The following is a 72089-nucleotide window of genomic DNA, read 5'->3' as shown; positions in this document are numbered from 1 at the left end:
ATAGATATTAGATAGTTAGTGAGAATAACTGTACACAAATTCCTAACCTAATGGTTTTTTATAGCAAAGTTATTGGATTATGTATGCAGGTGATCTTCTTTACACTACTACATTTATTCTAGTATATATTTATCCATAAATTTTTTATATTCACAATAATCGTATAATATATAAACCAAAAAACAACTATTATATAAATTATTTGTGTAAAATATATACATATTAAAAAGAATTAAATAATATATATTTATATTACATGTATTTTAATATGTGTGTAGCATTTTTGTTTTACTCATCGCAATATATCATGTATAATGAGTTATGAACTTGATATCTTTTGTACATGTATTACTTAAACTCCTTACTACTAGATTATTTATAAAGTTTAGTCTTATTAATTCTATGAGGACTATTATTTATCTTCTCTCATGGTACATCAATAGGGGGTTGCTTTTGAAAATATCCTAAACCAATAGAAATGGTTGACAGAATTTAACATATGGAGAAAACGATGATGATTGGTTAGTTCATTGCATTGTGTTGAGTTTCAGTTCCAGAATTTATACTGAGTTACAATGACTTGCAGAGGAAATAATCAGTGCCATATATATAGTTATATACACAAATTTAAAATTGGTTTAATTTGAATTACCTTCTATGTTGTTTGAGAGTTATATTATCTATAATTTGAATGTTAGAGTATGTATTATATAAGAGTTACAATATATATTATCCAATAGATAGAGTATATATGTGTAATAATCTAAGTGTTAGAAGTTGTGTTATATAAGAGTTATGTATTATCCAAGGAGGCTTAACTACCAATTCGGTATTCAAAAAACTTAGTCGTTAATAAAAAAATTTTTAAAAAATGTTATCGATAAAATAGTCTATAGATAATTTAAAAATATAATAAAAATGACTAATAAATATTATATTTTTTATAAATAATAACAAAAATTTTTGTATTTAACAAACGGCATGTTTATTTTATTTGAATTTTTATGGTAACATTTGAATAAATATTTAAAAGGTGCATAAAAAATTCAGAGTAAAATTTAATCTCTAAATTTTTTTTTTATTTTTTTTATAAAATATAGTCATTTACAATAATTTTTTTTTAAAAAAATTTACTTAACATAAAATTACCAAATTTTAAAAATAAAAAGATCTTATTTTTTAATAATGTTTGTAAAAATTTGTACCAAAATCTGTCTCTAAAATTTTTTTTAAAATATATATAATATCTAGTTTTTATGTCGGATTTTTAAATCTTTTGCAAATTTATTTATCATTAATATTTTTTGGATTTTTTTTAACAATGTGAACTTTTGAGTACGATTCTAGTAGACTCTATCTAATAATTAGAATTTGATTAGCAAGAGGTTATTATAATGTGTGTTATTCAAGAGATATAATATGTACAATTTAAGTGTTAGAGTATGTGTCATTCAAGAGTTAAATAAGTTATTTAAGATATAATAATGTGTTATGCTAGAATTATTTGTGTTATCTACAGTGTGTATAATCTAATGCAAAAAAATGTGTTATATAAGAATCACAGTATATGTTATTCAAGACGTACAATATGTATTATTCAATAGTTAGAATATCTAACTTGAGTAAAGCCATACAAGATGACCAACATAAATAAGGTTTTTAGCCAATATGTAACTAATGCTCTAGAATATGCTCGAGAGAAAAATTTAAAAACTAGCAATTTTAATTTATATTGATCTGTAATTTTGGTTAACAATTTAATATATTTAACTCAATAGCTCAATATTATATTTTTAATTAATATTTTTAAATATTATTATTTTTCTACTAGTTAAAAATAATAAATTGCAGAATCTTAACATTACTAAATCCTCAAACACCACACCAAATAGAGAAACTAATAATAAAAAGAATAAAAAAGACAATGTGGCAACAATAATCTCGAGTAACAATATGTTGTTTATTTTAAAATAAAATTGTAAAGAGGTGTAAAATATAATTATTCACACATCTACATGCTTTTTTATTATTTGTGTGTAGATTATGTGTATTATACGTGCAAATTATTCTGATTTATGTGCATATATATGTGAAAGAACTAACAAAATATAAAAAAATGGGTATATTGGTCAATTGTTAGTCTAAAATTATTGATCTTCTAGAATTTTTGTTATTTTATTTAAGAAAAAAAATGTATTATCCAAAAGATACAATACGTAATCTAGGTATATCTGTTATCTAATATGTTAATCCCTATTATTTATCTATTATTAAGTATATTTTATTTTATTTATTTTATTATATACATTCAACTTTTATATTTATTAAACATTATTTATTGATTTAGATCGTTGTGCTCTATTTTTATTTTAATTAATTAATTAAATTGATATAATTTTTATTTGATATATACAATTATTTTTAGGTTTAATTATTCTGTCAGTCTTATAGTTTCACTGAATTTTTAATTAGGTCCTTATATTTTTTTTTTTTCGATTGAGTTCCTATACCATATCAGATTTTGTAATTAAGTTCCTACCGTAATAAAAACGCTGGAATTAACAGAATATTCCATTAAGCAAAACCAATATACCTAATACTTGACTGAATATTCTATATAGTTTAACAGAATATTCTATTAATTTCAACGTTTTTGTTACAATAGGGACTTAGTTACAAAATCTAATATGATATAGGAACCTAATTGAAAAGAAAAAAAAGTATAGAAACCTAATTAAAAATTCGATAAAACTATAAGAACTCACAGAATAATTAAACCTTATTTTTATTGTATTTTTATACTAATATTAAAATATAAAATATTTCTATATATTAAAAGCTAATACTTTCTACCTTCTTGTGCAGATATAATTAAGTTGAATCTCATTTTGATATATAAAGAGGTCATGATGCATAAATTTATACAATATATTAATTGCATAAAAAAAGAGATACAATGTTAGTTTAAAGACGACACCATTTTGATATTTGAAAATTTTTAATTTTGATAAAATAGATTCTAATAAACTTTTAAATACCAGTTCTATTTGATAAAATAGCATGAACATTCAGGATGATGGACTAATAATTAGTTAATTTTGTTAAATAAAACTAATATTTAGAATTTTAATTTATTAAAATTAAAAATTAAATTTTTTTTGTCAAAATTAAAATATTTTTAGTCATTGAACATAATAAAATAAAAAATTAAAAAATTTTGTTAAAATTGTTTGTTTGAAAATTTCTAAAAGAGCTAATTATAAATTTTTCTCCTCAACGATGAATTGGACCTGAATATGCAGGTCCTTTGGAAATTCTTTAAACTCTAGCAGATAGAATAAAATTATTTTTTAAAAAGAGTCTTATTCTATCTAGAAAAGATACTCGTTTATTTTTATTCTAATTTTTTTTGTCTTCTCTATTTATTCTAATTTAAAATATCATCCATAATACTAGGGTATGCCGACCTCTTTTGGGTATCGAAATGCCAAAAATTTATTTGATTTATTAGTGCGCGTTTTTAATAGAAAGTCATTAGATCTTTTAAATTTTTTTAGTTCAACGGTGAAGATTATCCTAAATGTAGTTTGATGTAATTGGTTATTTAATATTTTTTTGCAGTTTTTGTGTCAGTGGGTTGCTTTAAAAATATTATTTTCATCATGGTTATTGTTGTTATATCAGAAATATATGTGGGTTTATATAAAAAAATTAAGAATATGTAATATTAAATTAATTAGAGTTAAACATTTTCTATTATGTTAAGTGCCACCTTCAACTCCTTCAACCTTTCAGCAGCTAAGCCAAACCGTCCATTCCTCAATGCTTCCCTAACACTCTCCAACATCTCATTCGCCGCAAGAACTATCCTCACAAACTTTACAGCTCCTTCTTCTCCTAATCTCTGCCACAACCTCGCGCACCTCGGCATCAACCATCTTGTCGGAGATGAGCTTGAGGACTCCGGCGTGGTTGTCGGAGAAAAGCTGGGACTGGGAAATGGCGCTATTGGCGAGAGAAAAGAGTGACTCGAAGTTGTCGCAGTGGGAGAAAATGTAGGATTGGACCTTAGATCAGATCTGAAGGGAATGCGATTAGTTGCTGGATGAGGAGGTGGAGATTTAGTGTGGAGAGCGGCATTGTTGGATCGGAGAGGTTGCGCGTTGAGAGGTCTCATGGCAAAGATAAATTCCGTAATCTCCACCATCGAGTATACACGTGCCACTGCAGAGTCACTGCAGTAGGAGTTCTTGCTAGAGCCGGAGCAGGGAGCATGTCGGAGAAGACAATACCGAAGCCGCCATGGGAGGGTTCCAGAGAAGACGGTGTCGAAGCCGCCATGGCCGAGTGAAAAGGAGAAGGAGTTGGTAGCGCGACGAAAGAGTGAGTAGGAGAAGCGGTGGAGAGGTTTGTTGTCGTCGCCGGTGGGGAAGATAATAGAAGAGGTGGTGTGCATACGACGGCGGAGGAAGAGAACGAGGAAGAAGAGAGAGGTGGCGGTGACAGTGATAAGAGGGAGAAGAATACTGTGGTAGTGGTGGTGGTGAGAGAGATTCGGTATTAGTTTTTGAAAGTTCAACATGACAAGTAAGGTGGAAGAAGTCGAAAGACATAGAGACCGACGAGAAGGTTCTGAGTTAATGATGGAATGGACACCGTGATTAAAGTAAATAAAATAAAAAAAAAGATAAAAAAATATGAAAACATTCCTCTCTTAAAAAATTATAACAAAAAGGACTCATTAAAGTAATATATATATATATTTTGGTGATTGAAGGGCCTAAGCCCAAAAAAAAAAGGAAAACAAACGGACAAAATTAAAAGAGGGTGGCAGAGACATTAATAATAGTCAGAGCCTTTTTCTGTACATCATTAAAGTATATCAAAGTGAGTTCTTTAGGTAAAAAGTCTAAGAATCTGAAAGCACATTTCTTTCTTATGGATTCCTTTGCCAACCAATCAGCCAACTGATTAGCTTCTCTATTGATGTGTTTGAAGACTAATTCCCACGGTCTCCTCCTAAAATTAGCAACCTCCATTACCGCCTCATTGTGGTGTTCATCATTGTGGATACAATTGTTGATTATGTCCACAATTTCTATTGAATCAACCTCAACCTCTAGTCTCTTCATTACCAAATCCGTGGCCATGCGTAACCCATGGATTACACTCCAGAGCTCTGCCTCCGCTGGAGAGCAGTCACCTAGACATGCCATGAAGCTTCCAACCCACTCTCCATTGCTGGTCCGCAGTAAGCCTCCACATCCACTTTTTTACTTTGATGGTGAGCGGATCCATCAGTGTTCAACTTAACCCAACCAGATGGAGGTGGCTGCCAAGTTGAAATAGATTTTTTGGGTGCTTTGGACTCTGCGAAGAGGTAAGTCTTCTCAAAGGCCTTGAAACTAGTTGTGCTTTCTGTAATGATCTGAATAGCATTAATTGGTCTGTTATAGCTAGGATTATGCACTTCCATGTTTCTCCACCTTCATAACCACCAGCATCCTACCATAAAAATATCTCTCCATTCAAACTGATTGTTTCTTTCTATTTTTTATGATAGGTTCAGCTCTATCCACTCTTCAAGAGTTGTGGTCAGAAATCTCATAACAGTGCTGGGCTGAATTAACTTACCCCAAACTGTAGTAGCTTGTGGATAATCCCTCAGGGCATGGAGGATGGTTTCTTTCAATTGGGACACTTGTGGTAGAAGGGTGTTGTGCTCATCATTTTGGCCTTCCTCTTTGCAGTTAGAAATCTTCCATGAGCCAATTGCCAGGTAAATGTACGGACTCTTTCTAGTCCTTTCCAATACCATATTAACTGCTAAACTTTGTTTACTTCTGTGTTATACTTGGTTAAAATTTTGTATGCTAATGCTACTGTACAAATTTTATTTGTCGTATGATTCCAACTCATTATGTCCCTTCTACTATGCATCTGGGGTGGGTTTAACAACTTTATTTGTTCTATGGTGCTATTTTCAAGAAACAGCTCCATGATTTCTGTGTTCCACTCTCCTCTCGCATTCACATAATCCTTAACCTTGGCCATTTCTAGCTCCTTCGGAACCTGATTAATAGTTTCATTAATAAAATTTTTTGATTTAGTAATCCAGGAATCCTTCCAGAAGAAAGCCCTCTCCCCATCCCCATTAATCCAACTACAATTGTCTCTCATTAAGGGCTAGATCCTCATCAGGTCTTTCCAGGTTTGAGAGAAATTTTCACTCTTCTTTGTCTCTATTAAGCCGTTTTTGGTGCCTTCATTACTATGTGTAATTACTCTTACCCACAGTGCCTCTGACTCTACCATTAGGTGCCAAAGAACCTTCATCATAAAGGCGATATTCATTTCTTACAGCTTCTTAAATCCAAGCCCACCTTACGCCTTTGGTAGACATAGGGTTTTCCACGCAACATGATGAATGCGCCTTTGCTATTGGCAACTCTCCCAAATAAATCTCCTCTGTGCTTTCTCTTATTCATTATAGATATCCTTAGGTGAAATTGAGTGCTGCATCTCATAATTCGCTAAAGGATTTAGAACCGCTTTGGCAAGTGTTGTTCTCCCAGCTAGGGAGAGATACTGACTTTTCCACCCTTTTAACTTTCCCTAAACCCTTAGCAAAACATGCTTAAATTTCTCTTTTCCTTTGCGATGATTAGAGGTCATTGCACCAAGGTACTTTCCCAAGCATTGGTTTTCTTGAAAATAGTATATTTTTTCATTTCCCTCCTGACCTCATTCCTCACATTGGCTGAGAAGATCATAGCAGTTTTTTCATTACTAACTTTCAGCCCTGACGCGTCACAGAATTTGTTCATGATTTTCAAAACAGTAGCAATCTATTCAGTGTTCGCCTCCGCAAAACAAGGAGGTCATTTGCGAAGAGTAGGTGAGAGATAGCTGGTCCTTTTTTCCCCACTGTTATAGGAATTCACTTTTCTTCAGATACATATTCTTCAATCAACTTTGATAGCTTGTCCATAACAATAACAAACAAATAGGAGGAGATTGGATCTCCCTGTCGGAGACCCCTTGTGGGTACAAATTCTTCAGTTTTTTCCCATTCCAGAGGAGGTTGTAGGATACTGATGTAACACATTCCATCGTAATATCCACCAACTTGTCTGGGAGGTTAAACTCTTGAAGGCATGACTTCAAAAAAGACCAACGAATCCTATCGTAGGCTTTCTCAAAATCAAACTTGATAGCCATGAACCCTTTTTTTCCTTTACACTTTTTCATAATATGGGTTAGCTCTTTTGCAATCAGAATATTGTCCTGTATCTTACTTCCCGGAACAAAACTTGATTGCTGAGGGGCTATTCTATCTATCAGTGCAGGTTTAATCCTTTCCATAATAATCTTAGAGATCCCCTTATAACTTACATTACATAAGAAGATTAGTCAAAACTAGGATATAAATTTAGGGGTTGGGACCTTCGGGACAAGAGTAATTAAGGTGCTATTGAGGTTCTTGATTAACTCAAGTTCTTTCCAACACATCTCCACCTGATTGAACACATTCATTTTGACACAATCCCACCGATCTTTGTAGAAAGCTGTTGGGAATCCGTCTGCTCCCGGTGTTTTCAAAGAACCAATATTGAAGTAGGCTCTTTTGATCTCTTCATGGGTGGACAATGAATCTATGTTTTTCTTTATGTCGTCTTGTAAAGGAGGGTAGGAGTTGTGCATAAGGAGTGGTTGTGCAACAACAACTTTCTCTTTGTACAATCTCTTATAAAACATAACTGCAAAGCTGGCCAAGGTCTCAGTGTCCTCAATCCATTCCCCTTCTCCATTTCTCAACTTCAAACTATGTTCTTTCTTCTCTTTATGATTGTTTTTGTATGATAGTATCTCGTATTGCGGTCACCCTCAACTATCCATTTCTCTCGAGATTTTTGCAACTAGAGGGACTCTTCTCTATCAAGCAGCTCCTCCAGCTCATTATTGAGCTGCTTTTCAAGTTTCTCAAGATATAGATTTTTTTAGTGTTCTTAGGCTCTCTGTATTCCTCCTAGTCTGTTCAGAAGTTTTCTCTTCTACCGTCCCACATGTCCGAAAACATCTTTGTTTCACTGCTTTAGCTAATTCATGAACATTAAAAGGGATTGGTTGAGGCTGGCTCCTTTATCCCATTTCTGTCTTACAAACTCATACTCAGGGTGCAACTTCCACATTACTTCGAACCTGAAAGGTCTATCTCTACCTTTCTGGTTTTGAGGTTCAAGAGTAATAAGAAAGCGGTTGGTGGTCAGAGTTGGTACGTGTTAGCACATCAACTCTAGCCTCACCAAATCTCATTCTCCAATCGACATTAGCTAAGGCTCTATCTAGCCGCTTAAACACCCTTTCTCTTCCATCCCACAATGGCCTCCTCCAAGTAAATTGGTTCCTACATACCCTAGATCAATTAACGAGCAAGCATTTATCCATTCCTTAAACCTCTGACAAGCTCTGACATCTATTCTACCACCTTTTTTTTTCTCCGTTGGACAAGCAATTTCATTGAAGTCCCCCACCATCATCCACTCCTTGTTCTCCCCATTAGATAGTCTTTTTCAGTTCTGACCATAAAGTTCTTCTATTTGTCTCTTGAGAGCTCGCATAGATAGCGGTGAGGATCCAACTCCTCTTATTGGGGAAGGTCACCTCCATATGAATAAATTGAATATGAGATTTTAAAACTGTGATGAGAATATTTGGATCTTTCTATAGCACCCAAATTCCTCCACTAAACCCATTAGCCTCTTCTATAACACTATAGTCAAAACCAAATCTATTAATAGCCCTTCTTGCTTGTTCACCACGGCATCTAGTCTCATATAAGATGACTATATCAGGTTTGTAAATACGTATAAATTCATTGAGAGAGCGAGAAAATGCCTGACTCGCAGCACCTCTACAGTTCCATGAAAACACAATTATAATTAACAGTTATAAGGAAGACACCAAAAACTTACTGCTCCAGTAGCATCTCATCCCCTTCAAGGGATATCTCCTTCTCCTTCTCAATGCCATTAAGTTCTCTGTTATGATTGGCTTCATTCATTATCTCTTCATCTTCCTTCATTTGCTTATCCGCCCTTTCCATTATCTCTGCCTCAAATTGGAGAGCTGCTTCCACCATAATTTCTGAATTAATAGAGTATAGATCAGGTGGGTCTGGCTCTTTTGGTTCCCCCATATCCTCATCCATCACTACTATTTTAGAGACAAAAGTTTCTGTAACAGGGGATTCTTGAAACTCCATGTTAGTAGTAACACATTGAATGTGGGTTATTTGGTTATTTTCTAGAAGGGGTCCATGATCAGAACTATGGGTTACATTTTGAGTGGTCTGGGTGGGGTTATCACTAGATTGGGTACTGATTTATTGTTTGTTATGGGCATTTGGACTGGCTTGGAAGGAAGCTGGGTTGTGTGGGCCTTGTATGGTTTCATTATTCTTTACATGATTTGAGGGGCTTGCTGTTTTTTTGTTTTTTAGCCTGTTTTTTGGGCTTGTTGGACTTCTGCACATTTGGTTTCTAGGACTTGTCTTATTATTGGAGCCATGGGTTGTAGGCTGGGTAGCAATGCTGGGTGGTTGGGACATTGTTGTAGGCCTTGGGTTATCATGCTTAGTAATTGTTGGGAGAACATTTTTTTATTGTAGATGATTGACTTCAAAATCTTGGGGATTCTCCTCATTCAAAATTGCAAACCTAGTACCTGTTATCTTTTGCACCTCTATTTTGTCTCTACCTCCACTACTCTCTCCATTCGACCCACTACTCTTGCCAATATCTCCTTTTTTGTTATTTCTGCCACGTGTAGTACGTTGTACTACCATCCAAGGACCAAAAGGATCTTTAGAGCTGTCATTTCTTTTTCTACCCTTCTCAGATTCAGAAATTTCATGAATGTCCTTTTTCTCCTTTGTTGCCCCTGTACCATCCATCACCTCTTTTTCTTCCCTTCTGGTTACCCCCTCATCTACTGGAGATTTTGTTGGTGTTTCTTTTTATTTATTGGGACAGTTTGCCTTCTCATGACCAATTATTCCACACGAGAAGAATATATCATAGATTCTCTCGTACTCCACAAGGTATTTCACTCCATTAATAGAGTATTGTGATATTAGTGGTGCAGTCAGATCTAGCTCAACACATAATCTGACGAATTTTCCAGGACACTTGTCTGCAGTGTTGGAATCCACCTTCAGGGTTCTTCCCACTACATTCCTTATTTTCTCTAGAATACTCTTCTCGTAGTACTCTATGGATAATCTTGGCAAGCGTATCCATGCAGCAACTGTATCAATAGTGGTCTCTATTGGGTTGAAATTTGGCTTCCAGAACTTAATGGAGAGGTAGTGATAAAAAATCCTCAAAGGGCCTTCGATAAGAGCGTAGTCTAGATCCTCTTGGGAGTAAAATTTTACAAGAAAAAAATTATTTCTTAAGTCAATAACTTCGATGCTGTCTTGTTTTTCCCACATGGATTCAAGCCTTCTTGTAAGAACTTGCAATGAAATTCTTCTGCCTATTAACTTTACAATCAAAGTATCCCATCAGGGGTGTCTCAAGTTCTTCAACGCTACCTCATTTATGACAAAGTTAAAAATTCCATTAAATTTTTCCACTCTGATCTCTGGTTTCATGTTCTTCTTATTTTGCTTTTTGACTTCTCTTTCCCCTTCTACACCTTCCATTTCCTCCTCCGAGCTCTCAAATTCTGAAAAGCTTTCATCTTCCTCTATCAAGACTAGTGTGCGACCCCCTTTCACCATATCACAGAAAGAGCGCCTTTGCATGTTATCTTGCTCCCCTGCACTGTCAACATTCATCCATTATTTTACTCTTAGGGCGAGGGATGTATCTCCAGTGTAATCCTGTCCAGCTCCTTCCTTCCTTACTTTCTTGGCAGTCCTTCCTACCTTCTCCTCCATAGTCTGTCTGGGTGGATTGTGGCTCTACGAGTGTCCTCCTCGGACAAAGTCGCCTCTCATCGATGGCTTAGGTGTTAGTTAAGGTAGAGGAAATAGGAGACGTACGGAGAGAAAAAACTTAAAATCACCTCTTCTTAATCCTACAAATTAATTAAGAAAATGATAACCAAAAGTAAAATATTTTATTTTGACCAATTTAGCTTATCAGTCCGTAAAATAAATTTTTAGTGTTTCGATGCCCAAAAGAAGCCGTACCGAATCCGTGCCCATAATACTAAGACGTACCCAACGGATTTTTAAGATATTTATGAAGAATGACATATTGGGCCACCTTGCAAATGTGGAAGGTGGAAATTGGAATCACATTTGGGCTTTGACAGTTAGCCCAATTTGCACCAAGAAGTTTGACTTTTGCCCATGACCTAAACAACAAAAATCACTTTCAAGTTTCATTCAATGTGCCTGACAAAATAAAAGGTTCATTCGATGTGGCATAGTGAGCTCAGCACAAATGACATTATACTATTGCTAAATAAAAACAGAAGATAATATAGAAATAATGTTGGTTGTACCATAATAATATCTATTGGAAATAAATGCATTTTATTTTCTCCTTTTCAATTTTGAAGACCAGTTTGATTTGAAGTGGTGGTTGACTGGTGGGTAATGATACATCCCTAAACTCATAAAGCCATTGAAATAAGATAGCGGTTGGTATTATAAACCTGTGCGTATATATTAATTTATTAACTAATGATAAATTCTTAAATAAAATTTAAATATATAATTATTTATTTATTGGGTTGGGAAATATTATGAAAAATAAAAAAATTATGTACAAGTTGAATAATGGGTTCAATAAATTTAGTTTTGAAAATGGACATTTATATGCTAAAGCCAGCAACCATGAAAATGTTCAATAAATTATGTTTCTGTTACCCATCTTCCCCACCCACCTCTCCCTCAAAGAAGAAGGTAAAAAAATGTAGAAAAGTCGTTTTTGGGTATCCCATTGAATGATAGGTGAAATAATTTATCTAATTTTTGAGAAATTAAAAGGAAATAATTTACCTCATTTAGAGGCTTTAAGTTAAACAGAGTAGCTTAGACAGTAAGAAAAAGCCAACATGATAAAAAAAAAGAAGAATCATCATCAACCATTTACTATTTTTTTTTTAAAGTAATTATGGCAAATGTTCTATACTTATTGTCCTTTAACTTCAATTTTATTTTTTTATGCTTTAGATGTTACAAACAAATTTTAAACTGAAATTGTAATTTATTTTTGTAAGTTAATTATTGAAATTAAAATTTGTCTAATATAAATAAATTCTTCTAGAAAGCTAGGGTTTATTATAAATAACTTTAAATATTAATACAAATAACTAACTACAAATATAAGTAATATCCCAAATTGCTTCTAACAATTTTATTTTGAACAAAGTAGTTTCTAAAAAAAATTATCAAATTAATTTCCAAGTATTTTAAAATATTAAAAAAACTTTCAGTAAAATAAATGGCTATAAGTTGTACTAAAGCCTATTTCATACTCAGCCAACAAAAGAAGTTTATTGGTTTTTTTTTTGTCTGAAAAAATCAATTCTTTTTAATTAACAATCCAACAACAAAAATTTTAAATATAATTGTTTTAGTTAGATATTTTAAGAAAAAGAGAGAAAAAAAAGAAAAAAGAGAAAAGAGTATTAGATATATATATATATATACAAAAATACAGGAATACATCAATCTAACTAACTAATATCTCTAATTTAAATAAATCACATTAGATGTAATAAAGAGAAGAGAAAGAACCCATGATTTCATCTAACATGAAAATTTGATTGGCTTTTATCCTAAAAATTTATTGGGTATAGCTTGTAATTGCATGCCGTCAACAAATTCTATTCATTAAGTTCCATCCTTCACCGTAAATCTAAAACATTAATGCTAAATGTTCAGCGCTAATAAGAACCTCAACTATATAAGTTTATGTATGGACCTAGTTTTCGTGAAATATTGCAAGCAAATTATACACAAATGTTTGCCATTGAACTATATATCAAATAGAAATAATAAATAAACAAATAAAATATATAGAACAATTTACATACCCGGAAACAATGCAAGACCTTGGTTTCAATCACAAATAAGATGAGAGAATGTAGTAGCTCTATAGAGAGAATTGAATTGTATGTAATGTAATGTATATGATGAATCTTTTTTTTTGGATTTGATAGTAATGCAAGGAATGAATGAAATTCATGAAGACCAAGAAAGTTAGATAAGGGAAACTCCGTTTTCAACTGCATAAACTCGAAAATGAAGAGGGTCAGAGAAATGCACGTGATTTTTCATTCCATAAAAAAAAGTTATCAATACCAAACATTCCATGATTACCATCAAAGCCTTTGCTTCTCTCCATCTTGGTGCATCTACCTTTCATTTTTCTACGATTTTAAGGTATGCTTAGACCTACGGTTTAGTAATATATATTCTCTTAATTGTGTTTAATACCTTAAAACATATTAAGAAAAATACTAGAATCACATAATAATAAAAAAATGTTATTGATACACTAAAATAAGTTATTATATATTTATGTATAAATACATTATATAATTAATTATTTTTAATATATATTTTATTCTGGTAATTAATTTTAGTGCGTGACTGATTTTAATGTACATCTAGTATGATTGAATTATAAAAATTGTACTGTTTTAATAAAAAAAAGTGTTTTTCCTTGCAAATTGTTACAATTAAGTTGCAAGATCATTAAAATATGGGTAAATTTAAAATAATTAATTAACAATATTTTAAAACTCTAAGATGATAGATATTATTGAATAAAAATGCTAACTTTAAAATTCAGGCATTTATTAATAAAAGTAGTATGTAACAAGAGAATATGTAAGAAATTAGGTGCGACCCTAAATTACTAACATGGCTGCTCTTCAGAGGCGTACTTAAAATAGATTGCAAGTATTTAAAATTTGAGTTAATTTCTAGAGATACTAACCGGGTTGTCGACTGCCAAAAAGGGTGCGCATGGTCAGTTGAGGCTGAGGTGTAGGATATTAGTCATATTACTCGAGTTTCAATTTAGCATTTGTTACACTTTGGTAAATTTTTATTTTTTAAAAATAATTTATAAAAGTTAATTTTAAAGGTGTTTGCTATGGTACGATGATAAATTCATACGTACCGATACGTTAAAAATATGGACAAATAGTAACAAGTTACTTGGAATTTATTTTTGTTAGGAATAAGTAGTATGACCACAATCCAATCAATCACGTGTTAAATAATTTGTTATTGTTATTATATTAAAATGTTAATTTAATAACGTCCTTGATTAAATTTAGAGATTTATCATTGTGACAGGGATAACAATATTGAGAGATGAATCTTTTATAATTTAATCTAAATTGTTCTTGGTCATAGGATTATTAAAAAGGACATTAATAATCCGGAAAGATCAATATATATATATATATATATATATATATATATATAAAATAGTCTTTATTGGATGAAGATTAATAGATCTCATTTATTAAATTATATATATAGATAGTGCATATAGAGATATGACCATTAAACTAACTCACTTTGGTAGCGTTTGGTGTAGAGACAGAGACGAAAAGATTGAGACTGAGAGACGGAGACTAAGAGACAGAGATTGAAATAAATTTCAGTATTCTGTTTGGTGCAAAATGAGAGACAGAAATTGAAACAAGAATGAAACTCTAATTTAATTTGCACAAAGGGTAAAATTGGAATTAATTAATTGAAATGAAAGTATTTTAGGTATAAAATGTTATTAAAGTTTCAGTCTCCATCTCTAAAAATTTCAATCCCCTGTGTCCCTACTTTTTAGAGGTACTGAAATACTGAAATTTTAGAGACAGAGACAGAAATTTTAGTACTAGTCTCTGAACTAACAAACACGATACTGAGTCTCAGTCTCTCAGTCTCTGTCTCAGTACCTCAAAACAAACGCTACCTTTGGGAATTCCTAATGGTTATAATTATCGTATATTTGTCAATAGGATATTCTCAAGATGGACATAGTAATAGAGTTTCCTTTGACCTGCGACTATCATAGTAATTAACAATGTACTTATTATACTTTGATTCCGGACACCTAATACCCTAGGGTGCTAGTTGAAAGGATATTGGGTATGATTTAAATACTTGTAGAATTAATGATTAGTCAATAAGGAATCCGACAACTCTCGGTAAAGAGTTTGAGCTCTGATTATAATGACTGAGATGAATAAAACCTTGGCCAAGGGGATTGAATGAATGAAGAAATGAGTTTCTTAGGTCATTCACAGTTCATTATAATAATGGTAACAAATTAGAGTTTGACAATTAAACCATACTCTAAAGGTTAACCAAGAGCTGAAAAGATGGAAGGAATTATACTTTGTTCTTCTAAGGTTCTTAGTAAAAATATATTACTTTATACTATCGGGTCGTTGAGGAGTGTTGCTAGACGCCAACCTTGATTAGTAAATTTAGTATGACTAATTTACTACCCGCTTAGTATTGAACCTATGGGGTCACACACTAACGAGTGTTCTAATCTTTGCTGTAGAATTATTTAATTATTAATTTGATTTGATTAAATAAATAATTATATTAATTCAAATGGAATATTATTATATTTTTTGCTAACACCAAAAATATAATAATAGTATGATAATTGAGAATATTAAATGAGATTTGAGAATAATTAGTTATTCTATTTCTAAATTTGAATTATAAATTTGGATGAAGATCCTAATTGATTCTATTTTAAATTGTTATGATATGATTAATAAAATTTGAAGGAGTCAGATTTGGAATTTTAAGATATGATTTAAATTTGAATTGAGATTCAAATTTAAAATCAATAACAAATCTCATACTATATATATGTATGCCAAGAGTAGAGGAAAGTGATGAGATGAGAATAAAACACAAGAGTTTTATTCCTTTACCTCTACGCACATAAATGTATGTGAGCCTAATTCTTGGAGAAGAATTTTATGGTGTGCAAAGAGTTGCAAGAGGTTCTTCAATTTAGATCAGATGTCCATTCGTCAAAGAGTTGACAGCAAATGTTGGTCTCGGTGGGGATACGCATAGAGTTTTCGTACAATCGAAGAATAAAGTTTTTACTAAAGTGTCTAAAGGTATTTAGATCTGATCTATATATTATTATTGGAATAAAGTTTAAGCACAAAATAGATCTTTAAGGATTACTTTCTTTTCTTCCGCTGCGTATTATGAACACATGGTAATCCTTCAGTGGTATCAGAGCTTTGGATTTTTGTGTTTAAATTTTATTCCTATTTTTTTGAATTAATAGGATTAATTCAAAAAAATTTTTAAACATGCGATGTAGTTATTTCTATTGAGATGGTTTTCTAATAAATTAATAGTTAATTTATTTCAATGTTAATTATTTAATTGTGATTAAATTATCATTTTTTTTAATATAAAAGTTATATTTATAATAAAATATTTTGTTTGATTTTTTTATTTATTAAATTTTATTGTGATTTTGATCATAATAAAAGGAATAAGATGCAAAATATCTTTTGTTTGTTTTTTATATATATAAGTGTATATATAAAGGTCAAATTTGATTTGATAATTTTTTAAGGCTAAACGTCAGTACATGAAAAATTAAATTTTGATTTGATTGATGTGTTTTGAACACTATAATTTTAGAAATTAGTTTTTCTAATGTTCTTGATTATAAAGAACGGCTTGACAACAAGGAGTTTTATTTTCAAGATAATAATCAGTATATACATTTGATGTATTAGGAATTTAATTTTATATTTTTACCTAGACAACATGGGAGTATAAAATTTAATCTATGAGTACTGATAAAAAAAAAATCTCTAACAATAGAGATAAATTCCAAAAGTTAGGAGATTGTCAAAAAAAATAATTTATCTCTTGTTTACAAGGAGCAACTGTAAACCCCGGTTAAATCAGTAGATAATTAGTCAATAAATTAATTTTTAATAAGAAAGATTAGAAATGTAAATATTATATTAAATTAGAATAGAGCTCATCGAAACGAGAATTTTGGCACTAATTTCGAAAAAAACGGTCCAAGATTGGACCGAACGGGCTGAACCGGTTGAACCGGGCCCAAATCGGGCCGTAGGCCCAACCGGACCAGTTTATTAAAAGGACCCACGTCCTCCTCTTCCCCATTTCAGCAATGTTCAAGTTGCAGGGGAAAGGAGAGAAAGGAATCCCGTAACCCTACGGTGAAATTCCAACTAACGTAACTCCTCCGTCCGAGCTCCGATCGTCGCACCGTTTGTGGCCATGCGTTCACTGCGTTGAGCTCTATATTTTTACTAGAACAATTTCATAGGTAACTTGTTATTTCACACTCAGCCTTCTTTTCCCCCAATTTTCGATTTTTGAGTGAGAATGTTGAATTTCTTTGATTTCTGATGTTTTAGGATCCAATTAGCTTGAGAAAAATGTTCACTCTTGCTTATGTGAAGCTTGAGTAAGGTGAGGATACGATAATTCTATTTTATTTTTATTGAATTTGAGCTTTGACTATTAAATTGGATATATATGTGTTATGAATGTGTATTATGTTATGAATAAATAATTGGAGCTTGAAATTGTGAATACTGAAACTTGGAGGAAGCGGATTAGTTGAGTTTTGAGGGGCTGCCTTGGTTTTGAATAAATAGCTTTGGTCGTTACGTGAAAATCGGCCAAGGTATGGTTTAGGTTTCTTGCATTTAATATATAATGTTCTGTGAAAACTTAGGCTAGACGACCATAGGATAAGTTGGAATGCAGGTGTATGTTTAATGTTTAGTAATTTGTCGATGAATATATTTGGTTAAAATTTATTGGATAATTAGTTATTAATTTTGGATGGTGAATGTTGTTATGTTAATTTGGAGAGAATTATGGTTGAATGTTATTGTTGATGAACATGGTTGGTTTGGTGCTTGTTGATTAACTAATGATTTGGTGAATTATTGATTTGAGGTATTTTGTGTTAGAAACCTAGGATTAGTGAACTATGATCCTTAGTTGAATTTTGGTTGTTGGATTTGAATATTGTATGAGTATAATTATTGATTTGAGGTAGATTTATTGTGGTGACTGTTATGATGATGAGGAAGGGTATGTTGAATTGAAAAGAAAGCAGGTTTGGACTCGAAAATGGTGGCAAAGTCCGAGTTTTAGAGAAGATGCTGCCGAAATTTTATAAAAATTAGAGATTTTATTTATATGATTATTTAAAAAGATTTAGATTCAAAGGTTATATGGTTTGATTTAGAGTTGTTAAGAAAATGAGCATGTTTTAAGTTTGATTCATTTAGAAAAGAATGAATTATGTTTTGAATTGGAACTATTGATGGACGGAATAGGAGGTGTGGTAATGAAGGATAAGGATTGAATATGATTGACGTATAATGATGAATGAGATGTGATTGAGAATTATGTGGATGTTGATGAATTATAATTGAATTATTTATATGGCTTATGAATTTGAATAATCTGAGATACGAGATTCCCTGGATCAAGTGCCGTGGCTTGCCACCACGTGTACCAGGTTGAAAACTCGATATTCTGTTGATCCTACGACGTAAGTGTGACTGGGCACTATATAAATTCCTGAAAATGTTACCCCCATTGAGCAATATTGATATTATTTGAGAAAAAGCTATGCATAGACTCTTGGGGATGCACGTCGGGGGACAGTCTAAGGACAATTCAGACTTGTCGGGTTGGCTGGATAACAGATAGATGAGCCTCATCAGCCATAGGACAGGCATGCATCATATGCATAATACTTGAATTACTTGCTTGTGCTTTAATTGGGTGTGCCTATGTGTACTTGCCATGTTAAATGTGTATTTGTTACCTGCAGTAACTGTAACCTTCTTGTGCTTGCCTTTATCTGTTTAATTGTCTGTGAAAATGCATGATGGAGTTAGAGGTATGGAGGAATGGCAGTATGGGACTTAGATTTTAAGGTTAAGTTAAGTTAGGATTAAATATTCTTAGAAAACCACCTTTTATGGCTCCTGTTTAATACTTTAAGCTCTATAATCTGAGTGTCGATGTTCTAGGATTGCCTCTGGCATTCCCAGGACCTTATATATTATGTGTGTGGCACCTTTACCATACTGAGAACCTCCGGTTCTCATTCCATACTATGTTGTTGTTTTTCAGATGCAGGTCGAGAGGCATCTCGTTAGGCGTCTGGACTCTTGAAGCGGAGTGGTTATTGGGTAGTTTTGTTGTACAGTGATGTATAAATATGTACTTAGCTTTCTCTCTGCATAACTTGTTCTTTTTAATCCTCTTAGATGTTTATGGAGAGGCAGGATTGTGTATATGTACTTTTGGGTTTTGGATATGTATGTATATATGTGTAAATATTCTCCGACCAGTCTTGACTTCGCAGGCTGAGTTAGGAGCTTGCTATTTTGTATCTTTGGCACTCTATTCCTACTTTTGTTATCATATGTTTAATAGTTATGGTTTTCTTAGCACTCAAGTTAACTCGTTCCTTGAGCGTTGCACTTTTATTTCGCAACTTTTATTTCCCCTATTCTTCAAGGCTCATAGCATGTTATAATTCTTCTGCTATTATGTGTACTCATTTTATTTTAGAGGTTGTAATACCACACCACCTTTGTTTTACGACTTAAGCGTAAAGCTTAGTGTGGTAGGGTGTTACATTATGGTATCTGAGCAGTTCGTTCCTATAGAGCCTGAAAGACGGACTGATTGTACTTCTGTGCATTCTCTGTATATGTGTGTATGTGCTATTAGGATATCTGATTGATATATATGGCATAAACGTTTGTGAGCATGCATTTGGAACTTAAAGCATTAGACTTGTGATATTGAGACTGATCAACTTAATATCACTTGTTTGGTGTGTATAAGGACCAGATGTCGACTCGCGGACGCGGTCGCGGGTGAGGTAAAAGTAGGATAGGCACCGTTACTCCTAACCCGGTTGGGAATGATCCAGTAGACTTTATGGCTGCCCTGGAAAATATGGCTGCAGCTATGCAGGCAACAGCTGAGGTGCTGGGTAACCAGATAAATCAGGGTAATCACAGGAATAATAATGATGAGAACGGTCCTATGACACTTACTACGTTTTTGAAAGTTCGCCCTCCAACTTTTAGGGGAACCTCAAATCTCACTAATGCAGATAATTGGATCCAGGCTATGGAAAGGGCGTTGCAGGTTCCTGAGGAGCAATGGGTTGTGTTTGGAACTTATCAGCTGCAAAGCGAGGCTCAGCATTGGTGGTAGGGAATACGACGTATCCTGCAGGTAGATGATGCTGGAATAACCGGGAGGTTGGTTATCTAAGAATCATGTTTTGCTTGATTGTTCTGAGAAGTCAGTACAGTTTATGCTGGAAGGGTCAGAAGCACCGGTTGTGGTGAATGGTTACTATTTGAATTCTATGATAGTAAACTGTTCTGGAACTGAATGTCAGGGTATTATGTTATTAACTGCGGGAGTATCAGGTGATGATTAGAGTATAGAGCAGATTTTCGTTGTATGTGAATTTCCAAATGTGTTTCCAGATGATATTAATGAATTTCCACCTAATCGGGAGGTTGAGTTTGCAATTGAGTTGGTGGATGGAGCTGGTTCGATTTCAATTACTCCTTATAGGATGTCACCTTTAGAAATGGCTGAACTGAAAGCTCAGCTGGAAGATCTGTTGGGTAAGCATTTTATCCGACCAAGTGTTTCTCCGTGGGGAGCGCCGGTGTTACTGGTAAAGAAGAAGGATGGGAGTATGCGGTTGTGTGTCGATTATCGGCAATTGAATAAGATCACTGTGAAGAATAAATATCTGTTGCCTAGAATCGATGATCCAATGGATCAGTTACAGGGTGCCGGTGTGTTTTCTAAGATTGACCTGCGATTCGGGTATCATCAGATAAGGGTTAGAGACGAGGATATACCAAAAACTGCTTTCAGGACGCGTTATGGTCATTATGAGTATACAGTGATGTCCTTTGGGTTAACTAATGCCCCGAAAGTATTTATGGATTATATGAACAGGATTTTTCGACCGTATCTGGACAAGTTTGTTATTGTCTTCATTGATGATATTCTTGTTTATTCTAAGTCTGAAGAGGAACATGCTGAACACTTCCGAACTGTACTGCAAATTCTGAGAGACAGGAAGTTATATGCTAAGTTATCTAAATGTGAGTTCTGGAAGAGTGAAGTGAAGTTTCTCGGCCACGTGGTGAGTAAGCAGGGGATAGCTGTGGATTCTACTAAGGTGGAAGCAGTGATGAATTGGGAGCGACCAACTTTAGTGACAAAGATCAGGAGTTTCCTAGGTTTGCCGGGGTATTATCGCAGATTCATTAAAGGATTTTCACAGCTCGCCTTACCTTTAACTAAGTTGACTAGGAAGGATACGCTTTTTGTCTGGACTCCGGAGTGTAAGGAAAGTTTTCAAACGTTGAAGCACAAATTGACTATTGCACCCGTGTTGGTATTGCCTGAACTAAGTAAACCGTTTGAAGTGTACTGTGATGCATCACTGAAGGGTTTAGGGTGCGTTCTGATGCAGCACTAGAATGTTGTAGCATATGCCTTACGGCAGTTAAGGCCGCATGAGATGAACTACCCGACACATGATTTAGAACTTGCTGCTGTTGTGTTTGCTTTAAAGATTTGGAGGCACTACCTCTATGGTGTTAAGTTTCATGTTTTCTCAGACCATAAGAGTTTGAAATATCTTTTTGAGCAGAAAGAGTTGAATATGCGTCAGAGAAGGTGGATTGAGCTTTTGAAAGATTATGATTTTGAATTAAATTATCATCCAGGAAAAGCGAACGTTGTGGCGGATGCCTTGAGTCAGAAATCTTTATATGCAGCTTGGATGATGCTACGGGAAGAAGAATTACTAAGGGCATTTCAAGGCTTGAATTTGAGAATTAGAGAAAAATCTGGAATTTTGTGTTTAAGTCAGTTACAGATTTCAAGTGAATTTAAATCAGAACTTCTGAAAGCTCATCAAGACAGCGAAGTGTTACGTAAGATATTACCAGCAGTTGAACATGAAAAACAGTAGAGAGTGTCAGAAGGACAGGATGGTTTGTGGAGGTTCAAGAACCAGATTATTGTGCCAAATATTGGAGACCTGCGACCGAGTACCTTGAAGGAAGCTCATAAGCGGGTTTTTAATTCATCCAGGGAGCACCAAAATATATCAGGATCTGAAAGTGACGTTCTGGTGGCCAGGTATAAAGAATAATGTGGCATTGCATGTATCTATATGTTTAACGTGTCAGAAGGTTAAGATTGAGCATCAAAGACCATCAGGGACCCTTCAACCTTTGGAGATTCCACAATGAAAATGGGAGAGTATCGCAATGGATTTTGTGATAGGGTTGCCTAGAACCCGATTAGGTTGTGACGCTATTTGGGTGGTTGTGGATCGACTGACAAAATCAGCTCACTTTTTTCCTATCCGAATAAGTTGTACAATGGAAGAATTAGCTCGAATGTATATTAAAGAGATTGTCAGGTTGCATGGCGTGCCTTCTACCATTATATCTGACAGGGATCCTCGCTTTACATCAAGATTCTTGGGAGCTTTTCAGCGTGCATTTGGGACTCAGTTAAGCTTGAGTACTACGTATCACCCTTAGACAGATGGTCAGTCAGAAAGAACTATTCAGACCTTGGAGGATATGCTAAGAGCTTGTGTTTTGGACCAGCCGGCGAGCTGGGATCGGTATATGCCATTAATAGAATTTGTTTATAATAATAGCTATCATGCGAGCATTGGAATGGCTCCATATGAGGCTCTGTATGGCATAAAATGTCAATCTCCATTGTGTTGGTATGAAACTGGAGAAAGAAGTTTGTTAGGGCCTGAGATGATAGCTGAAACTACTGAACAGGTAAAGAAGATTCGTAACCGAATGCTTATAGCCCAAAGCCGCCAAAAGAGCTATGCTGATCAGAGGCGAAAGCCTTTGGAGTTCGAAGAAGGAGAACATGTCTTTCTGAAAGTTACACCAACCACTAGAGTGGGAAGAGCTATTAAGACTAAGAAAATGAATCCCCGTTATGTTGGACCGTTTGAGATCCTGAAAAGAATTAAGCCGATAGCTTATAGAATTGCCTTACCGCCATATCTTTCGAATCTGCATGATGTGTTTCATGTATCACAGCTTCGGAAGTATACTCCTGACGCAAGTCATGTTCTAGAACCAGAACCAATCCAAGTGAGAGAAGATCTAACACTCACAGTAATTCCAGTGAGAATTGATGACATCAGTATTAAACGATTACGCGGGAAGGAAGTATCATTGGTAAAAGTAGCTTGGAGTCGAGCTGGTATCGAAGAACATACCTGGGAGCTCGAATCAGATATGCGAAAGGACTATCCACATCTCTTTTCAGGTAACTGAATTTGAATTTTGAGGATAAAATTCTTTATTAGGTGGGTAGGATGTAAACCCCAGTTAAATCAGTAGATAATTAGTCAATAAATTAATTTTTAATAAGAAAGATTAGAAATGTGAATATTATATTAAATTAGGATAAAGCTCATCAAAACGAGAATTTTGACACTAATTTCGAAGAAAACGGTCCAAGATTGGACCGAACGGGCTGAACCGGGCCCAAATCAGGCCATGGGCCCAACCGGACCAGTTTATTAAAAGGACCCACGTCCTCCTCTTCCTCATTTCAGCAACGTTGAAGTTGCAGGGGAAAGGAGAGAAAGGAATCCCGTAACCCTACGGTGAAATTCCAACTGACGTAACTCCTCCGTCCGAGCTCCGATCGCCGCACCGTTTGCGGCCATGTGTTCACTGTGTTGAGCTCTACGTTTCTACCGGAACAATTTCATAGGTAACTCGTTATTTCACACTCAGTCTTCTTTTCCCCCAATTTTTGAATTTTGAGTGGGAATGTTGAATTTCTTTGATTTCTGATGTTTTAAGATCCAATTAGCTTGAGAAAAACGTTCACTCTTGCTTATGTGAAGCTTGAGTAAGGTGAGGATACGATAATTCTATTTTATTTTCATTGAATTTGAGCTTTGAGTATTAAATTGGATATATATGTGTTATGAATGTGTATTGGGTTGTGAATAAATAATTGGAGCTTGAAATTGTGAATACTAGAACTTGGAGGAAGCGAATTAGTTGAGTTTTGAGGGGCTGCCTTGGTTTTGAATAAATAGCTTTGGTCGTTACGTGGAAATCGGCCAAGGTATGGTTTAGGTTTCTTGCATTTAATATATAATATTCTGTGAAAACTTAGGCTAGACGACCATAGGATAAGTTGGAATGCAGGTGTATGTTTAATGTTTAGTAATTTGTCGATGAATATATTTGGTTGAACTTTATTGGATAATTAGTTATTAATTTTGGATGGTGAATGTTGTTATGTTAATTTGGAGAGAATTATGGTTGAATGTTATTGTTGATGAACATGGTTGGTTTGGTGCTTGTTGATTAACTAATGATTTGGTGAATTATTGATTTGAGGTATTTTGTGTTAGAAACCTAGGATTAGTGAACTATGATCCTTAGTTGAATTTTGGTTGTTGGATTTGAATATTGTATGAGTATAATTATTGATTTGAGGTAGATTTATTGTGGTGACTGTTATGATGATGAGGAAGGGTATGTTGAATTGAAAAGAAAGCAGGTTTGGACCCGAAAAGGGTGGCAAAGTCTGAGTTTTAGAGAAGATGCTGCCGAAATTTTATAAAAATTAGAGATTTTGTTTATATGATTATTTAAAAAGATTTAGATTCAAAGGTTATATGGTTTGATTTAGAGTTGTTAAGAAAATGAGCATGTTTTAAATTTGATTCATTTAGAAAAGAATGAATTATGTTTTGAATTGGAACTATTGATGGACGGAATGGGAGGTGTGGTAATGAAGGATAAGGATTGAATATGATTGACGTATAATGATGAATGAGATGCGATTGAGAATGATGTGGATGTTAATGAATTATAATTGAATTATTTATATGGCTTATGAATTTGAATAATCTGAGATACGAGATTCCCTGGATCAAGTGCTGTGGCTTGCCACCACGTGTACCAGGTTGAAAACTCGATACTCTGTTGACCCTACGATGTAAGTGTGACCGGGCACTATATAAATTCCTGGGAATGTTACTCCTATTGAGCAATATTGATTATTTGAGAAAAAGCTATGCATAGACTCTTGGGAATGCACGTCGGGGGACAGTCTAAGAACAATTCAGACTTGTCTGGTTGGCTGGATAACAGACAGATGAGCCTCATCAGCCATAGGACAGGCATGCATCATATGCATAATACTTGAATTACTTGCTTGTGCTTTAATTGGGTGTGCCTATGTGTACTTGCCATGTTAAATGTGTATTTATTACCTGCAGTAACTGTAACCTTCTTGTGCTTGCCTTTATCTGTTTAATTGTCTGTAAAAATGCATGATGGAGTTGGAGGTATGGAGGAATGGCAGTATGAGACTTAGATTTTAAGGTTAAGTTAAGTTAGGATTAAATAATCTTAGAAAACCACCTTTTATGGCTCCTGTTTAATACTTTAAGCTCTATAATCTGAGTCTCGATGTTCTAAGATTGCCTCTGGCATTCCCAGGACCTTATATATTATGTGTGTGGCACCTTTACCATACTGAGAACCTCCGGTTCTCATTCCATACTATGTTGTTGTTTTTCAGATGCAGGTCGAGAGGCATCTCGTTAGGCGTCTGGACTCTTGAAGCGGAGTGGTTACTGGGTAGTTTTGTTGTACAGTGATGTATAAATATGTACTTAGCTTTCTCTCTGCATAACTTGTTCTTTTTAATCCTCTTAGATGTTTATGGAGAGGCAGGATTGTGTATATGTACTTTTGGGTTTTGGATATGTATGTATATATGTGTAAATATTCTCCGACCAGTATTGACTTCGCAGGCTGAGTTAGGAGCTTGTTATTTTGTATCTTTGGCACTCTATTCCTACTTTTGTTATCTTATGTTTAATAGTTATGGTTTTCTTAGCACGCAAGTAACTCGTTCCTTGAGCGTTGCACTTTTATTTCGCAACTTTTATTTTCCCTATTCTTCAAGACTCCTAGCATATTATAATTCTTCTGCTATTATGTGTACTCATTTTATTTTAGAGGTCGTAATACCACACCACCTTTGTTTTACGACTTAAGCGTAAAGCTTAGTGTGGTAGGGTGTTACAGCAACCTGACAATCAGGAGACTTGTACTCAAAGATAGAATTTATTTATGCATATGATGATGTATAAGGAGAATTAATTTTATACTTGAAACTAGACAACCTAGGGGTATAAAATAGAATTCAGTTAAATAATTGTCTGACAACCAGATAATTATTTGGGATTATAATTATATGGGATATAATTTAATCATGTTTATTTAGAATAGGTATGAGTAACAACTTGACAACCAAGTTACTCATTCACGATTCTAAATAATTTTGCCAGAAATATAGATTTCTTGTTTACTTTCATATTTTAGATTTTTAAATATATCCATCTTTCGTATGGCATACTTGAAAGTAACAAATTGGCTACAAATTGAGAATTGTTCTTATTTATGAAAGGATTACATGATAATCCTACTGAAATAATATATTCCAATAAAATTGGTTTTGGAATGGTCAAAACTTGTGAAATATTTGTAATATTATTTTACATAGGTTGTTTTAACAACCATGAGTTCTAATTTCAAAAGCATATACCCACTATTTATTACTGAACATCTTGAGAAGATGTATGGTGCCCAAAGTAAGATAATATGACTATCAAAGATTTTATTTAAATTAGTGGGAGTATTGGGCAATATATTTTGAATTAAACAATTTTAGAAGTTGGAATGCCATTCGGCAAATGGCTTTAGCGAGAATTGTTCTTGCAAGCATTTTTGGAGTTTTATTTTGTTGTAAACAATTTATAATTGGCTTTAATATGATTAAGGTTTGTGGCCTTTTTGGAAAAACTCAATATGAGTATTGAGGATGCGAATCAAAATTGCTCTTAAGGGTTGGTTTGACCAATAATAAAAATATTAAGTATTTTTATTATAAGAGTTTAAAGTAAAATCTCTAATATCCAATTGATATTCTATTAAATAGAAAATGAGATTCTCTCCGTGCATAAATACTAGTACTCTATGTACTCCATTATGTTTAAGAAACATGAAATTTGATTTCGTTGAATATCACTGTTTGTTAAATATTTGGACTACATTTTAGAAATATTGCTAAATTAACAAATTCCTCACTAAATCAATTTTTTACCCATATGAGATATGAAAAAGGCATAAGCTGAAACTCAAGAACATTAGAGTTTGAAGATGTCTTATGTGTGTTAAGAGATTGCACAACAATAGAATTGATATTAGGTCCGATAAATGAGATTTATTGGTTACTCTAAAGAAATAATGAGATTATTTTTATCAGAAATAAAGTGTCTGTGATAAGAGGTTAAACTCTTTTTTAGAAAAGGGATTCCATCTTAAAGAAGAGTGGGAGTGCAATTACTTTTATTAGAATTGTATACCACTCAACAGAGGATATACTTTCTCTTGAAAGTATAAAAGGTTTGATCGTCAAACGAACTTTTTGAACAAGTAACCTATTTGTATAATGATACAATTCTATAAAGATAGATCTAATGGTTACTTAGATTTTTTTATAATCATGTTCAATAAGGATTGTCCTTAAAATAAAATTACGCACTATTGTAGTGGGAGATTTCATGTTTTGAGAAAATGTGATATTTATTATACATTAGGCATATTTTACAAAAAAGTCAAGCACATATGCTCAAGAGCTAAGGTGTTTAAGGTCAAAAGAGTTTTGATAAACACAAATGTGCATTGAAAAATTATACACATGATTGATTGGCTCTAGTGCAAGTGGGAGATTATTGTGATAATAGTATGCCCAAGATCCAATCTATCATGATTGGCTCTCGTACAAGTGGGAGATTGTTGGGAATAAATAGTATGACCACAATCCAATCAATCACGTGTTAAATAATTTGTTATTGTTATTATATTAAAATATTAATTTAATAACGTCCTTGATTAAATTTAGAGATTTATCATTGTGATAGTGATGACAATATTGAGAGATGAATCTTTTATAATTTAATCTAAATTGTTCTTGGTCATTGGATTATTAAAAAGGAGATTAATAATTCGGAACGATCAATATATATATATATATATATATATATATATATATATATATATATATATATATATAATGGTCTTCATTGGATGAAGATTAATAGATCTCATTTATTAAATTAAATATATAGATGGTGCATATAGAGATATGACCATTGAACGGACTCACTTTGGGAATTCCTAATGGTTATAATTACTGTATATTTGTCAATAGGATATTCTCAAGATGAACATAGTAATATAGTTTCCTTTGACCTGCGACTATCATAGTAATTAACAATGTATTTATTATACTTTGATTCCGGACACTTAATACCCTAGGGTGCTAGTTGAATAGATATTGGGTATGATTTAAATACTTGTAGAATTAATGATTAGTCAATAAGGAATCCGTCAACTCTCGGTAAAGAGTTTGAGCTCTGATTATAATGACTGAGATGAATAAAACATTGGCCAAGGGGATTGAATGAATGAAGAAATGAGTTTCTTAGGTCATTCACAGTTCATTATAATAATGGTAACAAATTAGAATTTGACAATTAAATCATACTCTAAAGGTTAACCAAGAGCTGGAAAGATGGAAGGAATTATACTTTGTTCTTCTAAGGTTCTTAGTAAAAATATATTACTTCATACTATCGGGTTGTTGAGGAGTGTTGCTAGACGCCAACCTTGATTAGTAAATTTAGTATGACTAATTTACTACCCGCTTAGTATTGAACCTATGGGGTCACACACTAACAAGTGTTCTAATCTTCGCTGTAGAATTATTTAATTATTAATTTGATTTGATCAAATAAATAATTATATTAATTCAAATAGAATATTATTATATTTTTTGTTAGCACCAAGAATATAATAATAGTATGATAATTGAGAATATTAAATGAGATTTGAGAATAATTAGTTATTTTATTTCTAAATTTGAATTATAAATTTGGATGAAGATCCTAATTGATTCTATTTTAAATTGTTATGATATGATTCATAAAATTTGAAGGAGTCAGATTTGGAATTTCAAGATATGATTTAAATTTGAATTGAGATTCAAATTTAAAATCAGTAACAAATCTCATACTATATATATGTATGCCAAGAGTAGAGGAAAGTGATGAGATGAGAATAAAACACAAGAGTTTTATTCCCTTACCTCTACGCACATAAATGTATGTGAGCCTAATTCTTGGAGAAGAATTTTATGGTGTGTAAAGAGTTGCAATAGGTTCCTCAATTTAGATCAGATGTCCATTGGTCAAAGAGTTGACAGCAAAGGTTGGTCTCGGTGTGGATACGCATAGAGGCTTCGTACAATCGAAGAATAAAGTTTTTACTAAAGTGTCTAAAGGTATTTAGATCTGATATATATATTATTATTGGAATAAAGTTTAAGCACAAAATATATCTTTAAGGATTACTTTCTTTTCTTCCGCTGCGTATTATGAACACATGGTAATCCTTCAATTTTCCATATCAGTATTTAATTTTTTCTTTTTTAAATATATATTATATCACTACTTTTACTAATACACCCATTTCATTAAATAAAAATAAAAATATATTTTTTATTTAATTTTATAAAAAGTCTTAAACATCCTTACTTTATTTGATTAGACAAAAATATCCTTTTAAATTAATCAAATTTTAAAATTCAATTAATCCTAATTTTATAGTTTCAATTAATTTAAACAACAAAACAAAAGCATATAAAAAAAACAAAAATCAATCGTTCTTCGTCTTCTCCAATTCCCCTAATCATTCGTCCCCCTGAAGCAAAGCAAAACATATCAAAAAAATAAAAAATCAATCTGTTCCTCATCTTCTCCAATTTCCCTAATATCATTCGTGCCCCCTCCCCTCTCCTCTAAAGCACACCAAAACGGCAAAACCCTAGCCCTAGGTTCTTTGCCGCCGGCGTCCCCAGGCTCAGCGCTTTCGTTTCTTCCTCTTCCCTCTGTCCGGAACCCAGGTAGCTCGGCACGTCGTCCCCATCCTCGCTGGCTTCTCTATCTGTGGCTTGGAGCAGCTCGTCATCGGATCACCGCTTGCCGCCGTCTTTGCTCTCGCCGTCGTGTCGCCGGTTGCCGCCGTGTCTCCGTCGAAGGTTAGTGGCCCTACTTTTAATTTTGCTCTGGTTGCTGAATGCTCGGTTTTTTCTTCTTCCTTTTAATTTTTAAAATTTTTCTTTTTTTCTTTTTTTCAGCAAAAAAAAATTGATAAAAAAAATTTAATTTTTTGGTCTCGAAGATCTCCATAGTGAAGCTAGTGGATCCTGAAGTGAAGGAACGCAACGATGAGGAAGAAGGAGGTGAAGAGTTGTCTGATATATACCACTCACCACGGGTTTTCAAGCTGAACTACGCGGAGATGATGAAGTTCAAGGTTTGTATATATTCTGATGGAGATCCCAAGACATTTTATCAAACACCTAGGAAGCTCACTGGGAAATACGCCAGTGAGGGATATTTCTTCCAGAACATTCGGGAGAGTAGGTTCCAAACCCTCGATCCGGATCAGGCACACCTCTTCTTCATACCAATCTCCTGTCATAAGATGCGTGACAAGGTAAACATTTTCAGTGTTTTTTGGTTTTTGCAATGTCTTTGGATTATTTTAACTAACTGTATTTACAAGAATGTGTAGCACTTTGTTGGATAGGTGAGCATTGTCATTTTTTTAAGTGGTGGTTAATATTGAGATCTGAGAAGGTTGTGGTATTTGGTTGATGTCTTAGTGTCAATAGCTGTCTTGTTATGGTAATATGTTAATAATGGTAATGAATGATTTTTTAAGGACTAATTTGTGAATAAGGAATGAGGATACGACAAAGTGTTTGAACTTTGTTTCGGATATGCGGTATTAGCACCTAGTACTGATATTACATAAGATGCTAGGGTAATATGTGTTGGAAATATTATTAATTGTTGGAGGTTGTGATTTTTATGAATGTCTTGATGATCACCTATTCACCTTCGGTGAAGAATTAGGGACTGAAATTTCATGCGGTAAACATGTACATTTTATATAGCTTCATAAACTATTATGGCTTTTATCGGCATCAAGTGAATTGGCTAAATCATTGCCCAATTTTATTGCCAGGTAATGTCCGAACTTGAAAGTCCAATCCATGTACAATTTGGTAAAATCTTATATGGAAAGACAGGAATAATTTGTGAGAGTGTTAATACGGAATTTAAGGAGTTGGTATTGATGTGTGGAGGACCCAATGAGAAACTCAGCTGAGAAGCTAACAAATTGCCTCAGGTTAGTTTAATGAGCTATAGTATCTTCATCTCACCCAGTTTAATATTTGGAAAAGAAAAAAAAATTGCAATGGAAAATTATTGTTTTTAGTATGTATTAGTTTTCTAATCATGGATACATCATCTATTTTACGAAATTATTAGGCGTGTTTGAACATACTTATGCAGTTACACTTTTAAGGGACTTTTTTCCTAACCTTTTATTTGTTGCGAAGTTCACCCTTAAAAGTTTCTTTATTGATTATCTTTTTTTTATTTTTTAAATTGATAATCCTTAGCATAATATTTGCAATAACAAACTGAAGGATCACCACAGAATTATTCCTGATACACCTTCAGAACGCATGATGAGCCTCCCAACCACAAGGAAGCTGGCATTGAAAAATAAAATTGTCTTTGGCACTGGTGATCATTGGCATGCTCCCACTTTAACTGCAAATATGGCATTTGTCAGAGCAGTTTCACGAACAGGGATGTCACTTTATACTATTGAGCATAGACCAAGGGCCTTAACTGGTGACTAGTTTCATGAATTTTTGACAAGTTTTGAGGCATTCATTCTCACATAGAAAATCAGGTAACAGTGTTATCTTGTCAATGACACATAAAATGGGCAAGAGGAAAGAAACTTACGAAATTATCCTTTTTCTAAATTTATTCCATTCCATTATCAAATTGTTCTTTTGAAACCAATTTCTAGTGAAGGGTACTTTTCAATTTCAATTGGTTCAATGTAGAATGATGAGACTTCGGTAATTGGCATCTGCTTGCAAGATGTTTATAACAAATACATAAGCATTGAGATAATAAAAACTTAGGCTTAGCTGAAGTGTCGCATAGAGATACTTGAGCTCAAGTAACTATAACTACACTTTAATTTGTAAACTAAATTTTTAGCTTACCGATATCTATACATAGTTTTACACTTTTCTTAAATGAGTATTACACAGAAAGAATAGTTTATCTGTAAATGTAAAAATAAATAATAATTAAAAACACAACCAATTTTTTAAAGAACTGTTAATATAGCTATTTATTTTTATCATTATTAGTTTGGTAATAATAAAGCTATTTATTGTTCAGAGAAGTCTAAATCTTGGAAACAACATAAAATTTTGCAACTATAGGATAATATTCAGAGCATAATGCCAACTGAAAAGGAATTTTTCATTACCACTGATAAAAATTCAACCAATGCTTTCTTTCCTCAGTTCCAACCTCTCAAGTTTGATGTCTATTGGGGGGACTTAAATGGAATGTCTCCTGTCTGCTGATGTAACCAGCAGTGGGATCTTCAAGGTGCTTGCAGACTGTACTTGTCATGTGAAGGGCACATTAACCACTGTATTGCTCTGATGATCTTGGAAAAACTGTGGCATAGACCTTTCACATAGTCCAGTGTTTTTGTATCATTCTTGGTCCTTTCTCACTGTAAATATTTGTATCTGAGTTGTATGCTTTGGACTTCACAATAAACTCTGCATTGTCATGTGAAAAGTTAGTCTAAGATTACTTATCCTGTGCTGTCAGTTCAGAAGTTGGGAAGATTTGACTGAAGATTAGGTAATGGATTCAACAAGGAGAAAGTGCACTTGCAAAAGCAACCTCTTTAAGTGTATTGGCATAGATTTTTAGTAATGGAGGATGATATGAACTCATACCGTGCTCCTTGGGAACTACCAAGGGAGCTGTTGGTGGTCATGGAATCAAGGTGCTTCCACCTCTACACTGGGGATCCTATCTTTGATTATCTATCATAAATATCAAAAAGGGTGTTTTTATAGTTTCATCTTTTTGTGATTACAACCTTTAGCTCAGTTCATTTGAATAATGGATGAAAATAATGTAATGTTGCTGCTCTGTGTTGAGCTTCCTTATCTGACTCTAACTTATGAAAATACTGTTAGTGTTCTTTTTAAAGGAGACAACCTATATACTTTTTGGTTGAAATACATATAGTTATAGTTCAGTCTCCTTAATTTTTATTGTGCAATGAGTTGCTGCCATTTTACATCCTTTTGGTGCTAATGCTAAATACCAAGTTATGCCATGCTAAAAGATTGATGTGTAACTTTTTATAACCGCTAGATAAAGTTTCTATATTCCTTGGAGGAAAGATAAAATATTTCATATTTCAAAAAGGGTATTCTAGAAATTATCTTTTTAAAGAATTGCAATTCAATTTTTTAAAAAAAATTAAGGAGAATAACTCTTATAATAGTAGAATAGCTCTTATATTAGTTCCTTCTACAATGATTGGATTTTGGACCATTTTCCTTGAAAGAAAATTCTAATATAAATCCACAGGAATTATCTTGGCATGTGAATAACACAACGCAGACACTTTCCTTCCTTCCTGAGATCAAAAGCATTGTTAATGTCATCAAATGGCAAATTATGTGTTATGTAGTCATCAATTTGAATTTCCTGCATATTAAACATCATATTAGTACATATTTCTTGCTGAAATATCAAATTAAAAGTAGGTTGGAGTTTGGAACTTAAAAGTTATGAGAGAGTGAGGCCTTGAAGTGAAGACTTGCATGTTCCACATGAAAATAAATATAGACAAAGCAATGATCAAACAAAATTATCACGGTACTCTTGCTATTACCTTGTTCACATACTTCTCTACTAATAAAGGAAGATCAGATTTAGGTTTTCATCCTCCAAATAGAGATCCCTTGAGTTTTCTTCCCATTAAGAATAGTCCATAGTGAGCTGACATCTCAGGCTTCACCTTTGGCACACCAAGTGTTACTGTCAAACCCCATCCCTAGGAGAAAAAAGGGGAAAAAATGTAGAATAAAATTCAAGTCTATTAAATAAAAGCCTTTAAATTTCACAAGGAGAGTTTTGGCTATAATGAGTATTACATCACAACAGGACTGCAATGCAGTGGTTATCATGTCAGTGTCGCCTACACATTCAAAAGAAAAATCTGTTCCGCCATCAGTAATGCGCTTAATAACCTGAAAATTTTTAACATATAAACGATTGTTACAAATAAACTTGTTTCACAGACATGTAAGTCTTAACCTAGCAGCAGCTATTTGATATGATATATGACCATATATATATTATCTGAAAGGTTAAATTGGATATTTTCTGATGAGATAAACAACAACCTGAGCAATAGGTTCTTGGTAGGAACTCGGGTCAACAACTTCTGTAAATCTAAAAGCTTTTGCTGCGACAATAACAAACACAATAACAAATAATGAACCAAGGATTGTGCTAGGTGAAAAAACAATATTCAGATCGATTTCAGGACTGATTTTGGCACCTTTTTCACACTTCTGTGGATTCTTATCCATGCCAATTATTCGAGATGCTCCCCTTAGTTTTGCACCTTGTGCAACCTAATTAAAGGAGAATTCATAAATTATCTTGTAGTTTGAAAATGATAATTTGTAATTAATTGAGAACTGAAAAGTTAAGACAGACAGAGTTGTTCCCTGTACTTACAGAAAGGCCAACAGTTCCGAGACCAAATATCACCACAGATGATCCTTTTGTCACATTAGCAACATTTCATGCTGCGCCTAGACCTTCCATGAGTGACATAATCAATCAGAAACCAAGAATTTATCAATGGAATTAAGAGTTATGAATTTATGATACTCTACTATGAGAGATTGCATTATTGGGACTCTTTCCTTGGCCATAACTGAACTCATTCGCCAAATCATCAACATCATCCACATCTTCATCTCCATCCACTCGAGGACTCCCTAAAATCCAAAGATGATTCTTTCAGTTCAATTCAAAGTTAAGACAAAGGATCATCAGAGTCCAAAACAGAAAAAAAGAAAACACATATGCACAAAGTAAACTTACCTTTGTGCCTTTTGTATTTAGTCTTGCACTGGAGGCAACACTGGTATATCCTTTCGCTCGTATTCATAACAAGGACGACAAACTGGAAATGCACACTCATTGCAAGCAACAAAGACATCGCCGCTGTCTGTTAATCCAACAGTTTCACCACAAATTTGACAGATTGATACATTCAAATTCTTCAGGGGTTTAGGCTACAGAATAAAAGGCATTTCACAAGTTGAATTACATCAGTAGAATTTAAACCAGATTAGATTCATTAAACTCTTATAAATTGATAAACAAAACTAGTCATTTACCATCCAAAGGAAATGCTCAAGCAGGGCTAGTTCGAATCTTAGAATGGAAATTAATTTGACTTCATTACAATCTTTGTGATGTATAATAACAAAAAAAGTTTAGTTCAATTCATTAACAATTAGCAATAATATCACTATATAAGTACATAGATCTATAAGAAAAATATCTAATCTCATTCACATTCACATCAATCGCAAAACTCCATGAAAAGAAATATATCAATAGCATCACATTCACATCCAATCGCATTATGTGACTTTTCTAAAGTCAAAACCAATCAAAAACTCCTGATTCCCGAAATTCTTTGGGACAAAGTGAAGCTGGAGGTACCAATGAAGCAAATGAAGACTCTCATCATAAGGACCACATACTTAGAGCTCAAAAGAAAAGGAATAAGAGAAAGAAGAAAGCTTCAGGGTACAACAAGGCAATTGATATAAATAGGTTTATCATTTTCTCCAATGTAAAATTTAATATTATCTTCATGAACTCATTTTAACTTTATGACCCAGTAGAATTCGGATTGTTTAATGATGTATTTAAGGCTTTTGAATTCATTTCTTCATTTTCATTTAGTTATAGAATGAAGCATTGGTCACTGCTCCATTTTAATCCCAACCTCAATACAGTCCCTGAAACTTAATCAAATTAATGTGTAGATAAGCTTGATTTGTTTGTATCTCTATTAACAAGTTTTGGCTGCCATCTTGTCCACATGATTGAAAGCTTTATGCATTTCATGTCGATTTAGAAAGCAAGTTTCATTTGTTCATTTTTTTTACCATAAGAGTGCACCATGTGACTTGGTAGTATTCAACAGAAGTTTAGAAGATATATCTAATCAGAGGATCTACCAATCCAATTGTTTTTCTGTCATCAAAAGCTAATCAAGGATTTGTTTCTAATGAAATTAGATGTGCATTAAGACACTATGTAGCATCTGAAAAATGAAACTATTGTGATCTAAATTAAGTTTTCTATTAAAAAAATTACATTCACAGTTTTAGAAACATATGCAGATAAAATAAGAATTCAACAATTTGTCAAAATTAACAACTAATATCAAATCACATAAATCAAACCAAATTACCCTAATTACAAAAATCACACCAATGCTATAATAATTCAAATCAAAGAAATCATAAGGAGGAAATTATCGGAAGGGAGAGGCTGACAACAGTGATGAAGAATGAGGAAGACGGCAAAGAAGACAGTGACGAAGACGGAACCAAGAGGAAGGTAACGCTCTTTAGAACCAGGAGGAAGGCGACGCTCTCTGGAACGCGCAAGATGGCGATGCTCTATGACTCGACGATGACCTCGATTGCAAGACAAGAGAGGAGAGAGGGAAAGATCTTGCGTGCGACGCACAGTGAGACAGATGAGAGAGATCGAGCAGAGAAAGACAGAGAGAGAGGATAGGAAGAGGAGAGAAGAAGATGAAGAATACTGAAACCTTCAGAGGCGTGAAGTGGAGGGTTTCTAAACCCAGATGAAGAACAATTTTGGTTTTTTGTTTCTTTAATATGTTTAACCCAGATGAAGAACAATTTTGATTTTTTGTTTTTTTAATATGTTTAACCCAGATGAAGAACAATTTTGATTTTTTATTTTTTTAATATATTTTTATTTTCTTGTTTCAATTATTTGAAATTATAAAATTAGGATTAATTGAATTTTTAAATTTGATTAATTTAAAAGGGTATTTTTGTCTAATCAAATAAATGAAGGATGTTTAAGATTTTTTATAAAATTAAATAAAAAATATATTTTTATTTTAATTTAATTAAATGGGTGTATTAGTAAAAGTGGTGATATAATATATATTTAAAAAAAAATTAAATGCTGATGTGGAAAATAAATTCCACGTGGCTTGTTATTACTTGTCCGTATTTTAAATATATCGGTACGTATGAATTTATCATCGTACCGTAGCAAACACCATTTTTAAAAGATGGTTTTTTAAGAGTTGTAGTATTTATGTTTGGTAAACTAATCAAATCAAAAATAGCTTTTAATAAACACAAACAACATCAATTGCGTTTGGTAAAATAGCTTTAAAAATTTAAAAATACTATAATAGACATAAATGTAAGTATTAAATTTGAAATTAGTTAACATATGAGATTATATTAGACTTTTAAATTTTGAAAAGTACAAGCCAATTTTAAAAAGTACAAGCCAATTTTAAAAAGCTTTATTTTAGGTGCTTTCAAAAATACCTCGATCTTTTAAAAGCTGCAAGTACAAGCACATAGTCTTTTTGATTTACCAAACACAAAATAAGGAGATTGAGCTTTTAAAAAGCACAAACACCTCTTCAAAAAGCTTTACCAAACCAAACCTTAGATATGAGCTAGTTGATAAATCACTATTTTATGGTATATTTTGGATTGAATTGAGTGAATTTTGTCATTTATTCTCACTCTTATTCATGTAAATTGTATGTTTTTAAATTTTCTTCCTGATTGTGTGCTATGATTGAAAACACGCTTCTTAGGCCTTAAAATCGCTAATTTTTAATCCTATCTTATTATCATTCGATATCGTGATATGTTTGTTAAGTGTTTTCAGGGTTTATAGGGCAGAAATGACTTAGAGGATGGAAAGGAAGCATGCAAAAGTGGAAGGAACACAAGAAATTGAAGTTTTGGAAAGTTGGCCTTGACGCACATGTATGGACGACGCGTATACGTGACCGATGCAGCAGGCAAGCGATGCGTACGCGTGACACGCATCACGTGCCTCAGTAAAGCGAATTCGCTGGGGGTAATTTCTGGACTGCTTTGGGCCCAATTTCAAGCCCGAAAATGAAGATTAGAGGTTGCAGAGTGAGACGAATGAGGGGAATCAATCATACAATTTTCATTCATTCACAATTTTTAGGTTTAGATGTAGGTTTCTAGGGAGAGAGGCTCTCTCCTCTCTCTAGGTTTTAGGGTTTTTAGTATTATTTCTTCTCCAATTCGGATTTCCATCTTGCTTTAATTTAGTTTCTCTTCTACATTCTATTATTCTAGCATCTTAGTTTATCTTCTCTTGTTGATTTATTCATTTTTCCAATTTAGTTTATGAACTCTTCATGTTAGATTCAATTTCTTTTTAATGCAATTTGAGATATTTCATGTTTACTGCTTCTTTCTTCATTTGTTGTTATTGATTCCTTGCAATTGTTGGTCTTAGATTTTACATTCTCTTATTACTTTTTTATACTTTTATTTTGTGCCTTCCAAGTGTTTGATAAAATGTTTGGGTCGATTTTAATTTAGATTTTTATGTTCTTGACTCAGATTGATTATTTAGAGACTCTTGAGTTATCAAAAGTCTTTTGTTGATTGGTGATTGAAGATTGCCGGTTAACTTGAACTTCACTAAAGCTAGTCTCTCACTATGAGGTGACTAGGGCTTGTGAACTCAAGTTTATTGTATGTACTTAACCTTCCTCCATTGGTTAGAGGTTAATTAAGTGAAGGCAATTCATATTTACCATCACAATTGACGATGATAACTAAGAGCTTTCTTAGTTATTAGTTTATTTTCTTGCCAATTTACTTTCTTGTTTCTTATTACAAAACCCAAAAATATACTTTTCCATAGCCAATAATAAACATAGTTCCCTGCAATTCCTTGAGAAACGACCCGAAGTTTGAATATTTCGATTAATTTTATTGGGTTTGTATTTGTGACAAACAATCTAAACGTTGATTGAGGTTTAATTATCGATTTAGAACTATACTTGTAACGCGATTTTTTTGTAAATATCTTTACCGACATTTTTCCTCCGTCACTAGTCTTTTTCTTTCTTTCTTTGTTTTCTGTTTTTTTCCTCTCTTATGTTCACAAAAATAACTATATGCTCAGTTTTTCTTTTTAATTTTAAAAATTTTGTCATATCCACGATAGAATATAATTTTAACACACTATTAATGTAAAGTAGTTTTAATTTGTATCTAATCACCTAATACCACATCAGCAAAAATAATTACTTTGTATATTATCTATGTGAATGTTCAACTAAAATAATATATGTGATTGTACAACTGTAAAAAATATTTTACACTACATCAAAAATTCAAAATTAATCTCTTTGGTATATAATTTAGTTTTAATACATTATCATTGTAAAACAATTTTAAACATGCATTCAATCATATAATACCATGTCAACAAACAAAAATAACTATTTTTATATTGATTATATAAATGTTTATTAAAAAAATAGATATAATTATATATCTGTATAAAATATTTATCCCCGCATATCCAATCTGATTTGAAAATGGTCGAATAGAATTTATGTTTTGGGCAAAAATTAATGACTGAAAAGTTGGGCACGCTCTCTTTGACACTGCAAATATTTTATTGATTAATGAATCAGCCCCTTTTTTGTTTTTTTAGTGAATCAGCCTTTCATTTTGGTCAAGCGTGAATCAGCCTTGAGAATTGGTATTTGGGACCTTAGAATGGGCTCTTTGTTTTGCTTTCGTAGTCTTCTAGAATTTGGGCTTAGACCCATACCGAGAGTGAGAGGCCATTCTGATAGATTCCTGTACTTTTAATACAAAAAAAAAAAAAAATTCTGTACTTTTCTTTTGTTTCGTTACTTTGGCCATTCTTTTCTTTCTCATTCTGGTCTTGTTTAGATGCCCATTTTAGAAAAGACTTTTTTAAATAATTTTTTTTAAAATTTTATAAAAATAAAAATAATTTTATATTTAAATATTTTGTATAAATTTTGTTATTTATTAATTATATTTAGATAAAATAAAATAAAAATATTTTTTGTTTATTTATTATATAAAAAATAATTTAAAAAATATATTTCTTTAAAAAAAATATTTTTTTAAAATTTTTATTTTTATTATTAAAAATTTATTAAATATACTAAAAAAAAAAAAAAAAAAATTAGTCCTTCTTTCTTCTTCTTCTTTTCTCAATTCCCTTCTGCGGCAAGCAGGTAATACATTTTTTTCCTACTTTGTTTCTCCCTTTTCTTGGTTCTTTCTCATGCTGTTCTATGTTTCCCTAGGTTTATTCGATTCTTGTTGTTTTTTAATTATTTATTGGACGTATGATGATGGTGGTTGATTAATGATCGGGAATTCGGGATACTGCTCTAGGGCTTTCAGTATTAGTGTATTACACGAGTCATTGCTTTGTCTCCAAGGCTTTAGAAGCAACTAATTTTTAAAGAGGGTTTCAACTTGCTTAGCTTCTGCAATTCCATGGCTGCCTCCTCTAAAATCCCATTTATTTGCTACCTCCTCTCTGATGTTAAGTTGTTTGGTAAACAAATGTTATATTGATATGATGTCTGAGAGCAGGGAAGTTAATGAACAAGAACTCCAAAGATCAAAGCCAATTCTTACATTATATAAAAGAATTTCCCTTTTGAGAATGAATCATACAACAATTCTAATAAACCTTGTTAATATGAACTCGTTAAACCATCCTTTAAAGAAGAAGAGAAGGGGTTCTTCTTGTTCCTTCTCTTCTGCTATGATAGTAACTAACCTCATTGGCCAACGATTTAGAGCCTAAATACAGTGGTTGTTACGAACTTGCCTTCTTAATAAATTGCTAAGACCGACTGTACGAATACTCTATTGAGGTTAGCCATAGTCTAATCGTCTTAGTTGACTCACTTTGACATGAACATGTTAGAGGCAGCATTGCATGGTAAAGCTATTATATGGATTACAAATTGGGAGGTTGGTTGAGTCAACAAAGATTTTCTACTTTGTATGCATGCAAACATGACAGAAATTTATGACATGCATATCAGAAATTCTTTTTGCTGTTGGGCAATTGTAAATGAGCATAACATGCACTCCTCCTGTCTAATTTTGTCTTGTAGGTGCGCTTTGAAGCTGCCTTGTACTTTCTTTTCATTTTTTCAAAATTATTCTTTTGGTGTTTGTATGTTGTCTCTGATTCCTCATCTCTTATTGTATACAAATCAGTAAGCCCTTTTTTCCCCTCCTCCTTTTTGTGTGTGTTTTTATTGAAATCCAGAGACACACCATGGAACCATTGCGAGTGCCGTACAATCTTAGATCTCGTGATCGTGTAGCTAACTACAGTGATTCGACACCTCGCAGGTCAGGGTTGTTACTATTTATGAGCTTCGTGCTTTCTCTTTTTGTTGTCTATATATCTGGAAACTTTTTAATTTATTCTGAGATCTCATACAATTTGTATATGAAAATGCAGATCAAAGCGTGGTAAGGTCTCCACTGGAAGCATTGTACCGGAAGATCCTCATGGTAAAGAGGAAAGAATGTGAGTACAAACAAGCTTTGTTATTGTTTACTTAATAATCATTTATAGAAATATATTAGTTTTGTAAGTTTCTTTATCTCATAAATTTTGTTTGTAATCAAAGACCAAACTCTGAGCGCTCCACCAGAAGGAATGCGCCTGAACATCCTCGTAGTAAAGGGAAAAAAGTGTGAGTACACGATTATGTTTCTTTTTTCTTAATTATGATTGATAGTAACATAGATCATTATATCAGTTTGTTATCAGTGCCTCAAATACCGTGATTTGTCTCCACTGCTACAGATTTAAGTGTTCACACCAAAGCAAGAAGCTCGAGGATGTGTTTCCTTATCCATTAGTGGCAATGCAACATTACAACAAAAATCGAAAGGAGGTTATTTTTTTTTCCAATCTTAATCTGTTGATTTCGTTTTGCTTTATTGCTTTCATGTAGAAAAAATAATTATTTGTTAATTGTTTTCCAGAAAGAACAATACAAGGTTTCTCAACGCTGTGAGGACATGCGTTTTTATGTAAGGAAGATTGGTTTTATTCGATTATTGCACTTTAAGGCTCAGCCAATACTTGGAAATTCTCCTACTAGGCATTTTTATGCCCTAGTTCATCAAAAGCCTAATCGGGATACTCACGTGTCTTACTGTGAACCTCATCCGGATCCTCCAAAATCTGGTATCTTTACTAATTTTTTTCTTTGTTTACTTCTTTTTACTATCAGATACTGTTAGAGACAGTGACATTTTTCATTTTTGTGTCATAGGTGGTCCTTCGGTTGCCAAAATCGTTCCTTTGTGCTGCAATATTTGTAGTCTTGGCAGTGCTGAAGAAATAAAGGCAAAATCAAGGGAATTGAGGTTTCATTCAACTACCTTCCTCAATATATCCATGTATAGTTGAATTTATTGCTACTTAAAATGACTTTCTTGTTTGTAGGAAAAAATCAGAAGCTCGAAAACTTGCAGGTGGAGAAGACTCAGATTCAGACTACTACGAGTGAGAATTACTTCAAATGCAGTTTCTGTTCCATTATCTCTTACATGTTATACATGATGGTGTTTAATTAAACTATTATTTTGTTGCTTCTTTTTGTTTTGATGTTTTCTGCAGTGGTTACTCAGACCCAAATTCTGGTTCTAAAAATGCTTTCTGCAGTGGTTACTCAAACAGAAATTCTACTTCTGAACCCTCTCTACTCTATGCCCCAGGGCGTACCTTTGGTGGAAAATGGTTTAAGGACTAGCACCTTTTTGGCATCAGTTGGTCATAAGGAACTAAAGTGGTGTTACTTGGACAATACTTGATGTGTTTCTCTTTTAGGGATTAGAGTTCGGATATACTTCCTACAAACAATGTTTTTTGTGTTTTATCTATCTATCTATCTATCTATTAATTAATTAATATATAATATTATTAATATATAATAGGAGAGCATAATAGGTTCAAAGCTCGACAAATGTATAGGCTAATTGATCAACAAAGTGTTCAGTTCAAATGTATGACAGGGGTCCAGTTTTGATATTAAAGTGCTCAAATAACATTTATTGAGCGGGGAAGTTTCAACCAAAAAATTTTTGAAATTCAAATCTAAGGTTTTTTTTTGGTAGAGTCAAATCTATGGTTTAAATCTTTCTTTTGCCCATATTTTGTTTCTTGGTTCAATTCTTAGCTCACATGTCACATAGATTCGCTCAATTTTGACTCAGTAGTTGACTCGGTCCTTCTTACCCTCACTCGTTCGCGATGTCTTTGAACTCCAATTTTGTGCATACAATCGAGTCAGTGCTGGGTGTGTCGCTTGGATTCCGTCTTAGGTTTGGTGGTCCTGATTGCGACGACCTTGGCAGCACTGATATTTGGGATGCTAATCTTCGGAAGAAATTGTCGAACCGAAGAAGGGAGATGAGACTGGTCATAGTGCCGAAGCCGTTGGCAAATTGAAGACTCTGCATGCCGCCAAGGGAATGCTAAGTGAGATTCGACAAGATTTAGTGGATCTTCATAACTAGCTGCAACAACAACAAAAAGAATCTTCTTCTTCTTCGCCGCTGATTTGTTAGACAAAAATGCTATGACCATTAACCAAGCGGCATTCACTTTCATCTTCGTTGAATAGTAAGTCAGGTTCATTTTCCACCAGAGCAGAAAGATTGGTAGCCTTGAGCGGCAAAGGAGCAATAACGACGGATAGATCTCTAACATCTTCAAGGGATGTCACAGGTAAGCACATCGGAATTTGCTCATTTTTCATTTTACTCTTAACTGATGTGCTACAATCTGGTCTGAGGATTTTCCTTCCAAACAACACTTTGATCTGTTTGTAGATGCTTTCAGATACAGTACATTGACACAACCTATTACAACAAAGTTTAAAGATTGTGGTGGTTTTGCCTTTTTAGTGAGTAGTGCAATGTATTGAAATACATTGCTTATTGAGTTGGCCATTTATTTTTCTAACTGGTATTTTGCTTCAGGAGTTCATTACGTTATTTGAATAAATTTAATTTTTTTTATCTCTTTAAACTAAATTAATAATTCTATTTGATATTTTTACACTAAAATACACTATGTGTAGGCTACTAAAACTCTTAAGAATTTGACAAGTGTAGAATCTGGTTATGCTTGAATTTCATTACTTATGTTTGCTGTTACTGTTCTATTACGAGACCTTGTATAAATGGAGGCTTAGATGAATGGGAAGGACTTGAGACTGAATGAAACATGATAAGTGAAATGTAAGAGAACTGATAGGAGAAAGGTTGAGAAGGACTTGAGGTTTATTGGAGAGAGAAAGGTTGAGTGAAAACCGAAGGTGCATGAGTTCAGTTAGTTGATCTAGCATACCTTACTATTCTTCTGGTTTAATATACTTCTAGACTTGGATTTCTGTTTGTTTAAGTATTAGAATTGCCTAGAGGATTCGTGTAGTCTTTACATCATCTCTGCTTTGGAACTATTACCCCTGTTGAGAACGTGGAAAGGGATGATATTCTGACTCGTTTTGGAAATTTCCATATTTACAGGTACTGGACGTGATGCACTCGTTGAGTGTGCCGGTTTCTCTCCGCAAAGTGAATATTGTCTTTTGGGGAATTTTACTTTTGCTTATATATATTTTATAACTTGTATATCCCTTTTAGAGGTTAATTCTGGAGAAACAGGATTTATGTTGATATTTATACTCTTGGGTTATATTATATTAACTAGTCGGCCTTATTTTCGCAGGTTAAGACTAGTGTTGTTATGTATAAATTTTCAATCATATATATATATATATATATTTTCTTCTGTCATTCTGCTTACTTATATTGCCAGTTTCTGAATGTGATGCGATTTTGCTTATGTCTTTTCATCACGGGCTCCTAGTATATCATATTCTTTCCATTATATATGTATGTATTTTGTTTGTAGAAGTCGTGATACCTCACCACCGTTGATTTACAACCTAGGCGTAAAGTTCTGTATGGTAAGGTGTTACAACATGTGCTTGTACAAAATTGTTAGGTCTCTTATACTTGTCTAACAACTCTTCGTGCGCCATTAACAAAGTTTCTAACTCTCTGATAAATCCACATTTCATGGTATTTATTTGCTCTAATTGAGTGGATTTTATCAATTTTTTCTATATTTATTCAATGAAATAGCATGGTTTTGTAAATTCTTCCTAAATTGTGCTTAAAAGTAAAAACATGCTTTTTAGGCTCTTATTTGCTAAATTTTATTCACTTTAATTCCATTTGATGCCTTGATGTATTTATTGAGTGATTTCAGGCTTATAAGGCTAATATGGATTGAAAAAGTGAGGAAAAAGCATGCAAAAGTAGAGAAATCATGAAGAAATGGAGTTTGGAGCTTTTCAGCAAGTGTGCGTACGCACAATGATGCGTGCGTACGCACAGGTGGAAGCGTGCAGTCATGCATACGCACAAGTAATGCGTACGTACGCACAAGTGAGAATCAGCAAGTGTGTGTACGCACACATCTGTGTGTATGCACAAGTCCCAGCACGTGACCTCATTAAATACAAAACGCTGGCAGCGAATTTTGGACCTCTAGAACCCAACCCAACTCATTTCTGAAACTATTTCAACCCTAATTCAAGAGGAAACAAGGGATGAGCAATTAGGTTTAGGTTTTAACATGTTGTAGGCTAGTTTTCCTAGAGAGAGAAGCTCCCCTTTCTCTCTAAAAATTAGGGTTATTAGTTTAATTTCTCTTTTTAATTCTTGTCTTCATCTAGTTTCTTTTACCTTTCTTTATTCTATTGCCTTAATTTTCTTAGTTTATCTTGTTAATTTCTCATTTTGGTTACTTTTTTATGTTGATGAACTCTTGTTAATTTTCATTATATTTAATGCAATTTTATATTTTTATGTTTATTGATGTTTAATTGAGTTGTTATTATTATTTTCTTTCATTTGGTAGTTTTAGGTTTTATTTTCATTGCAATTTAATATGCTTTTATTTTCATGCACACCAAGTGTTTGATAAAATGTTTGGCTTAGTTTTAGTGTAGTTTTTCACACTCTTAGCTTAGAATTGAGGACTTTAGTAATCTTGAGTCATTGATGTCAATTCTTGATTGATATATTAGGATAGTTAGTTGGTTTGGTTTCCACTAACGCTAGTCTTTCACTAAGCTAATTAGTGAGTTGGTTAGGACTTATGGATTGAGATCAATTATGCTTATTTGACTTATCCTTGATGTTAGGGTTGACTAAGTAGGATTAACTCTTCATAATCATCATATGTTTGTGGTCAATGGCTAGAATAGGTAACCTTAACTCTCAACTTTTGCCAAGAATTCCCCTTTGCCATTTAATTTCCATTTTCATTGCTTTAATTGCTTTCCATTTAATTATTTGCATGCTTGTTTGATTTCTTGCATTTTAAATTCTTGCTAATTGCCATACAAACCCCTCTTCCTCATAGCCAATAATTGAGCACTTTATTGCAATTCTTAGGGAGAACGACCCGGGATTTAAAACTCCCGGTTATTTGATTTGAATTGTGACAAATTCTATATTTAAACTTTGATGTTGGGGTTTAATTGCCGGTTTGGAATATGCTATCAACGAAGAAGTTCACTTTTCTTATTTTGAGAAATTCTAAACCGGCACAAATTCTTTTCATAAGGTTTTTGGTGCCGTTGCTGGGGAGTTGCAATGGTGTTACATTATTGACTATTGTAATTATGTTAATATGTGAATAACTTGCTTTTTGGTTATTTTTTGTTTTTGTTAATGGTTAGGATTGGGATCCCGAAGGACATTTGAAATTTAAGCATTGGTGGAAAAGTCAAGCACAAGCCACCATAGCAAGGGCTCTCCTAATTGTCTAACTTAAAGACAATAAATAAAAGTGCTAAGTGGGAGACACCCCACCATGGTAACATCCTTCTAACTCTTCTCTTCTTTTAGCTTTTGTTTTCTTAGTTAGCTTAGTTTAATTAATTCTAGGCTTAGTTTAGTTACATCTTAGTTTTGATCAAGGTTGTGAGAACTGGACCGGTCATTGAACCGGCCAGGTGACAGGTTCAATGGACCAACCGATGTCCAATCGGGGTTGAACCGGTTTCATTAAATATATAATAAAATTATTAAAAAAAACTCCAACTCTCCCGTATGTGAATTTTTGCAAGTCAATCAAGTCACTCTGCAAAACATCCAAAACATGTATCCAATCTAACAATCATAAACATAATTCAACCAAATCATATAAAGCCATATAGCAAATTCAATGCAGAATTGGATTTAAAAATCAATCTCAGTCGAATTAATAAATTAAACAATTGAATTTGTGACTCAATCTCAGTAGAATTAATTCAATATGAACAGACTGAATTCAAATAAAAATTTAAAACATTAATATCTCAAAATTTAGCAGAATCATCAATAATACATCATATGCATGTTCAAAATAAATTTCAAATTTCAGAGGGATAGAGTCAGGGAAATAGAATCAGGGAGTGTTAGAGACTGAGACTTGAGACCTGAGAGGGTTGAAGGCTTGAATCAGAGAAGAAGAGACTTGCGACCTGAGATTTGAGACTTGAGAGGGTTGAAGCAGAGACTAGAGACATGAGACACGACGAAAGGTAGTCGCTTCGACTTCGAGACTCCACGTGAAGAAGAGAAGCAACGACGGTGAGACACAGTGCGGAGAATAGAAGCAGAAACAACGCTAGTGAGGAGGGGAGAAGGAGGAACGACGAGGAGGAGAGAAGCGGCGACGACCCACGGCGAGGAGCAGCGAAGCGGCACGACCCACGATGACAAAGCAAGCTCGGACAGAGAAGGTGACAGGTAGAGAAGGGTTCGGCGATGAGTTTGAGCTCTGAAATGAGATGGTGGGTGGTGGCTGTTCTTGGACTTCGAAGAGAGGAGAGGATTATGGGTGGACTAGAGTTTTCTGCTAGGTATGAGTGAGAGAGAGAGAGAGAGAAAGGGGTGGGGTGGGATGTTATCAGCTTCAGCTTTGCTTTTTTTTCCCTCAGCATCAAAATGACACCATTTGTTAGATTTTGGAAAACCGGTCCTTGTAAAAACCCGACCGGTTCAGCCGATTCGATCAGTTTTTGCCGGTTTTTTGCAGGGCAATTTTGGATATAGACCGGACCGGCTAGATGACGGGTTCCCGGTTAACTCGGTTGAACCGGACGGTCCAGTCCAGTTTTCAGAACATTGGTTTTGATAATGTATTTTTGAGGAATAATATGTTTTGGGGTTGAAAAGCTACTTTGGATGTCATGTTTGATGCCTTAGAGGCACTAAAATTTTTGGTAAAACAGAGCATGTGCGTGCGCACACACCTGTGTGTACGCACAACCCCCTTCTGCACCTTATGCGTACACACCCGTTTGCACCCCTTCTGTTCGGAGCGCTCGCACACCATTGTGCGTTCGCGTCTCCTTTGTTTTCGCCTTTTGTGCGTACACACGGACCTGTGTGCGTACGCACAAATGTCGAATTGGGCGTTAAATTTTGACGTTTCATATTCTAAAAAAAAAAATCTCAGTGTGCGTACGTACAACTCAATTTTCACCCTCTGACCGAAGCGCTCGCACATGCTTATGCTCGCGCACAACCCCCATTTTACATGCTTTGTGCGTACGCACGGCCAAGTGTGCGTACGCACAACTCTGTTCTCACACCACCCTACTTCTTTTCTTCTCTTATCTCTATTTCTTTTCTTCTTTTCTCTTTCTCTCTCTTCTTCCTCTTCTCCAACCACCATCCACCACTATCATTCCTCACCCACCATGCTCTTTTTTAGTTAGTTAGTTAGTTAATTAGTTAGTTATTTAGTTGGTTAGTAGTTTAATTTTTCTGTTTAATTTTTTGTTTTAGGTGATAAGTGTTGGATTAATGATTTGATATGCTATTTCTTAATGCTGAAATTATTCATTGTTGGATATATTTATTGAAGTTATATTTTGTTGCTTGGTATTGAGTTCTTCATGTTTAATTTTGTGCATACTAAGTACTCATGACATTGCCTTCATGAATCTTGTTGAAATTCTAAATTGCATGTTGTAGCTAGCCACCATGTAATTTGAATTCATTATCTAGTATTAGGCAATTGTATGTAGTTGATGCATTTTTTGTTAGGTGATGCTTGTTATGATTGATTTTTATTTAAGTCACCTAGTTGATGCATTGAAATTATGGAATTGTGAAATTGGATTATAAGCCCACCTAGTGACATTTTTTGAGCTCTTTAAGCTTTATGGACAATGCTTGCTATGTGATTAACATCATCTTATATCTCTCATTTTCTAAATTGCATTGCAACCATGTTTTTCACTTCATGTCAATTATGTGTTGCAAATAAACTTTCCTCTATTATCTATTTCACAATTGCTTGATTATTGCTTGATTGCTTTTATGCTCCTTCATTACTTGTTTGTTTATCTTAACTTACAAGTCTCTTTTAAAGTATCTCAAGCACACTAGAATGAGTGAAGTGCATGCCTTTTTTGCGTAAGTGTGACATAGCTTTCTATGCTAGTGTGTGTTATAAACCGCGCAACTTAGAATACACAACTTGTTTCTTTCATGTCATAAACTAATTCACTCACTCATTTTAGTGAATATCACCTCGTTCCAACAATTTATGCTTCCTTATTTTTGCATTTATTCATCTTACGGTGTTATTTTCTATTTTTCATGGATGATTCACCATAAGCAACAAGGGAAGTAGAAGAAAGAACACGCAGCAGCTGATTGATCCACCAGCTGAGGGTGGCAATTCGGGAAGTTGCCATACCCTACTTGCTCATCTCTGATTGCATTTCTTTTCATATATACACATATAATAAGCTTAGTTGAAATAATAAAATTTTTCAAGAAAAATATTCTTAATAGATATCCTAATTGATTTGAGTGGATATTTGCTTCATTGAACCTTACTTGAAATATATTGTCGAACATGTTTTTGAGCTGAGAATACATAAGCATGTGAGTTTTGAGTCTAATTGTGTGGTTACATCATATAACCACTATTTTCATTCTTGTGTGTTATTATCTTTTTATGATTGCAATCTTTGATTTATTTGATTCTTTATGTCCATTGTTTGATGTATATATTCATTTATATGATTGAGACCATCATTTTATTTAGCTCACTTACCCAAATAGCCTACCTTTTTATCTTTCTTTGTTAACCAACTTTGAGCCTATTTTAATCCCCTTTTGTTCTTAATTTTAATATATCACTACCCCTAAGTGAAAAACAATAAATGTCCCTTATTTGGATCTTTGATTAGTTTAGGCTAGTGAGAGTGTGTATCATTTAAGTGTGGGGAAGCTTAGGAACATTGGTTGATATAAAGGTGTATTTTTGTATTTTTTTGTTAAAGACCTTGGGAATTGGGTACATACTCATGTATTAAATATTTAAACCATATGCATTGATGCTCTTGTACATATTTTAGTGGAAAAAAAAGAGAAAAAGTAAGCAAAAAAATGGGACAAATGTTAGCCCCAAAGAAAAGTAATAACAATGCATAAGGAATGTGATTAAAAAGAGAATGTATGAGTATGTAAAAAAGTGAATAATGGGTAGTTAGGTTTGAATTGTATAGGTTGTTATGTAGGTTAGGTGAGAGCTTAAGTCAGTCAAAGATTCAACTTTCAAACTTACTTGACCCTAGTCTCGTTACAATAATGGAAAGTTCTCATGATATTTGTATGCATGCATTGAATAATTGTTGATTGTTAGATGAAAAACAAATCTTAGAAAGCTTGATTAGAGGAGAATTGAGTGAATAGAGTGTATACACATCTAGTGAGGGGTTCAATTGCTCAATTACATATTTTCTCCTTTGATTATCTCCTTTCTTGCAAGTTGTTCAACTCTTTTTAATAACTCAATTCAATTGTGGATTCGATCTGATTGAAATTGCTTTAACCCTTATGTTTATATATGTATTCTTGGAGATTGATTTATTTTGACTAAGTAGTTGCATTCATGTAGATAGATTGCATATAGGTAGTTTGCTTTGAATAAATGTAATACCCCTTTCTTGTTTCTTTCTTGAGTTTAGCATGAGGACATGCTGTTGTTTAAGTGTGGGGATGTGATAAATCTACATTTCATGGTATTTATTTGCTCTAATTAGGTGGATTTTATGAACTTTTCCTACATTTATTCAATGAAATAGCATGATTTTGTAAATTCTCGCTAAATTGTGCTTAAAAGTGAAAACATGCTTTTTAGGCCCTTATTTGCTAAATTTTATTCACTTTAATTCCATTTGATTCCTTGATGTATTTATTGAGTGATTTCAGGCTTACAAGGCTAATATGGATTGAAAAAGTGAGGAAAAAGCATGCAAAAGTGGAGAAATCAATAAGAAATGGAGTTTAAAGCTTTTCAGCAAGTGTGCATACGCACAATGATGCGTGTGTACACACAGTTGGAAGCGTGCAGTCATACACACGAGTCTCAACACGTGACCTCATTAAATGCAAAACACTGGCAGTGAATTTTGGGCCTCCAGAATCCAATCAAACTCATTTCTAAAGCTATTTCAACCCTAATTTAAGAGAAAACAAGGGGTGAGCAATTAGGTTTAGGTTTTAACATGTTGTAGGCTAGTTTTTCTAGAGAGAGAAGCTCACCTTTCTCTCTAGAAATTAGGGTTATTAGTTTAATTTCTCTTTTTAATTCTTGTCTTCATCTAGTTTCTTTTACCTTTCTTTGTTCTATTATCTTAATTTTCTTAGTTTATCTTGTTAATTTCTCATTTTGGTTGCTTTTTTATGTTGATGAACTCTTGTTAATTTCTATTATATTTAATGCAATTTTATATTTTTATGTTTATTGATGTTTAATTGAGTTGTTATTATTATTTTCTTACATTTGGTAGTTTTAGATTTTATTTTCATTGCAATTTAATATGCTTTTATTTTCATGCACACCAAGTGTTTGATAAAATGCTTGACTTAGTTTTAGTGTAATTTTTCACACTCTCTGCTTGGAATTGAGGACTTTGGTAACCTTGAGTCATTGATGTCCATTCTTGATTGATATATTAGGGAAGTTAGTTGGTTTGGTTTCCACTAACGCTAGTCTTTCACTAAGCTAATTGGTGAGTTGGCTATGACTTGTGAATTGGGATCAATTATGCCTATTTGACTTATCCTCGATGTTAGAGTTGACTAAGTAGGATTAACTCTTCATAATTATCATATGTTTGTAGTTAACGGCTAGGATAGGTAACCTTAACTCTCAACCCTTGTCAAGAGTTCCCCTTTGCCATTTAATTTCCATTTTCATTGCCTTAATTGCTTTTCATTTAATTCTTTGCATGCTTATTTGATTTCTTGCATTTTAAATTCTTGCTAATTTCAATACAAACCCCTCTTCCTCATAGCCAATAATTGAGCACTTCATTGCAATTCCTAGGGAGAACGACCTGTGATTTAAAACTCCCGGTTATTTAATTTGAATTGTGACAAATTCTATATTTAAACTTTGATGTTGGGGTTTAGTTGCCGATTTGGACTATGCTATCAACGAAGAAGTTTTCTTTTCTTATTTTTAGAAATTCTAAACTGGCACAAATTCTTTTCATCACTCTCCAATTGACACTGGAGGAGACCTAGCAGTTATGGTGGTGATGAATGAGGTATAATCCTCTGACAGTCCATTTAAAATAGTCTCTACATGATCAGAGTCATTTATCGTTGCTCCAACACAAATTAAAAAATCTACTACCTTCTTTATCTCTAGCAAATAATTACAAGTTGAACCTTCTTTCTTTGTGTTTACTAGTTTGTCATTGAGTTGTCTAATTTTTGCCGTGATCTGTGATGCAAAGAAAGTCTCCAATCTTTTCCAGATCTAGTGAGAAAACATACATCCAACCATGTGTCTATTGAATCTCTTGCTTGTTGATGCAAGAAGCCAAGTCTTGAGTAGTGCATCTTGTTTCTTCCACATTGTGTATTCTGGATTCACCATGCCTGAAGCTCCATCTTCAATTGAAAGATGCTTCTTTGGCATTGACTCACTTGTGATGTGATTCAACATTTCGTAACCTTCTATCATAGATTCTACTTGATCTTTGCAAGGCAGAAAGTTTTCTTCATCCAGCTTCATTGCAATCAGACTTGAGAAAGCTTGAGCAATTTGTGCAGTAGTGAGTGATGTAGAAGTCATGGTCAAAATGATCTGGAGCTCTGATATCATAACGATATCAGGACAGAACTCAATAGAGAGAGAGAGAGAGAGAGAGAGAGAGAGAGAGAGAGAGAGAGAGAGAGAGAGAGAGAGAGAGAGAGAGAATGATCTATATTAGAAATGTATAGTTAATTTCCAATGATGTGTGTGTGCTAATTTATATACCAACTAGTATGACTATCTCTTCTAACAAACTTTGCCTAGCACATACGCTCACGTGCCTAACAAATAGCTAATCACATTACAAAGAGGTCTAACTAACTATTACTATACACACTACTCACTAACCTCCTTCAATTTTCAAGCATTAATAATTTAGTATATTTAAGGAGTACACAAATTTTATTGGCCTAGCAGATTAAATTTTCATAGTGGTCCCCAAATTCGGCTCGTGGACCAATTTAGACCCTGAGATTCCAATTGCACTATTCTTGTCCTCAAGATTGCACTCCAGGCTACATATTGGCCTTTCACTCGAATTCCGGCATGAGTCAACTTGATGATGTGGCACAATCACTGCCACCTAGGATCTCATTGTGGATAGATGACGTTGATAGTGTTTTGTAATTCTCCAATTTAGTCCCTGTCCCCTTGATAAACCCTAAAGCTTCATTTGCTTCCTCTCATTCTAGTTCTCTCCATCGACATCTCATTCTTCATCTCTTGTGTACATCAATAGTCATCCTCCATGAGAGAAACTAAGAGCCACATTGCAAGAAGCTCGAACCAGTCATTATCGACGGAGAATTGGACAAGAAGCACAATGCGAAGCAAGCATGGGCGGGTTCCAGAGAGGTGCGGCTGTGGTTGTCGTCCTGTGTTTTAGTGGTCAGCGACGGAGACACATCCTAACAAGCCATTCTTTGGTTGTCCCAATTATAATGTGAGTGAAGGTAACTTCTTTGTAATTTAATTTTTTTGTGGTTGTCACATTAACTTGTAAAGGGTTGTTTGTAGACAAGTAGAAAAAAATGGTGTGGCTTATTCGTTTGGGCAGATTGTGTGCAAGAAGAGTTGACTGAAAAAGTTATTCCAGGATATGATGATGGTGAAATGAAAATGAACTTTGCATGGCAGCTGGACAAAATTGAAGCAAACTTTAGAAATCTCAAATTCATGATTCAAGTTCTTGGTTTTGGGTTGTTGGTAGTTGTTGTTTTTGTAGGAATGATGCTGTTAAAGAGTTGAAAACATGGCAATGTAACATTATGTAATATAATGAATGAAAGTTTCTTGGGGTAACATTACAATGGTTTTATTATTGACGTTATTTTTCTAGAATGTAATATCATGTAAAATGAACAGACAATTCAAGTTAATAATTAATAGTAAGGTTGATTCAAACCATCCATAGTATTACTTAATCTAGATCAAAATACCACAGAGCATTTATAGTTTTTACACAATGCAGTCATAAGTATTTGACAAAAGCAAGTAATATGACACACTTAACAAAATGAATAAAGTATCTTATAGTGAGCATAGTCACAGTTTTTTAAACTAAAGAGGAACAGTTTGCAAAACTAATATCCTAGTCTTTAGTTTCACTTCTTTCGTGGGTGCTTGAATCCAGGAGTGGGTACAAATTTCATAAAATTTGTGAAGCATGAGGCAGTGGCTGAACTTGCTCCCTTCATTGGATCCACTACTATAGAGGGTGTTGGAGGTGGTGATCTTCTTCTAGGGGGTTAATTTTTCAGGTCTTGCAACTGGTTTAGCAGTTGCTTCAGTTAACTACACAAAAGATACACAAGAAAGGAAAACCCAAACTCATCAGCCACTACCAAAGACCCTAAACCTTTTTCAGAGTTATTAGTGAAGACTTAATAAAAAATTTTAGTGAAAAATTATTATTAAACCTTTTAAGAGTCTTCTGGTTCAGAACAACTTGGCTGTGACAGATCAATCTCTGAAGCGTGACCAGTTGAAACAGTAGTACTTGTTGCAGGGATATTATTTGTAGTAGTAGCAGTAGCAGTATCAATAGTAGTAGCTGTGGATGTAGTAGCAGTAGCAGTGCCATCTAAGGTTGCAATAGTAGTAGCGATTGCAGTGGCCTGAGCAGTGGCATTCTTAGGATCTTTAGTAGCTTCGGTAGCCTTTGCAGCTGTAGCAGCATCAAAAGCCCTCTTCTTTTCACACCCTCTCTTGGTATGACCCTTTTGTAGGCAGTACTTGTAGGTGAATTGTCTTAGCTGTCTTTTCATGGTTGAACTTGGCTTAGAATTCTTGCTAGAACTGGTGCCTTCATCGGCATCCTTCCTCCTCTTTGTTTGAAGGTACCTTGGCTTTCTCTTGATTGGTGGTGCCTGACGATCGAGATTTTTGCCAGTAAAGAATGTCATAAAAACAGTCGCGTTGTAGATATAGTCTCTAAACCGACAGAAATCCCTTTCATGCAAACGTTTTGGTTGTCACAAGTAACAAACCCCTTAAAATTGATAACCGAGTATTTAACCTCGGGTCGTCTTCTCAAGGAACTGCAAGGAAGTATGTTCTTATTATTGGCTATGGAGATTACAAATTGGGGTTTCAAGAATGAGGAACAAGTAATTTAATGGTGAGTAAATTAAATGGCAATTAAAATGAATAAATAACTGTAAAGCAAACTTTTGGCAAGGTATGAGAAATTGGAAGTCCAAATTAGTTATCCTTATCAATAGTAATGAAAGCTGAATCTTAATTCCTCTTAGTTAACCTTTGCTAAAGCAAGGGAAGGTCAAGGGACAAATTGGTTTGATCTTCGAATCCTATTTATTTCCTAAGAAAAGATTGGGATTATTGAAGTTTAATTCAATTGGCAAGATAACAATTATCAATTATGCGGTTGAATTGGATAACTCCTGAGTTACTGATTTCTTAACCAAAACCAAAAGGGGAAAAGTAAATCTACTGGAATAAAGATATCTTCAGAGTAAAAGCAATAATAGCATAAATGAGAGAAAGCAATATTAAACTGGAATACCTCAAATAACATTAATTCAAATAATCTGGAACATAGAAGAATTTATAAATCAAAGTGCAAAAGTAAATAATCAACTAAAGTAAAGGAACATTAAACCTGGATCGAGAGTTACTCCTAAAACTAAGAGAAGTCCTAAATCCTAATCCTAAGAGAGAGAGGAGAGAACCTCTCTCCAAGCTAATCTAAATCATGGAAAGTAACTAAATTGGCGAACTCTTCTTGAATGGATGCATTCATTCACTTTATAACCTCTGGTCTATGCCTTCTGGACTTGGATTTGGGCCAAAAAGGGCTTCAGAATTCGTTATGAGCGTTTTCTGCAATTTATGGTGCGTAGCCTCTGTCACGCGTCCGCGTGGGTCACGCAGTCGCGTCGTTCGGAGCTTTTCCTTGCCACGCGGTCGCGTCAGTCATGCGGCCACGTCGCTACTGATTCGCGCTTGGCACGCGATTGCGTCGTCCATGCGATCGCGTGGATATCAGTTTCTTCAAGGACTCCATTTTGCGCTTTCCTTCCATTTTTGTATGTTTCCTTTCCATCCTTTGAGTCATTCCTGCCTTAGAAGATCTGAAACTACTCAACACACTAATCACGGCATCGAATGGAAATAAAGCTAATTGAAATAATTAATTTTAAAGTATAGGAAACATGTTTTTCACATACATCACATAATAAGGAAGGAAAAGTAAAACCATGCAATTAACATGAATAAGTGGGTGAAGGATTGAATAAATCACTCAAACTAAGCACAAAATACATCATAAAATATGGGTTTATCAACCTCCCTACACTTAAACATTAGCATGTCCTCATGCTAAGCTTAAGAGAGGCTATAAAGAAATGAAGAGGAATGGTAGAATGCATGAAATGCAACCTATGAATGCAGCTAAATGCAGAATGATTCTACTTACCTGGTTAAGAGTAAATAAGTTCTTCAAGACAAAAGTAATTAAAATTCCACTAATTCAAATCATACAATAAAAAGCAAGTAAACTTGTAAGAAGATAGCTCATGAAAGCAGGGAACATAGAATTAAGTACTGAACCCTCACTGGTAGTGTATATCACTCTAGTCTCTCAAGTGTATAGGGTAATTCACTCTACTCTTCTCTAATCATGCTTTCTAAACTTTGTTCTTCATCTAACCAATCAACAAATATTTAGTATACCAATGCAAACATCATGAGGTCTTTTCAAGGTTGTAATGGGGCTAAGGTAAGGGTGAGGATATATGTATGGCCAAGTGAGCTATAATATGAATCTTTAATTAACCTAAGCTCTCACCTAATATACATATACTCTATATACTTTTAAATTCATGCCTAGCTACCCATAATTCCCACTTTTGTATGATTCCCATACTCATGTACCAAATTTTTGATATTTCTTTACTTTTATCACATGTGCATTGATCTTCTTATTAACTTAGCATTGGGGTAATTTTGTCCCCTTATTTATTTATTGAATTATATTTTTATTATTATTATTATTTTTTTTTCATAAAAGCAAACATAACTTATCAATGCACATGAATTTTCCATTATTTTTCTATTTTGGTTTTTCATGAGTAGGTTCCCAAATTCCCAATATTCAAATAAATTAGAAACATGATACATTCCCTTATTAACCCATGTTCCCACAGTTTTCTCACACTTAGTTGATACACAATCTCTATCTTAAGGTAACCAAAGATTCAATTGGGATAATTAATTTGTTTTCCGCTTAAGGCTAGTGATGTGGTAAAATATAGAACAAATGGGGATTAAAAGGCTCAAAGTGACTGACAAGGGTGATTTAAAGGGTATGCTTATTTGGGATAAGTGAGCTAAAATCAAATAATGGCCTCAATCATATGCAAGCATGTAAATACACTAAATAATGGACATATAGATTGGAACAAAATATAGATTACAATCATAGAGAAGAAAATACACAAGAATAAAAATTTATGGTTAAATAATATAACCATATAAATAAGCTCAAATCTCACAGGTTGTGTGTTCTTTAGCTCAAAAACCATGTTCCAAATACAACTTCAAGCAAATTTAACAAAAATTTTTCAATTTAAATTAGTGAAATACTATAAAAATTTCTTGAAAAAGAAAATATTACTTCAACCAAGTAGTAACTAAGTGCACAAAATCAAATAAACATGCGGTCAAATATGCAGATGCAACAATTAACAAAGAAAATAAAATATTGGTGTTGAAAAGAAGGTAACTAACCCCTGGAAGTCGGTATCGACCTCCCCACACTTAAAGATTGCACCGTCCTCGGTGCATGCTGAGATGTGCAGGTGGACGGGTTGTTCCAACTGACGCTTTTCTCATCAAGGAATGTGCGTAGGAACTTGTTTGTCTCCCCTTTTAGAAGTTTTCCCTTTCCCTTCTTTGGTGGCCATCCTGAAGAAGAGAAAAAGAAGAAAAGTAACCCAAAATTAAAGATAGAAAATAAATAAAATATGGGTGTTAATGCCAGATAATAAGGGTCTCAATTACATGGAAGCTTCAACATGTAAGTGAGAAAACAATAGAAGCCATGGCATACCAGTGGTGCAAAATTGCAACAATGGAGAAGAGAGTGGGGAAAGAGAGATAATATAAATTCATGTCAATGCAAAAAGTAATACAGGTATAAAAGATTGGCATTGATTTAAATAATATTACCTAACCAGAATAAAACAAGTCATAAGCACCAAGATAATACCAGAAAAGATATAACAGTTGAATAAGAACATTTGAACACCAATGGTAAAATAATAAATTTAGAAAAGAAAAGAAAAATATGCACAAAATTAAAATGCAATGAATGAAATATTCAAATAAATTAAGTAAAATAAAATGAAAGATAAGAAGAATGAGAAGGGAAAGAACGGAAGAAGGAGTAAGTAAGAAAGGAGGGAGGAAAAATTAGGATTGGGGAAGAAAAGATAAGATATTTGGCAAATTAGGATAAGCTGTGCGGCGCAAGTGACGCGGACGCGTGGGGCACGCGGTCGCGTGACTGGCGCTTTAAGTTAATCGACGCGGTAGCGTCGGTCACGCGGTCGCGTGACACGTTTTATGCTGCTAGCGCGAGGGCAGCCTCGCTCTCGCACAATTCTCTGTTCAAAAATCATTAATTGCCAAATATTGGGTGACGCGATCGCATGGGGCATGCGATCGCGCAAGTGGCCACTTAGTAGGATGTGACGCGACCGCGTGGGGCACGCGGTCACATGAGATGGACTACGCGTCCAGCGCCAGTCCAGCACCACTCTAGCACAACTTTCGGCTGTGCACCATTATTACGTCGAAATCCTGGTCACGCGGTCGCGTGGGCACGCGGTCGCGTGGGCAGTGGGAGGCCATTATTCCTATATGACGCGGTCGCCTCAGCGATGCGGTCGCCTCAGCGACGCGGTCGCGTGGGTTGATTTGTGCCAAAGGCACGCCTCCAGCCACGCTCTCGCGTGACTCTTTGTTCACTCTTCTTTCTTCCCAATGCACTAACGATGCGGACGCGTCGCGTGCGTGCTTCCCCCCCCTTTTTTTAATTTTTTTTAATTTTTTTGAATAATGCAGAATGCAGAATGCAGTATGCAGAATGCAATGCTTAATGTGAATGCTATGCATGATTCCAGGTTCAATAAAAATAAAATTCAAAAATAAACAAAACTAAATAAAATTAAAATTGCAAAAGGAACGATCATACCATGGTGGGTTGTCTCCCACCTAGCACTTTTAGTTAAAGTCCTTAAGTTGGACATTGGAACAGCTTCCTGTTATGGTGGCTTGTGTTTAAATTCATCCAGAAATCTCCACCAATGCTTGGAATGCCAATAGCCTTTGGGATCCCAAACTAGGCATGTGAAGCTTCTGAGCAGCTTCAAACAGATTTTCAGGCTCCCGGGGTGATGAATATCAGAATATTTTCCAGGATTCCAAACTTTGGTTCTAAATCCGCCTTTGTTTTGATCTATATTTTTCCATCTGGGCGGTTTAGAAAGTAGATTCTCACCATAGTGACCAAACGTTTTCCGAGATCCATTCGATTGAACATGATGCCAATCCGTGCACTTCGAGTTGAAGCGTGGAACCTTATTGAACCCTTTGAACCAGCTCTGAGCACGAGCCATTTCCCTCTTACTCTTAAAGCCGCAGAGAGCTCTAAGCTGGCCATCTGTTTCAAGTAAACCATATTCAAGTGAATAAGTAAAGTTAAAAGTTAAGGATTGTACCCACTTGAAGCTTGTATTAGGTGGTAATGGCCTTAGGGAAGGTGTTTCTGGTGGTTCTGGAAGTTCTACTCCCTTGTGCTCTTCTGTGAATTCCTCCACTTTCTTGTAAGGTTCTTCAAATGCATCTGAGTCCTGGTCAAAGTCTTCTATGTCTTCCTCATCACTTGAGTCATAGATTGGAGGTTGAGAGAAATCTACCTCTGCATCATCTTCGTATTCAATTGGGGAAGATCCTTCGATCTCAGAGAATTCACTTGCGGATGCAAGTTCATCACTAAGAAAACTTGACTTGTGACTATCATCATCAAGGGAATTTGTGTCCTGGGTTATTCTGTCTAGTTCTTCATAAACGACTTGCCTTGGGGAATGTGCAATATCCTCCTTAGCATCAACTGTAACGTCTTTGACGGAGTTCTCCTCAACTCTGGATTCCCATGGAGGTTCAGCGTCTCCTAGATCTTCAACCAACTCTTCTTCTTGTACAATGACAGCTTCTTCTACTTGTTCTAGTATGAATTCATGCTCTGTCTTGTTCACTGGAGTTTCTAATGTTTCCTTCATGCTACGCTCTTCATTAGATTGTCCACATGGGGCTGTGGTTGGTCCTTGAATGTTCGCGCGTCTAGAAGCTAATTGAATTACTGCTTGCTCCAGTTGTTGAATGGTCGTTTGAAGTTTATGTACTGTTGCCTTGAGGCGAACCTCTGATTCTCTGGGTGATAGATTTGGAAATGAAACATGGGGAAGTGGTGGTGCTTGGGAGTGATTGGATTGAAACTGGGGTAGGAAAAGATCATACGGTGGCGAATGGTGAAAAGAAGCTTGTGAGTGTGGTGGTTCGAGGTTATGTTGAGAGGATGGTCTATAGGCACGGGGTGGGGCTTGTTGGTAGTCACAAGATTGTCCACCATATCTATCAGCTGGGTATGCATTGTAGAATGGTCGTTGTCCATGATATCTTGGAGGGTGTTGTTGCCTAAAGGGTTGATTAGATCCTCTTGGCTCCATCCATCCTTGATTGGTCTGACCGTGATACATATTCCTGCTGCAACTTCTATTTCCTTCAACAGAGTTAGAACCAAACTCAAAGCGCGAGGGGTGAGAGTTCATGGTAGCAAATAAAATTAAAAAGGAAAAACAAAAATAAATAAACAAGCAAAAGAAAAATATTTACAATAACCAATAATAAGGCACACGTTAGCAGTTCCTCGGCAACGGCGCCATTTTTTTGACATTAGGATTTTTGCCAGTAAAGAATGTCATAAAAACAGTCGCGTTGTAGATATAGTCTCTAAACCGACAGAAATCCCTTTCGTGCAAACGTTTTGGTTGTCACAAGTAACAAACCCCTTAAAATTGATAACCGAGTATTTAACCTCGGGTCATCTTCTCAAGGAACTGCAAGGAAGTATGTTCTTATTATTAGCTATGGAGATTGCAAATTGGGGTTTCAAGAATGAGGAACAAGTAATTTAATGGTGAGTAAATTAAATGGCAATTAAAATGAATAAATAAATGTAAAGCAAACTTTTGGCAAGGTATGAGAAATTGGAAGTCCAAATTAGTTATCCTTATCAATAGTAATGAAAGCTGAATCTTAATTCCTCTTAGTTAACCTTTGCTAAAGCAAGGGAAGGTCAAGGGACAAATTGGTTTGATCTTCGAATCCTATTTATTTCCTAAGAAAAGATTGGGATTATTGAAGTTCAATTCAATTGGCAAGATAACAATTATCAATTATGCTGTTGAATTGGATAACTCCTGAGTTACTGATTTCTTAACCAAAACCAAAAGGGGAAAAGTAAATCTACTGGAATAAAGATGTCTTCAGAGTAAAAGCAATAATAGCATAAATGAGAGAAAGCAATATTAAACTGGAATACCTCAAATAACATTAATTCAAATAATCTGGAACATAGAAGAATTCATAAATCAAAGTGCAAAAGTAAATAATCAACTAAAGTAAAGGAACATTAAACCTGGATCGAGAGTTACTCCTAAAACTAAGAGAAGTCCTAAATCCTAATCCTAAGAGAGAGAGAGGAGAGAACCTCTCTCCAAGCTAATCTAAATCATGGAAAGTAACTAAATTGGCGAACTCTCCTTGAATGGATGCATTCCTTCACTTCATAACCTCTGGTCTATGCCTTCTGGACTTGGATTTGGGCCAAAAAGGGCTTCAGAATTCGTTATGAGCGTTTTCTACAATTTCTGGTGCGTAGCCTCTGTCACGCGTCCGCGTGGGTCACGCGGTCGCGTCGTTCGGAGTTTTTCCTTGCCACGCAGTCGCGTTAGTCATACGGCCGCGTCGCTGCTGATTCGCGCTTGGCACGCGATCGCGTCGTCCATGCGATCGCGTGGATATCAGTTTCTTCAATGACTCCATTTTGCGCTTTCCTTCCATTTTTGTATGTTTCCTTTCCATCCTTTGAGTCATTCCTGCCTTAGAAGATCTGAAACTACTCAACACACTAATCACGGCATCGAATGGAAATAAAGGTAATTGAAATAATTAATTTTAAAGCATAGGAAACATGTTTTTCACATACATCACATAATAAGGAAGGAAAAGTAAAACCATGCAATTAACATGAATAAGTGGATGAAGGATTGAATAAATCACTCAAACTAAGCACAAAATATATCATAAAATATGGATTTATCAGTGCCAATGGCCTATTATACTAACTTTTTTCCCAGAAAGGTTGGCCAGGTAGAGGATTAATGTGGTACTTGTATGTTTCTTTGTAAGACTCCATAGTTATCAAGTTGTGGCAAAAGTCCTCCGGGTGCTTGTTCACTCTGGCAAATGCAACACAAGTATGAACACATAGAATTCCTACAAATTATCATTTCAAGACATTAAAAAAATACAACATTGTATAAGACAACATTAATATGAAATAAATCATGAAACATTTGATGAATTGGGTTGGAAAATATAACTTGTCAACATTCAAAACTGGCAGGTACACAGTCTTTTTCCCAAGTCAACCACATGGTTGGTAGGATGCCTATTAACCTCAAACTTCTCATAACCAGTATCTTCAGCCCAGATAGTATGCTAGTTCCTGGACTTCTTCCTTACCTTCTCAAGCCTACTTTTAATTACTGGTGGTAACAATCCCAAATGGCTATCCAATTTGACCTTGTCCTTAGCCATAATCCTCATGACGAACATCCTCACCTCTTCTAGAAGAGTAATTATTGGCTTTTTCCTTGATTCCTTGATTTTTTATTTGAATATCTCACATGCATTGTTGCAAATGGAGTCCAGTTTCGAGTTGTGTCTGAACTGTGACCTCGTCCATATCTCTCTAGGCCACTTGTCAAGATATGCCCATACATTCTCATTCATCCCCTTGATCCTATCCATGTATTCCTTATGAAGAGAAAATGTTGAATTTAGTTCTCTTGAATTACAAGAACTTAGAAATATTAACATTATGTAGAATTGAATTTTGCATAACCATAAAATAAGGACCAAGCACAACACAAATAATAAAACTAACTAACTAAGAGACACTTTGAATTTTGACACATTTAGAACCATAGTATCTATACGTTAAACTCTTGAAAGGTAGTTTCTCGTGTGCACTCTCACAGTAAACTCCTCAACTCCAAGTCCTTTCACTACTTGTTAAAATTTTGTCATAAATGTCACACACAAAAACGATGACCCACATCAGGCATCACCTTTTTTTATAGTAGGTAGTAATTTCTAAAGACAACACAGATCCTGTTAATCGTTCACCATAATCGTTCACCTCTTTTTCGGTAGTAGTTTTAGGGAAAAGATTTAGCACAATCGTAGCATTTGGCTTTGCTTGCTCTCCAAGATCCTTCACTTGGTTATCAAGGTGCACAATAACATCTTGCCCTTGTAGTATCTCAGGTTTTGAAATTCCATGCTTAATGTACACATCAATAACACCGTCCCTCAACTCATTATCAGAGTTTAAATGCCTCAACCCCACTTTTAGGCTCCTTCTTGGCACTTGTCACCAAACTTCCTTTATTTTCTCATACCCTAACTCTTTGAAGTAGTTTCTCAAGTAGAATACATCCAACCTATCCACATCAACCTCACCCAAACAGTACTTATTGTCAGGATAATATGTCCACCTCCTATTCTTACCCTTCTCAAAATTTCTCCCATGATGAAACATTATATCTAACACTTCGGCGTTCATCTGCAACATAACAAAAGAAGAAAAAAATTTAAAATGCATGCAACCCAAAAACAATAAATAACAAACACACACTGCATGATCAGAGATAGCTCATGTTCAATATTCAAAAGAAATAGAACATCCAGTAGCAGTTCGAACATATCAACAACAAAAATTCTAACAACATATCATTTCCAACAAAATCTTAATGCAAACGATAAGAGTAACTTAAACAACCCCTTTGTCGGAAGAATGAAAAATGAGCCAAAAAAATTTTTTGGAAAAAAAAAACTTTCAAGATAGCTTAAACGTTTCTCACCCTTTGCTTCAATAGCTTCCCACAAAACTTCCTCAAACTTTAGCGCAACGACCAGAAGAAATTAGCGAGCAAGCAGCAGTGTCCTAAGCTATTGCCATTGACTCTGACTATGGAGGAAGAGACTAAGCATTGATGTCACTGAAAAATTATGAAAAAAATGTAACGAATGACTAACTCTTCCCCCAAGCCACTATTTCATTCTAGTGGGAGCAAAATGGCAACGCTTTAGTTTCAAAACGTTTCACCCATGAAACGACATCGTTTTGTAGATCTTGGGTGGCAGTAGTTGTACTACATCAACAAGTCTATTGTTGACTCACACTGAAATTCGAGCGAAGGATAATATGTAACCTGGAGTAATCTTAAAGACAAAAATAATACAATTAAAATCTCAAAAATTAAATTAATACCCAATCTAAAGAACTAATATAAAAATTTAGTCGGCCTAACAAAAGCATCAACTCCTAAAGCCATTTTGTTTTTGCACCATAGATGGAATATAGCCAACAAAGACTTTGATTAGTCCATGGCCTAAAAAAAACACTTTGATTAGTAATGTAGAAAAGACACATATAAATCTCGTTAGAAAGTTAAAAACGTCCAATTACGTTAAAACAAATTCTAGATTGTTTAACCAGAAGTCTCCCGTTCTTATTAAAAAAAATTGTGAAAACAACCAATATATATTAGGGAAAAGGACAAATTAGTCCCTGAGCTTTTAAATCGTGGACAAATCCATCCATGAAGATCTAAAAATACTAAAACACCTCTTACTATTCAAAACGTGTGACGGATCGATCCTTCCGTGCAAAATGCTCTCCCAGACGTAACGGGAGGGGTGATCTGTCGCTTATTTGGCGTGTGTTGGGCCTAGGTGGCAAGACGGGACCGTTGAGGAAGCTTGGTGTGCCCGTTTGGAAAAAGTCTTGGACAAATAGGTCCTTATGATTTAAAACGGCAATATTTTGAGAACATTGGCTGTAGTCCTTGAGTTTCGTCATAATTCCAAAGAAGCCCATATCAGTCACCCACAAATTACATGATGCCCTAGAACACATATGTTTGATCTTTTTCCCTAAAAAAAAAAACGATTGATCTTCTTCCCTTTGTCGTCTTCGTGTAACGTTGCGCCAATGAAGCTTCGTTGGCGGAGTTGCGGGTGTCATCGGTAGTGGTAAGTACCCTTAATGCGAAACTGAATGTGACTGTTACATTCGAACGTTATCTGCTATGCATGTCGTGGGTTGGGGTTTAGGTGTAATGTAGTATTGGGAGGGGCATGGAAGATAAGTTGTGTGTGCTTTATGGCTTAGGTAGTTGTGTATTTGCTAATGCTTAGTGGTAATCGTTGAGTCAAACAATGATGCAGATGGTAGATATTTTCGTGATTCCTATTTTCCATCACGGGGGCTACTTTCAAAGGGTTCTGACTGGTGAGTTAGTTTATCTCGATGGTAAGGTTGAGAGGTTCCCCCCCCCCCCATGGACCTGGATTTTGTAAATTTCGGTGATTTGATAACATTGTTCAAAGGACTGGGATATCAATCATACAAGGAGGCATACTGGTATGATCCAAAGAGCAAGGATATAGAGTCGGGGCTGCATGTTTTGAGGGGAGATGCAGGCATCAACCAGATGCGCCAAGCAAAGATGACAAACAAAGATACTGATGAGTTCTATATATTTTTTTATCATCCTATTGATGATACAGAGCCTGTAGATTATGCTGGTAAAGAAAATGTTGAGGTAGAGGAAGATGATGTTCGTGTCGAGGTGGATGAATTGGGTGAGTCGTCAATGGAGCACGATAGTTACGAGAGCGCAAAGGATGAGCCGTATGCACCTCCACCTCCCGGTAATGAAAGTAACAGTGATAGTGGGGAAGATGTTGTCAGTGGGTCTGTGTCTGGCAGAGGGAAGAGGAAACAAGTGCCTCATTCCTTTAAGAGAACCCCTCAGCCAAGTAAGCAACCCAGGAAGCAAGCGCGACGTGTGTCTCAAAGAACAAGATCTGCTGCAAGAAAGAAAGGGCCTGGCCATGAGCCTGAGGCAGGTGGGCCTGGTGGACAGCCCAGTGGATGTAGGCCTGCAGGGGAGTCCAATATATCTAGGCCTGCAACGGAGCCCAATAGGGCCAGAGGACCAAGGCCAGCACTAGTAGACTACGTGAGTGATGTAGACATGGATGGTGATTATATTGTATGGGAGTATGAATTTGAGGAGCTGCATACACTTGTTTCTTCTGATGATGAGGGAAACAAACATCAGTGGCCTGAGTTCAATGATCAATATAGTTTCGGAGAGGGAAGATTTGAGCTTGGAACAAGGTTTGCAACAATTGAGAGGTTCAAAGAGGTGGTAAAGGACACCTTTATTGCTGAAGGCCGGGAGTTGGTGTGGATAAAGAATGATAGGGAAAGAGTTAGGGTTGGGTGCAAGGACGAAGAGTGTGGTTGGATTGCCCACTTGTCTTACAATCGGCAACTACAATGCTTCCAAGTCAAGACGTATAGAAACGAGCACACTTGTGCAAGGGACCTTGGAAGCAACGCCGCTGATCAACACTGGATCAGTAAAAAGGTGGAGAAGAGGATGGCAACGCACCCGCATATGACAACCCATGAAGCTATTGATTTTTTAAGAGAGGACTTTGACCTTACTGCACACCCAAAGATGGTGTATAGAGCTGTGAAGGAGGCAAGGGAGAGGATGATGGGTAACGAAAGGCAACAGTACGGCAAATTGAGGGATTACTTATTAGAGATACATAGAAGTAACCCTGGGTCTTCTGCATTGCTAGACCTGATTCCTCAGCCTCAAGAAGTCCCTATGTTTGACAAGTTATATGTTTGTTTTGAGGCCTGCAAGCAGGGATTCAAGAGTGGCTGCAGACCATTGATCCACCTAGATGGAGAATTTCTTAAAATATACCATGGGAGACAACTACTTTCTGCTATTGCACAGGATGCCAACAACCAGTTTTGCGTGGTTGCATACGCAGTTACAAGATCCGAGAACAAAGAATCTTGGAAGTGGTTCCTAACATGCTTACAGGAGGATATTGGTGATGTAGGCAACCACGGTTGGAATTTTATGTCGGATCAACAGAAGGTTAGTTCCCTTTTTGTCATTTCATGTTTGTTGTCTCAGTCATTTACTGGATTATATATTGTTGTAAACATGGCTTCATGCCTTCATTGTTGTTAGGGATTGCTACCTGCACTGAAAGATGTAATGCCTGGTGCACATGTCAGAAACTGCGTCATGCATATGTGGAAGAATTTCATAAACCGATTCAAGGATCTGTATATAAGAGAAATTGTATGGGACTGTGCTAGATGCACCACCATCTCAGAGTTCAAGACAACCATAGAAAGAATGAAAGTAGTGAACAAGGATGCCTGGGCCTATCTTATGAAATTTGAACCTGCTACCTGGGTTAGAGCATACTTTAGCCATGGTCCCAAGGTCGACAACCTAACAAACAACATGTGCGAGTCGTTTAACGCAAAGGTGGTGAAGTACAGAAGCAAGCCCATACTTACAATGTGCGAGGAGTTACGGTGCTATGTGATGCGGTGAATGGTTCAACACAAGAAACTTTTGGGGACTCATGAATGAAAATTGGCGCCAGTGCAAGAGAAAAGGCTACAGAGGCTTATCAAACCAAGCAACAAATGGACAGCGGAGTGGATTGGTGATAACGAGCGCAAACGGTTTGAAGTCACTCACAAGGGATCCAAAGTTGATGTGGATCTGATCAAACACAGCTGCTCGTGTAACAAATGGCAACTCACTGGTCAGTCAGGTTCCTGAATTTCAATATTAACATGCTATGTATTTTTTTAATTTAAGCCTACTGTGAATTCATAGTTGATATGAATTTCAATTTTAATCATAGATGATGTTAACCATGCTGTGAATTTGGACATGCTTGGTGTGAATCTAATTAACATGCTGTGAATCTGTTGATATTAACTATGCTGTGAATTTGGACATATTAGCCATGCTGTGAATTTATATTAGTTCATGATATTTTAATCATGTTTATGCCATTCTGTTGTGGTGAAACTGCTGTCCTGCTGTGAAGGGATGCCGTGCATTTATGCTATAGCAGCAATAAAAAAACGGCATGATAATCTCAATGATTATGTTCATCCATGGCTATGTATGGAGTTCATTAGAAAGACATACGAGCACTTCATCCAGCCAGTAACGAGTGAGGAATACTGGACAAGGTCTGAGTTTACTAAGCCTGCTCCACCTGTGTTAAAAAGACCAATTGGACGTTCCAAGGTGCATAACAGACAGAAAGACCCAGCTGAGGCTGTTATTGATGGTGACAAGTTGAAGAGGAGTTTTTATGTCACATGTAGCAAGTGTGGTGAGGGGGGACACAACTACAAGACGTGCAAAGGGCCCCATCCAACTCAAACTGGAAGCCAAAGACGAAAAAACCAAGAACAAAGGCCAAGGACTCTCAATCACTTGTGGTTTTACCTTTGTCACAGTCAGCCCCCGAGGAAGTGGTAGTCCTTACTTTCCCAGGGATGTAATTGTCCCCCCGATAATAAACTCAGGGATTTAAGTGTCTATTTTAGTTTTATTTAGGGTGATATATGTCTATATTTCAATACTTCATGGTTTTAAATGTCTTATGATATAATGTGCTTCACTGGGACTGTTTAAACTAACTGGATACATTTTACACAATGCCTCATCTTAGAGTGTGGAACAGAGTCCCCTTGCTGCTACGAACCTTCCTCATGTTGAATAAAATTCTGCTAATCAGTCAGTTGCTAATGAGGTAAGAATTTTGGTGACATTTCATTGTTGTTGCTTGCTGGTTTCATTGCATTTCACACTTGTTTCGACCTTCATGCAGGGTAATTCCAATGCAAACGCTGCACCAATGAATGAGCAAGAATCTGGACCCTCAGTAGCAGCGGTTGAGACACAATCAATGCCTCCAAAAGCACCATTCAAGCCCCCAGCCTAGTCTACATCACGCCCTGCACGAGGGACATTTAGGCCTAAGCAAACAGTTAGGAGGAAGCCTGTGACAAATAAACCCTCGCAACCTGTGCCACCTGCCCAGAGTGAGCAGCATCTCCCCTCTCCACAACAACCAACTACATCAGGAGCATCTCCACAGGATTTGGCAGCAGCAGACAAAGCAACTCAACGACTGTTTAAGTTCATCCCCACTCTAGGACTAAACAAGCCAAGTAGTTAATGCTACATGTTTAGACTTTAGTCATGACATCAACACCTTTTTGAGAAACACTGTTATTTTACAAAGCAACTCTTTTTGGAAACAATGTGATTATCTATAGCTTGCAGGCTTAAGTTATGCCTTACTTTGGCAGTAGACATGTTATTGACTTTTTTTGTCAATATTAACAACTCTTTCATGAGATTAAATTATGCTTTACATATATAATCATATCTCTAAATAATTATGCCACTCACTTGCTTAGGACAATCACTTTGTTGAATATATCATAATTTAGCTTACAACATTTTTGTTCAAATAGTATACAACAAAATGGAAACTCATCCCATACTACATTACATCATTTTTTTTACCTACTTTTCAGCCAAGATTGACAATGACAGAAGAAAAAATTACAGAAACCACTGCAAGAATAACCAAATACAGATTAACATTCTTCTTCCTCTCTAGATACAACACCTTCTTCTCCAAATCAATCAGCTTCTGTTCCACTACCTTCTTCCCAATATACACTTTCAGATTATCAACCTCGTTCTCCGTAATAAACTTTTCAAGGACTCTTATTGTTGAAACATGGCCATCCAGCCATAAGAAGAACTTGTAGACTTGCAGTGACTGGTATTTTTCAGCTGCATGTTCATCGTTCCAAAACAAACAAAACATAATCAACTCCCCTATAATCAAACTGACTAAATAAAATCACCAACATACCTTAAAGAATAGACACCCAAAGAACAATCTATTGGGGTTCGTCGTTGTCCTCGATTTGTACAATATGGCGTACACACCGCATTTACACGTCGGAGCAATCTCGTCCTTCTCCTCTGCAGCTTCCGTGCATTTCACGGTTGGCGGCAGTCGAACGCGTCGTGAGTTGGATGAGGCTCCGTCACTGGCCATTTAAGCTTGCACAATACCCCCACACTCAACCACTCACAGAAATGAACAACGGTAATGGCAAACGAGTTCCATTTGAACAAATAGGGCAAACAGAAAAACGACGTCGTCTTTCCATCCAGGGACCAATTCGTCCCTAACCTCAATCCACCTTGCTTACATGTGCACCGTTACGGTAGTCTAGGCCCAACACACGCCAAATAAGCGACAAATCACCCCTCTCTGTTATGTCTGAGAGAGCATTTTGCACGGAAGGATCGATCCGTCACATGTTTTGAATAGTAAGGGGCGTTTTAGTATTTTTAGATCTTTTGGAATAGATTTGTCCACGATTTAAAAGTTCAGGGACTAATTTATCCTTTTCCCTATATATTAATATACTATGTCCAATACATTCATTAATTTTTAGTTGATCTATAAGCACTTCAAAATTAAATAATTAGTTCGAAATTAAAAATAATGATATTATATAATTATATTATTTTACTAATTAAATTCAATTAAGTTGGTATGATAATTTATTGATATAATAAAAATTAATTAAAAAAAAAGAGACACAAAAAAATTTAGTTAAATTTCATTATAAAAATAATTTGTTAATCCAATATTTTTTTAAAAAGATTTATTTATTGGCTAAGTGGAGGCATTTATTTAAAGTTTTAACCATTATTAAACTAAGGGTGTTGTATTTTTACTATATAACATATTTTAATTATTATATTTACTACATGTGACATAACT

General features: G+C 34.8%; 1 protein-coding gene, 1 long non-coding RNA gene and 1 pseudogene across 3 annotated transcripts in view; 1 reads left to right on the top strand and 2 right to left on the bottom strand.

Moving 5' to 3' along the window:
- LOC110263475 (uncharacterized) overlaps positions 1–13261 on the bottom strand; it is a 19160-nt gene extending 5899 nt beyond the window's left edge. Inside the window, exons 1-2 of the long non-coding RNA XR_015885904.1 lie at positions 13057–13261; positions 11277–11367 (exon numbers count right to left, since the gene is read on the bottom strand). This is a non-coding gene — a long non-coding RNA (uncharacterized LOC110263475). The remainder of the gene's footprint in view (positions 1–11276; positions 11368–13056) is intronic.
- Positions 13262–33746: 20485 nt separating this feature from the next.
- LOC107648390 (alcohol dehydrogenase-like 6) lies at positions 33747–35394 on the bottom strand (annotated as a pseudogene).
- Positions 35395–40475: 5081 nt separating this feature from the next.
- Positions 40476–43466, top strand: LOC107604977 (uncharacterized). 2 transcript variants are annotated; one of them, XM_016306707.3, is made up of 9 exons: positions 40476–40533; positions 41592–41677; positions 41790–41858; positions 41962–42027; positions 42141–42231; positions 42323–42527; positions 42616–42709; positions 42789–42848; positions 42963–43466. In XM_016306707.3, the coding sequence occupies exons 2-9, from the start codon at positions 41601–41603 to the stop codon at positions 43093–43095; spliced, it is 795 nt and encodes a 264-aa protein (XP_016162193.1). In that variant the 5' UTR covers positions 40476–40533; positions 41592–41600; the 3' UTR covers positions 43096–43466. The 2 variants fall into 2 exon arrangements, with proteins under 2 accessions (XP_016162193.1, XP_088345450.1); XM_088489324.1 differs by having other exon boundaries at positions 40484–40533; positions 41434–41677.
- The last annotated feature ends 28623 nt before the right edge of the window (positions 43467–72089 follow it).

Source organism: Arachis ipaensis, chromosome B6 (assembly GCF_059453495.1).
Source record: "Arachis ipaensis isolate K30076 ecotype BB chromosome B6, ASM5945349v1, whole genome shotgun sequence".
In the NCBI taxonomy this organism is placed as follows: domain Eukaryota; kingdom Viridiplantae; phylum Streptophyta; class Magnoliopsida; order Fabales; family Fabaceae; genus Arachis; species Arachis ipaensis.
The sequence above is the reverse complement of the archived record's forward strand: the minus strand, read 5'-3'. Positions and strand labels throughout refer to the sequence as shown.

Excerpts from the sequence above, each read along its gene's own strand:
- LOC107604977 (XM_016306707.3), top strand. The coding sequence starts at position 41,601 with ATGGAACCATTGCGAGTGCCGTACAATCTTAGATCTCGTGATCGTGTA. Across the intron at positions 42,028-42,140 it reads CGTAGTAAAGGGAAAAAAGT|ATTTAAGTGTTCACACCAAA; the intron begins GTGAGTACACGA and ends CCACTGCTACAG. Across the intron at positions 42,232-42,322 it reads ACAACAAAAATCGAAAGGAG|AAAGAACAATACAAGGTTTC; the intron begins GTTATTTTTTTT and ends ATTGTTTTCCAG.